Source organism: Zea mays, chromosome 7 (assembly GCF_902167145.1).
Source record: "Zea mays cultivar B73 chromosome 7, Zm-B73-REFERENCE-NAM-5.0, whole genome shotgun sequence".
NCBI lineage: Eukaryota > Viridiplantae > Streptophyta > Magnoliopsida > Poales > Poaceae > Zea > Zea mays.
In genome coordinates this window covers 179,072,659-179,143,541 of record NC_050102.1, presented here as the reverse complement: position 1 = coordinate 179,143,541, position 70,883 = coordinate 179,072,659, and the positions used below count along the sequence as shown (strand labels likewise).

The 70,883-nt window shown below is 43.9% G+C and overlaps 4 protein-coding genes across 6 annotated transcripts; 2 read left to right on the top strand and 2 right to left on the bottom strand.

The window, feature by feature from the left end:
* Positions 1 to 18,798: 18,798 nt before the first annotated feature.
* Positions 18,799 to 24,254, top strand: LOC100217127 (Tetratricopeptide repeat (TPR)-like superfamily protein). Its single transcript, NM_001350710.1, has 7 exons — positions 18,799 to 20,236; positions 21,135 to 21,460; positions 21,547 to 21,731; positions 21,829 to 21,999; positions 22,461 to 22,661; positions 23,313 to 23,561; positions 23,651 to 24,254. Exons 1-7 carry the CDS (start codon positions 19,029 to 19,031, stop codon positions 24,095 to 24,097), a joined length of 2,787 nt encoding a protein of 928 aa, NP_001337639.1. The 5' UTR covers positions 18,799 to 19,028; the 3' UTR covers positions 24,098 to 24,254.
* Positions 24,216 to 27,533, bottom strand: LOC100192694 (P-loop containing nucleoside triphosphate hydrolase superfamily protein). Of its 3 annotated transcripts, XM_008652630.3 has the most exons (8): positions 27,288 to 27,533; positions 26,711 to 26,838; positions 26,508 to 26,639; positions 26,173 to 26,411; positions 25,804 to 26,062; positions 25,199 to 25,378; positions 24,786 to 24,941; positions 24,216 to 24,688 (listed from the first exon to the last, which is right to left on the bottom strand). In XM_008652630.3, the coding sequence occupies exons 3-8, from the start codon at positions 26,508 to 26,510 to the stop codon at positions 24,512 to 24,514; spliced, it is 1,014 nt and encodes a 337-aa protein (XP_008650852.1). In that variant the 5' UTR covers positions 26,511 to 26,639; positions 26,711 to 26,838; positions 27,288 to 27,533; the 3' UTR covers positions 24,216 to 24,511. The 3 variants fall into 3 exon arrangements, with proteins under 3 accessions (XP_008650852.1, NP_001337642.1, NP_001131369.1); NM_001350713.1 differs by lacking the exon at positions 26,711 to 26,838 and having other exon boundaries at positions 24,360 to 24,688; positions 27,288 to 27,402; NM_001137897.1 differs by lacking the exons at positions 26,711 to 26,838; positions 27,288 to 27,533 and adding an exon at positions 26,919 to 27,110 and having other exon boundaries at positions 24,381 to 24,688.
* Positions 27,534 to 28,633: 1,100 nt separating this feature from the next.
* On the bottom strand, positions 28,634 to 31,542 carry LOC100285884 (uncharacterized). Its single transcript, NM_001158774.1, has 4 exons — positions 31,362 to 31,542; positions 30,229 to 30,421; positions 29,572 to 29,611; positions 28,634 to 29,025 (listed from the first exon to the last, which is right to left on the bottom strand). Exons 2-4 carry the CDS (start codon positions 30,409 to 30,411, stop codon positions 28,964 to 28,966), a joined length of 285 nt encoding a protein of 94 aa, NP_001152246.1. The 5' UTR covers positions 30,412 to 30,421; positions 31,362 to 31,542; the 3' UTR covers positions 28,634 to 28,963.
* Positions 31,543 to 31,660: 118 nt separating this feature from the next.
* On the top strand, positions 31,661 to 37,095 carry LOC100282783 (uncharacterized). Its single transcript, NM_001155689.2, has 9 exons — positions 31,661 to 31,887; positions 32,359 to 32,480; positions 32,647 to 32,728; positions 33,108 to 33,243; positions 33,386 to 33,513; positions 33,585 to 33,675; positions 34,020 to 34,090; positions 35,867 to 36,016; positions 36,793 to 37,095. Exons 1-9 carry the CDS (start codon positions 31,807 to 31,809, stop codon positions 36,826 to 36,828), a joined length of 897 nt encoding a protein of 298 aa, NP_001149161.2. The 5' UTR covers positions 31,661 to 31,806; the 3' UTR covers positions 36,829 to 37,095.
* Positions 37,096 to 70,883: the final 33,788 nt, after the last annotated feature.

Genomic DNA, 70,883 nt, shown 5'->3' with positions numbered 1-70,883 from the left:
TCTCTGGTTCCAAGAATCTTTGCCTCTCTGTATGGTAATAACTCCTTTTGTCCTCTTTTCTTATTTACTTTGACTCAGAGGCAGTGCTTTGATTCTCACGGTCGGTCCTTTTGACTGAGCGGCTGGAGTGGTTTCTTCTGTAGCTTATTCCAGGCTTCAAGGGTAAGCTTCCTGGTATCTTCTTGGGTAAGGTGCTTTTCTCTTGAGATGGGTTAAGGGGAGAATGGAAGCATAAGATGAGGATTAGCTCTAATTTGTGATCTATGTTTTTAGAGAAAACATTTCCTAAAAAGAAAGAAAACACACAAGCTCAGCAATGATAAGCACAAACAAATCAAATGTTTTGAATAAGGGAAGAATAGAGTTTTTCCAAAGCACGGATTACTCAGATTCGGGGGCTAAGCATAACTACTATTGCTCGGCTCCTGAATTGAGAACTATGCTAACCAGGACTTATGAGCACTAACGTTAAAGCATCACATATGCACTCAAAGGGGGAGAAAACATCAAGCGAAATTCATTTTGAAATGCCCTAGGGGGCCACACAATTAGAGTTTTGCAAAACACGAGTCTACACGATTACCTCTCATACATGCAGGGCTCTAGCCAAAGTGAAGAAAAACTTCACTACCCAATGCATGCAGAGGACTAGGCATAACTAACTTCAGACCAGGCAGCTTCTCTTCTGGCAAGGCTGGCTCACAACTTCAATCTGAGACATCTCCTAGATGGGTCAAGAGGGAGCTGATGTTGATGACTTCTTCTGGCGGCAACTGAGATGGCAAGACGGGGTCGAACTCTTCTTCAAGCTGGACTGGCTCTTGTAGCTCCTCAGAGGGCGGCGGTGCTGGCGGGGTGCTTGCAGCTTCTTCCTTGACTTCAAGGGACGGTACTAGAATCTTCTTCATGGCGAGGGGCTCAAACAACTCTGGCGGGGGATCTTGGGAGGATTCGGGGTACTCTTGCTTATCCATAGCCTGAGGGAAGACTGGAATTCCTTCCAAGACTATGGCTCCTTCTGGTAGTTCCCAAGCCTTCTTTTCTCCTCTGGTAGAGACCGGGTGACCTTCAAGAATCTGGGGGTCTTCAGCTCTCCTGGGTTGAACTGGGTTGGATGGAGCGGGCTCTTGGATCCGCAGGGCTCTACGTTGGTTATGGGTTACCAAGTAGGCCTCCATCAGTTTCTAGACATGCTCATCCTTGGCTTGCTTCAGGGCTTCAACAGCAATGACTTCACGACTTTATAAGGCAGCTACACGGGCTTGAGCTGTGGTGAGATCCACATGGAGCTTACGGTTGAGCTTCTCTTCATCTTCTGCTCGGGCAATCATCTGACGGTGGTGCCGAGCCAAGAAATCATACTGTGCATCCAGGGTGAGCAGGTATGCAGTGAGGTACACGACTGTGGGGTCGTCCTCAAGCAGCTGCTGCTCTTCCAATGCACGCATCCTGGCCATCCAAGCGGGACGGTCTCTCTGAAAGGGCAGAAAGAATCTGAGCGGGGTGTCGGCCACTTCTTCTTCATAGATCTGACACAGGGCCCTCAATGCCTTGCGAGCGACGACTTGGCAGGTGTCTTTGAATCTGTGCCCAGCAGCAGTGACACTCCATTCCACATGGTGCAGACTGGATCCAATGTATACAGTCACGACACACTTCTCTGTGCCATGCTCGACGAACTCACGACCATCATACTCTGGCTGGCTCTTGATTCCAAGGCGGACTGTGCATGCTCTCAGCAACTTGGGGAAACCATCTTCATTCTGGCAGAAGCTGGTTTGGCACTGAACCTCCATCTGACTTCTGAGAGAAGGAAAGGGGGAAAACATTTTTGAAATGAAGGGATGAGAGCAAGAATTTTTTTAAGAAAATAGTTTGGACTCAAAAACTTTTGATCAGGCTAAGGGTTACGTCCTGCGGCCAACCTAACAGCTCCGATACCACCTGAAGCGTCCCCAATCCTCTGGGACTCAAATGTGATACAATTACTAGTCCCAGGAGGCTAGTAAACACATTTATACATCAGATGATTCCAGATCTGCTTAAACGAGACAAACCTATAAAGGTGGCGATCAACTTTAAGAGTTGGTCCACAACTCGAGACATATCATCAGAGTGGGGCTGAAGCAGCCCGGTATACGCAGTGAAGCAATTCAGCGGTCCAACAGCCACAGGCAAGGTTGGGAACAGTCGTAACTCTTACCCGATCTCCTTTTCTGAAAAACAACAAATAAGCAAGGGTGAGTACAAACGTACTCAGCAGCCCACCTTCACCCGCGGAATGGGGAAATCAGATATAATGCATGGAATATGTAGAGCTCAGGATATTTTGCAGAAACAACAATATTTTATGCAGAGTTGTTTTGAAAAACATTTTGTATTTTTGCAAAGCGCATCCTCTCCAAAAGGAGCAGGAAGTTTTTCAGTATTATAACAAAAACCCCTGGACTAAACCATCCAGGTATCTTAGCAGTTTCCCACTGGTTTTCCTTTTCAAAAACAGCTACTGGACTTCCCGTCCACCATAGCTCACGGCTCAACCGCCGAACCTTTTTAAAAACCACTTTTCTCAAAACCATCTCTTTTTTTGGAAAACAAAACATTAATTGCCATACCATACCAGACTCGTCCATTCCTGTGGACACAGACTATTCGAATAGGTTTTCAAACTCTGCGCAGAGGTGTACACTTTACCCACTAGTCCGGCTCTGCGATCTCATGATCAATGAGATCCGAATCCGAATCTCTTTCTTTCCCCGCACGTCCTAACCTTAACGGTTATCCGGAAGGAGTCAGGCCACCACCATGTCCAAACCGGACAAAACTTTCCCCCTCCTTATCCTCCCGGTGCTCCCCAGCCTTCATAACCCTGGGGTCGGACCGCACGAGTTCAGATTGAGTGACTGCCCACACAGTCTCGAGTGGTTGTACTATTAAAGAGTACAGGTAGTGAAGATGACAAACCGGTCCTTATACGAGGGGACAATCCTTCTGCTCACGCCTAAACCAGCTGAGCCATCACCTTAGGCCCTCCCCTAAACCAGGGAGTCCCTGATTATCCCTACTCAAAGGTGATAAGGGTGAAAACCCTTCATCATACACATTTTGAAAAAAACATTTTCTTTTGAAAACTCACACCTTTCCTCAAATCATTTGTAACAAATATATCAGGGATTGATTGCGGCAAGCGGCTGGGTGGCCATAATAACTTGTCTTAAAATCATATCATGCATAAAATAACAGGCTGAGGGTTGTGGTTGTAAAACATAGGTAATTTATGCATCAAAGGGATCCAGTGAGCTTGCTGTGCTTATTCGGCGAAGGGGGAAGGGGAGCTCGCGGAACTGGCTTCTGGCTCCACCGCCTGGTGTAGACTTGTAGATCTGGCCTCCACGAGACGGCACGAACGCTCCGATAACTATGCAACATGAACAAGCAAACATACAAACAAGCAAGTATGCCAACAAATATTTAGTATAGTGGTCAGAATAGCGATATATGGATGGGTAGAGTCTTGAGTAGAATCTGTGTCATGTGGTGTTGTGATATTACTAGTGGTGGAGCGGAGGTGCTTACCAGGAGGGTGGACTGGAGGCGAAGCGACACTATGCGTGTAGCTGGCAGAGTAGAGTAACTGAGTGGGTGGGGTGTTTGCCTTGGCTGAGGGTGTTGAGTGTGTGTGGAGAGGGAGAGGGTAGCTGGGTGTATTTATAGCTGGGTGTATGTGGTGTAGCACAGTGAAGTTCACTGTTGGTGAGAATAGTGACGAATGAATCGTCTGACTTAGTATGAACAGGAGAGTTATAGGTAGAATATGGGACAAGAGTATTTTGGGAGTCTTCTGAAATATGAACCATGTTTAAGGGATGACATGGCTGGATAGGGAATAGTTTGATAAAAATTTAGAAACGAGAATTATTGGAATCTGAGTTTGGGAGCCTGGTTCGAAGGAATCTCAAAGTTAAGCGTGCTCAACTCGGAGAAACCTGGGATGGGTGACCAGATGGGAAGTTCCCTACTGGAAGGAAAATCACAGTCACCGGAGTTCGTATGATTGGAACATGGGTCTGGCTGGTCTTAGGTGGACTGGACATCATGATGGATGAGTAGTTGAAATTTGGGATGACTAGATGACCGATGAATAGTAACGATGATTAGTAACGATGAATAGTGGCGATGGAAAAGAAATTATAGATATCATCGATGAATAGTAACGATGATGAATAGTAATGATAAATAGTAACAATGATGAATAGTGTATGTGAATAGTAATGGTGAATAGTAATGGTGAATAGTGATAGTGAATAGTTCGTATGAACGAACGATGAACGATGAATAGGAACTATGAACGAACGGACGAACGATCGAATGATCGGACGAACGAACGATCGGAATTTCGGCAGCATAACGGCAGGAAAAGATTATTTGGACGAACGAACGTATGAACGATCGAATGATCGTACGAACGAACGATCGGAATTTCGGCAGCATAACGGCAGGACAAAGATTATCTGGAAGAACGATGAATAGGGACTATGAACGAACGATGAACGATGAATAGGGACTATGAACGAACGATGAACGATCGAACGATCGAACGAACGAACGATCGGAATTTTGGCAGCATAACGACAGGACAAAGATTATCTGGAAGAACGATGAATAGGGACTATGAACGAACGATGAACGATGAATAGGAACTATGAACGAACGATGAACGATCGAATGATCGAATGAACGAACGATCGGAATTTCGGCAGCATAACGGTAGGAAAAAGATTATTTGGACGAACGAACGGACGAACGATTGAACGATCGGACGAACGGACGAACGAACCATGAACGATCGGACGAACGAACGAACAAACTAAGAACAGGGGACGAACGATCGAAGAACGATCGAACGATCCTTGTGCTAGTGTGTGCTTGTGTGGAACATGGAGTGGGTGTGTGGGGGGGGAGAGAGTTGCCATGAAATGGCTTGGGGTGGGATGAGAGGAGGCCCTTGCCCCTCTATTTATAGCCATGGTGGGGGGATTAGGGGGAGGGATGAGAGGATTAGGGGGAGGATGAGAGGATTAGTGGGAGATTAGCATGTATTTGTCTTGTATAAGTGAGATTAGCTTGTAGAGCTCACCGTATGACACTGCAGGCATACGTATACGTATGAGCATGAGGAAAGTTATGAAGAAAATATTTATAGGGACTTGAAAAATGATTCTGAAGGTATTTCTCAAGAGGAAAATACTTGGAGATATATCGGTGGAATATTTGGACAGTATTTCTGGACAGGAATTGAAGGGGGTTACTCGGGAAATATCTGGGCTGTATTTCTGGAAAGAATTTAAGGGGGATCATTGGGGAAATATTTGTAGAATATTTTGAGGAGGATTTTGGAGAGAATATAGACCACTATAATTTATTTGTTGATATCAACTCGCAAACAAACATTTTGAAATGAAATTTGAAATTCATTTTGAATTTAGAGCGAGTTTGAGAAAATTTCAAGATTTGAATTTTTGGGATGCTACACATGAGGACTAACAGCGCTTCACATGTCGTGAGTTAAAAGTTCTTTCAAAAGCATGTTTGAAAATTGCGAAGTCATGGACGCGCGGACTGTCCGGGCCTTGGGGGCGGACCGTCCGCGATCCTCCAGAGGGGGTCCGAAGTCTGACCATTTGTGTGGATACTTTGTTCTATTGCACTGCGGACCGTCCGGGCCTTAGGGCCGGACCGTCCGCAGTCATGACCAGAGAAGGGTGGCTTCGGGCCAGTCCCTGAATTATAGGCGGACGGTCCGGCTGTGATGGGCGGACGGTCCGCAAGTGTCAAACTCGTTTTTGGACAGGGACTGTGTGTTTTTGTAGATCTGTACTACGGACTGTCCGGGGGACCAGTCCGGACAGTACTGTCTCAGGTCTCGGACCGTCCGGGATTTATAGCCGGACGGTCCGCGTGTGTTAACTTCTCTTGATCCGAGGCTCAGGTGTTTCAAGCTGCCAGGTCGCGGACGGTCCGGCCTTGAAGGGCGGACTGTCCGGACCCACCTTTTGTGTCAGCTCTGACATGTTTCAAACGGTCATTATAACCGTTATATGTACGGCGGACCGTCCGACCCTAGGGCGCGGACGGTCCGCGTGTGCGCAGAACTGTTGCCTTTTGCACATAACGGTTGGATTTTGATGGAGGGGTATAAATAGAAGGGTAGCTCGTGTGAGAGAACTCTCTTGGCCATTCCTTGCACACATTGAGCTCATTTGTGATCCTCCAACTCACTCTCTCACACTCTTTGCTTGAGATTGCATTCTAGTGAGAGATTGAGGGTTCCTAGTGCATTTGCATCATTTGGTAATTCTTGAGGCACTAGGTGGTACACCGAGCAAGCGTCATTGGCTTGTTACTCTTGGAGGTTGCCGCCTCCTAGACGGCTCGGGTGATTGTCTCCGTCGAGCTCTCCAAGAAGATTGTGGAGAAGCCGCGGTGTTGATTGTGAGGGGTTCGCGCCTACCTCGCCGGAGCGGCAAAGGTGACATTAGTGGAATCGAGGTATTGAGTGATTTCTTGTCCACTTGGCTCAAAGATCAAGTCGTGTCTTGATAGAGGAGCAAGTGAGAGCTTGAAGTCCACCTCAATGTGGATTAGGGGTGATCGGCAAATCACCGATACCACGGGATAAATTTCGGTGTCTATACCTTCTCGCATTACTTATTGCCTTGCAATTGATTAGTGATTTGCTTATTGTTCTTCAAGTATTCAATCTCCGTAGTTGTTTTTCATACATTGTTTACTTATTGTCACTAAATAAATTTATTCCTCTTGTTGTATTGACTAAATTTATTTAGTATTTTTGATTTTAGTCAAAACCGTCTATTCACCCCCCCTCTAGTCGGTGTCCTAGATCCTACAAGTGGTATCAGAGCCGAGGACTCCATTGTTTGTGGATCTAATCATCCCGGAGTGGGACAAAATGGCTAGTAACAACAATGTGCACATTGGGAAGCCACCGCACTTTGATGGAAACAATTATGATTATTGGAAAATAAGAATGTCAATGCATCTTAGAGCAATGGGTGGAAAAATTTGGCCAATTGTCAGGGATGGATTTGTTGTGTTGAAGGAAGATGAACCATCCGTTAGTGATAATGAGAATATCCTCACAAATGATCAAGCCATGAATGTCTTTTATGATGCTCTTGATATAAATGAGTTCAATCGTATCAAGAATCTCACAACCGCTCATGAGATTTGGATAAAACTAATGGAAATTCATGAAGGAACTACAATTGTGAAGAGTGCCAAACTATATGTGTGCAAAGGGAAGTTTGAGCAATTTATTATGAAAGAAGATGAGAGTGTATCCGATATGTTCAATCGGTTGAATGAGATAGTAAATGAACTCAAAGGACTTGGTCTTAATGTACCGGATGTGGATTTCACACACAAGTTCCTTAGATCACTTCCGGAGAAATATGAGACTATTGTGACAATGCTAGTAAGGAGTGATCTATCTACAACTTCTCCAACCGAAGTATTGGGAGAAATTCTCACTCAAGATATATTTAAAAAGTCACAAGCCGATGCTTTAAGTTTGGCAAAGAAGGTGAAAAATGAATCTATTGCTCTCAAAGCCAAGGCCTCAAAGGCAATTGAAAAAGAAGATAGCAATGATGAAGAAAATGAAAGTGAGAGTGATGGTGACATGGCTTTATTTGTAAGGAAATTCAATAAATTCATGAAGATGAAGAGAGGTCAACCTAGAAGAGGTCAAACATCTAGAAGAAATGCTTTTAATGATAGAAAGTGTTTTGAGTGTGGGGAACCCGGTCACATTGCCATGAATTGCCCAAGCAAGAAGAAGAAGGGCAAAGATGAAAGTGACAAGAAGAAAAAGAAATACTATAACAAGAAGAAAGATGGCAAAGCCTACTTAGTTGAATGGGACTCGGATGATAGCTCGGATGATGATGATGATGACACCTCATCCAAGCTTAATGCCGGAATTGCCATCAAGGAAGCTCCCTCACTCTTCTCATCCCCCCATTGTCTCATGGCAAAGGGAGATGCTAAGGTAAACTACAAGGTGGGAGGGAATCATTGGGTGTTGGATAGTGGATGTACTCAACACATGACCGGAGATATGAAAATGTTTACCCAAATGAGTGAGGAAGATTGCTCAAATTATGATAGTATCACATTTGGAGATAATCGCAAAGGAAAGGTTAAAGGTTTGGGTAAAATTGCTATCTCAAATGATCATTCTATATCAAATGTGCTATTGGTTAAGTCTTTGAATTTTAATTTACTTTCCGTAGCTCAATTATGTGATTTAGGATTTTGTTGCAATTTCACGGTTGAAGATGTTATTATCTCTAGTGTTGATGGTAGCAATCTTAAGTTTAAAGGTTTTAGACATGAAAATCTTTATCTTGTTGATTTCTCATCTAATGAGGCAAAGCTCACAACTTGCCTATTTTCAAAAGCTTCACTAGGTTGGTTATGGCATAGAAGACTTGGTCATGTTGGGATGAAGCAACTCAATCGGTTAACCAAGCATGACTTAGTTCGAGGCTTAAAAGATGTGAAGTTTGAAAAGAACAAATTGTGTAGCTCTTGTCAAGCCGGTAAGCAAGTGGCAAACACTCATCCAAATAAAAGTCAAATGTCCACTCATCAACCTTTGGAATTACTTCACATGGATTTATTTGGGCCCACATCTTTTGTAAGTATTGGTGGTAATTCTTATTGTCTAGTGATTGTGGATGATTATTCAAGATTTACTTGGGTTTATTTTCTACGAGACAAATCCAATGTGTTTGAAACATTCAAGTCATTTGCTATATTGGCTCAAAATCAATTTGATTTCGACATAAAAAAGGTTAGAAGTGATAATGGGTCGGAATTCAAAAATGCAAGAATTGATCAATATTGTGATGACAAGGGTATCAAACATGAATTCTCTTCCAAATATACCCCAGAACAAAACGGTATTGTTGAAAGAAAGAATAGAACTCTCATTGATATGGCTAGGTTTATGTTAGCGGAATATAATATATCGGATTCTTATTGGGCCGAGGCAATAAATACCGCTTGTCATTCATCAAATAGACTATATTGTCACAAGCTTTTGAAGAAAACTCCATATGAATTGCTCATTGGTAGAAAGCCAAATATCTCATATTTTAGAGTATTCGGTTGCAAATGTTATATTTTAAGAAAGGGAAGTCGGCTTTCAAAATTTGAGAAGAAATGTGATGAGGGTTTTCTTCTTGGATATTCATCAAATAGTAAAGCTTATAGAGTCTTCAACATAACTCATGGTATTATCGAAGAAGCATATGATGTTGAATTCGATGAAACAAATGGGTCTCAAGATGAGAGTGATAATCTCAATGATGTTGGGGGAACTCAATTGATAAATGCAATAAAAACAATGGCCATTGGTGAAATAAAACCAAAGGAAGATGATGATGAAAATAGTGTGGTTGTCATTCCTTCATCCTCAACTCAAGATGAGGAAGATCACCAAAGCCAACAACATGATGAAACTGTGGATACTCATGATCAAGGTACTTCAAGACATTCGGTTCCTCCTAATACTTCAACTAGCAATTATCAAACAGTATCAAGAATTCATCACTCCATTGTGAAGGATCACCCGGTTGATCAAATTGTGGGTGATATTAGTAAGGGTGTTCAAACTCGCTCTCGCATAGCTTCGTTTTGTGAACATTTCTCTTTTGTATCTTGTATGGAACCTAACCGTGTAGATGAAGCACTACTTGATGTTGATTGGGTGAATGCAATGCATGAAGAATTAAATAACTTCGCTCGAAATGAAGTTTGGGAGCTTGTTGAGAGACCAAAGAACCACAATGTTATTGGTACAAAATGGGTGTTTCGCAACAAGCACAATGAAGATGGTGTGGAAGTAAGAAACAAGGCAAGATTAGTTGCACAAGGTTATACTCAAATTGAGGGATTGGATTTTGGGGAGACATTTGCTCCCGTGGCAAGATTAGAAGCAATCTGGATTCTTCTTGCCTATGCTTGTGCACATAATATCAAGCTCTACCAAATGGATGTAAAGAGTGCTTTTCTAAATGGTAAGATTAGTGAACTAGTGTATGTTGAACAACCTCCCGGTTTTGAGGACCCCAAAAGACCTAACCATGTGTTCAAGCTTTCTAAAGCTCTCTATGGGCTTAAGCAAGCTCCACGGGCTTGGTATGAAAGGCTTAGGGATTTCTTGCTTTCCAAAGACTTCAAAATTGGGAAGGTTGACACTACTCTATTCACTAAAAGAATTGACAAAGACTTATTTGTTTGTCAAATCTACGTTGATGATATTATTTTTGGATCTACTAATGAATTATTTTGTGAGGAGTTCGGAAAAATGATGTCAAAAGAATTTGAAATGTCTATGATAGGAGAATTGAGCTTCTTTCTTGGCCTTCAAATCAAACAATTGAAAGATGGAATTTTTATAAGTCAATCAAAATATTTGAAGGACATGCTCAAGAAGTTTGGTTTAGAAAATGCTAAGCCTATCAAGACTCCAATGGCAACAAATGGTCATCTAGACTTAGATGAAGGAGGTACTATGGTTGATCAAAAACTTTATCGTTCAATAATTGGTAGTTTGCTTTATATTACCGCATCTAGGCCCGATGTTATGTTTAGTGTATGCATGTGTGCTCGATTTCAAGCTTCACCTAGAGAGATTCACTTGAAGGCCGCTAAAAGAATTCTAAGATATTTGAAGTATACACCCAATATTGGTCTATGGTATCCCAAAGGTGCTTACTTTGAATTAATTGGATATTCGGATTCGGACTATGCGGGGTGCAAAGTTGATAGAAAAAGCACCTCCGGTTGTTGTCAATTTCCTGGTAGATCTCTTGTTTCATGGTCTTCTAAGAAACAAAATTCGGTTGCTCTATCTACCGCCGAGGCGGAATATATATCGGCCGGAAATTGTTGTGCTCAACTATTATGGATGAAACAAACCTTATTGGATTATGGAATTATTTTCAAGAATGTGCCTCTCATGTGTGATAATGAGAGTGCGGTAAAATTGGCTACCAATCCGGTCCAACACTCAAGAACTAAGCATATTGATATACGGCATCACTTCTTAAGGGATCATGTTGGCAAGGGAGATATTTCTATTTATTCCATTGGCACGGATGATCAATTAGCAGACATTTTTACAAAGCCTTTGGATGAAACAAGATTTTGTTCTCTAAGAAGTGAAATGAATGTGATCGATCTCTCAAATGTGGCTTGAAGTTGATCACACATGTGTCGTATTGCATCTCGGATCTAAATATGCTCTTTATGCTATTTATTTGGTATTATTGGTGCATTTTTCATTCCAAATTGCTCTAGATAGTTTAATTCAAAAATTTTGCATTACTCAATTACATAATATGTATATGCATGCATACTAACTCTTGGATTGGTCGAAATGTCCATATATAAGCACCAATTCGGATTCGAAATTCAAAATCAGAAAGTGGACAGCAATTGGAAAACTGAGTATTAGGCCGCGGACCGTCCGCCCATGGACCGCGGACCGTCCGCAGCATCAGGAACTGGACAGTCCGATCAGCCTCGCAGACCGTCTGAACTCATCAGGGCGCGGACCGTCCGCGACAGGGCAGTAAAATCGGGCAGAGGCCGCAGACTTGTCATTTGTGCTCTTTCGCCCTTTCTCTCTTGCTCTCCACTCGCCAAATACTCTCCTGTGTCGAGTGTGCGCGGACGGAGAAGTGAAGTTGAGCACGGACAGTCCGACAGCTTGTGGCAACATTCCATCAACATGTCTTCATCACGGTATTTTCAAATCTTGTGGATTTCATCAAATCTCTTCAATTTTGAGATTATTTGGGTTTCCTCTCTGATCTGAAATTGAGCAGTAGTTTTCAAAATCTGATTGGTGGGATTGTTAGTTCTCCTCAATGTGAATGCTATGCAAAATTTTGAACTCGTTTGGATGAGTATTCTCTGCAAAATCATCAAATTCAACATGTGTGGCGGCTAGGGTTCTTTGGAGTCGCCCCTGGTCGGTCGCGGACCGTCCGCCTGGTGGACGCGGACCGTCCGGGCCTCTGGCGCGGACAGTCCGGCCCCCTAGCGGACCGTCCGGACCCTGGCAGAGCATTACAGTTCCATTCCTTTTTATAGTGGTGATTGATATCAATTATTTATCTATGGATGTCTGTCACATTGTTGCAGTGGTTTTGGTGGTCTCCGCAAGAAACTTGCAGGTCGCTTTAAATCAAAGCGCCCTCGTGGAAATGATGATGACTATACACCAACCACTGATTCAGAGGCCCAATCCTCAGCTGGGGGCACTGAATCCATGGATGCTGAAGATTTTCCTCATGTTCATCCCGATTATCCCATTGATACCCAAGGATGGACATATCCAAAGCGGAGGTTTTCTATAGCTGAGTACTGCTCTAGACAGACTGTGAACCAGTACACTCTGCCATCTGATACAAATATCCAGTTTTTCCACACTCAGCTGCAGTTTGATGTCTTTTGGGGCACCTTGGTGGATACAAATTTTCATAAGCATCAGGTGATTGATTGGTCCTTCTTGCTAAGTCAATCAGTCATGGAGGGTCTGATCCCTAAGTTTGAAACATGTGGACTGTATCAGTTTATGGGGCAACACACAGATTTCAATGAAATGGCTGTTAAGCAATTCCTGGCTACCTCGGAGATTGATATTGAAGAAGAATCTATCACCTGGATGACTGGCTTCAAGCGTTATTCTGCTTCTTTTGCTGACTTTGCCACTGCCAACAGTCTGGATTATGGCACCATTTCTGCTGGGCTGGATCTTTATACTGAAGATAATTTTGAGGATTTTGTGCAATTTTATGAGCCAGCCAGGCTCGGAATACCCAGGAGGTTTGGAGAGACAGCAGGACTCAGACATCATCCTGCTGTAATCAACAAGATTGCCAGAGTCACCATTCTTCCCAAGAGTGGTGATAAGAGTAAAATACGAGATAAGTTCTGGAACATCATCCAGCACATCATGAATGGTGAAGTCATGAATATTGTTCTTTTCATGATGAGACAGCTTAATGATTTGAAAATGGACAAGAATCAAAATTTAGCATATGCTCCTTACATTATGGCTCTCATCAAATCCAAGACAAGATTTGAGGGCCCATGCGAGATTGTTCACACACCATTCAGGCCTTTTAAGAATGAGATAGGGTTTCTCACCAGGCCACTCACTCCCTTCCCAGATGATGAGGAAGACCCTGGCTATGAGGGTGGAGCAGCTCCTAATGTTGAGGGTGAGCAGATGCCTCCTCTTCCACCTCCTCCTCAGCCTCAGCAATATTGGGAGCCTGGTCCAGGGTACTTTGATCCTTATTTTCACAATATGCAGCAGGGGCTTGAGACTCATATTGATACTCGCTTTGAGGGTCTGATGACACATGTGGATCACCGCCTCGATGACATGCAGTCTCGCTTTGACAGTAACTGGGATGCGCTCAACTCTGAGTTTTCTGAGTTTCGTGATCAAAATCACACTAATGTCACTGATCCTATCATGACCAGGCTGAATAATATGCAACAGAGTTTTCAAGATAACATGGGTGCTCTCTCCAGTCAGTTTGACAATCTTTCTACAAATGACAGCATGCATGATATAAGTCAGAGGCAGCAGCAACTCCAGCAGGATTTTGGCCAGTTCTCCTCCTTGTTTGACACTTTCAGCACTCACTACTACAACATGCATCCTCCGCCTAGTGATCAGTGAGGCCTCTCCTTTATGGCAATTGATGCCAAAGGGGGAGAGAAGTGATGAGAAGAGAAGTTGTCTGGCGTCTCATTTAGGGGGAGTTGGTGGTTCTATGTGGACATTAAGAGTTGGTGGTTCTATGTGGACATTAAGACCATGCATATGCATTTTACCTTTTCATGCCGCTTGCATTAGTTTATGTCTTACGCATTTGGAACTGGTTTGAACTGTTAACTCTATGTCGTATGTCTGTGGACTATTATCTGTAATATTCTGTGGGATGAACTATGTTTTAGTTCAAATTACTCTGTGTGTGGTTAATCGAGGAGTGATTATAATTGCTGCGCTCACTCTACGGATCATCTCTTGTATGCCTCGATAACCATGATTGTAGGAAAGTCTCCATCAAACTCCAATATATTATGTGTGTTATATCTTCAGCTTCAAATAATCCTGCACACACTTAGGGGAGCCTTTCTTACATACTGAGTTTTTATTGGGATTTATCTATCTCTCGGACAGAACTTCAAATCAAGATAAGTCCTATGAAACTCATCTCCAAGATCTATCTTATACCTTAGGTATGAGGGAGATTTGGAAAAACTAAACTTCTCTTTAATATATTATGTAGTGTTGTCATCAATTACCAAAAAGGGGGAGATTGTGAATCATCTAGGCCCCTTTGGTAATGTTTTGGTAATTAATGACAACTGCTTGTGGACTAACGATTCTTGGAGAAATAAGAATGCAGGGTTGGACCACATAGAATAGGAAATGTTGAAGTATCATACGCATTGGCTGTGGATCAGATGAAGGGAAAGGTATAATATAGGTTTCATTTTTGCCGGTCTTGAGGAGTTTAGAGAAGATACCTGACCGGATTAGTAGGCTAGATAGCCGTACTATTAAGAGGGGTCAATGACTTAGATCTGTGTAAAACTTAGTGCCTCATAGAGCATCAAGTAGTTGCATTTGCATGAGGACTAACAGCGCTTCACATGTCGTGAGTTAAAAGTTCTTTCAAAAGCATGTTTGAAAATTGCGAAGTCATGGACGCGCGGACTGTCCGGGCCTTGGGGGCGGACCGTCCGCGATCCTCCAGAGGGGGTCCGAAGTCTGACCATTTGTGTGGATACTTTGTTCTATTGCACTGCGGACCGTCCGGGCCTTAGGGCCGGACCGTCCGCAGTCATGACCAGAGAAGGGTGGCTTCGGGCCAGTCCCTGAATTATAGGCGGACGGTCCGGCTGTGATGGGCGGACGGTCCGCAAGTGTCAAACTCGTTTTTGGACAGGGACTGTGTGTTTTTGTAGATCTGTACTACGGACTGTCCGGGGGACCAGTCCGGACAGTACTGTCTCAGGTCTCGGACCGTCCGGGATTTATAGCCGGACGGTCCGCGTGTGTTAACTTCTCTTGATCCGAGGCTCAGGTGTTTCAAGCTGCCAGGTCGCGGACGGTCCGACCTTGAAGGGCGGACTGTCCGGACCCACCTTTTGTGTCAGCTCTGACATGTTTCAAACGGTCATTATAACCGTTATATGTACGGCGGACCGTCCGGCCCTAGGGCGCGGACGGTCCGCGTGTGCGCAGAACTGTTGCCTTTTGCACATAACGGTTGGATTTTGATGGAGGGATATAAATAGAAGGGTAGCTCGTGTGAGAGAACTCTCTTGGCCATTCCTTGCACACATTGAGCTCATTTGTGATCCTCCAACTCACTCTCTCACACTCTTTGCTTGAGATTGCATTCTAGTGAGAGATTGAGGGTTCCTAGTGCATTTGCATCATTTGGTAATTCTTGAGGCACTAGGTGGTACACCGAGCAAGCGTCATTGGCTTGTTACTCTTGGAGGTTGCCGCCTCCTAGACGGCTCGGGTGATTGTCTCCGTCAAGCTCTCCAAGAAGATTGTGGAGAAGCCGCGGTGTTGATTGTGAGGGGTTCGCGCCTACCTCGCCGGAGCGGCAAAGGTGACATTAGTGGAATCGAGGTATTGAGTGATTTCTTGTCCACTTGGCTCAAAGATCAAGTCGTGTCTTGATAGAGGAGCAAGTGAGAGCTTGAATTCCACCTCAACGTGGATTAGGGGTGATCGGCAAATCACCGATACCACGGGATAAATTTCGGTGTCTATACCTTCTCGCATTACTTATTGCCTTGCAATTGATTAGTGATTTGCTTATTGTTCTTCAAGTATTCAATCTCCATAGTTGTTTTTCATACATTGTTTACTTATTGTCACTAAATAAATTTATTCCTCTTGTTGTATTGACTAAATTTATTTAGTATTTTTGATTTTAGTCAAAACCGTCTATTCACCCCCCTCTAGCCGGTGTCCTAGATCCTACAGCAGGGACCTGATCAGTCACTCTGCCTCGCGGATTTGCTTCGTAGGGACCTGGTTGGTCGCTCTACCCCGTGGACTTACTCGTCAGGGACCTGATCGGTCGCTCCGCCTTGCAGACTTGCTCGACGGGGACCTGATCGGTTGCTCCGCCTCGTGGACTGGCTCGGCAGGACCTAGTTGGTCGTCCTGCCATGCAGACTTTGGTGGACAAGAAGGTTTTATATGCCTTATTTTAGGTATCATGTTCATGCACCCGACAATTATGGATGCTACGAGTGAAGCAAAGTAAGAGGTTAATGAATAATCACCAAGAATTTTGCAAAAAAGGCCAAAAAATGGTAAATGCCTAACAAATGTGTGACTGATCCATATGCATACAAACAATAATGAAGTGATGGATATATAGTCTTCAAAATGCTGTTGCAAACGACACGCTGTTCAATAATACATCTGCAAGCCATGCATGAAATTTCTCCAAACACAGAAAAGTGTAAATATAAGAGGGACAAAGAGAGAGCAGACCTGTCAGATCAACGTTCTATTTAAGGGACCGATGATGATTGAACTGGTCAGCATCATCACCCCAAACAGAAGCATTCATTTGCACGAGATGCAAAGAAACTACTAATATTGATCGAGCTGGCACCGTGATACCCAAGCCAAGAGCCAAATCTACACTCAAGGCTAGTTTAGAAGTCTCAAAACTGGAGGAGGTTGGAGAGGCTAGAATCACCTTCTTATTCAAAATTGAATAACCTTCAAGGAAATAACCTAATACCGGTGTATTTATTGAGTATCTAAAAACAATAGTCTTAACCATGCACTGATGACTAATGGGTACTATTACCACTTTTTTATTTATAGCTGGATACAACGACGGATCGACGTTATGGCGAGTGAGGCACATGCCCCCACTCAAATTTCTGATTACAGTGGACTTTCTATCTTAATTACTGTAGTTATGAAAGGTTATTTGCTAATAAGCCTCTATTTAGGCCTCAACTCAATAGTTGGGCCCCCACTCGGATTTTGGGCTAGGTCCGTCCCTGACTGGATAGTTTAACTTTATACTAGCAAACAATGAATGAAAAAGATCGGAGGAAATACATTTTAACTTTTGTGCCATTGCAAAAGGTATATCCAATGATTTATAGCTTAGAGGTAGGGATCACGTTTTTAAGCCATTGAGTAGTGCAATAGGCAAGAGGCTAGCAGATACTCAAGAGATAGTCACACATATTCCACGATACGTCTCCCTCACAACAAGATGTTCATGACTAATTAACGCAGTTTCTATCTCCTCCATGTTCATTTAGCTTAGAGGTTGTGCTAGCTTTTACTGTTGGAGATGGCCCGTTTGTTACCCTCTAAATTATATAATAGACCTGTTTGGATCCACAACATTAAAACAATGTGACTAAAATTTAGTAAGTTTAGAAGCTAAACTTTCAAACACAAAGAGCTAAAAATGACTAAAATATTTTAGTTCCTTTAACTTTCAAGGAGGTGCTAAAACTAACTAAAGTCTCTACTTTTACTGCTCTACCCCTCTCCACTTCCGGACTTCCCCCTCACGCAACCCACTCCGAGGCCAGGAGTGGAACCAAAATAAAATATGACTGATGGCATATTTGTAAGGACAAACACCAAAAATAACAAAGCGGGGACATCTAAATTAGATTAAGCAGGGGACTTTATGGTGACAATCTAGACTCTAATACTAAGAACAAATAAATGAGCAGGAGCATGTGCCCTCACTCGGGCCTACTTGGGTCCGCCCCTGTCCCAGGCCCTCGACGACTGTGCAGCAAGGGGTGGTGTTGGGTTGTTGGCTACGCCATGGCATTAGTGAACAACATTTAATGTTATTAATGATTGTTTAGTCACTTGTTCCAAACAAGTGGTGACTAAAATTTTCACTTTGTTTTAGTTTTGTAAATCCAAACAAGTACATAATCTAGCTTAAATAAGTTGAGAGATAAATAAGCAACACATGTGTTTCCCTTCTAGATTATATAAGTTGAATTATGGTGGAATGGTAGGATAGTAAAATATCACTTTGAGATCACAAATAAGCTAAAATAAGCTATCTAATACTAACTTATTTTAGTCTATTTGTCGTCCTAAAGTGATATTCTACCCTTCCACCACAGTCCAATTTAAATAATCTAGGATGAAAACAAACACACCCTTATTAGGTGGATTATGTAATCTAGATATCTAGATTATAATAATCTATAAGCAGGTCAATATGTTCTTATATATTTAATAAGTTAAATTATATAATCCTGAAAGTAAATAAACATGGCCTAAGATAAATCATGTATGTTTTTCTACGTGATTGCATTGCAACATTGGTTGCCTTATTGAAGATCTATCCTAGACCTTGTATATTCATATAAGTTGACTTGTTATTGTGTTGGTCTTTGTTTGATGGCTAATGGATGAGCGAGATCGATTGTTTGATGTGGGAAATCAGATGTCTATTTTGCACTTGATAATTTGAAATAGAAAGAGTACGCCGGCCGGAAGTATCGATCGAAAAGAGCCCAAAACCACCCGGCCACCTGCGCTTGGTCTCGGGCCTCGTTAATTCCCCAAATCACCTCCATCTTCCAAGCCCGCGCCGCTTGGGCCTGGTCCGCAGAGTCCACCTCCATGCTCTCCACTGTCGCCTGCGAGACGCCCACCTAGCAGCGACGCCACTGGGGCCGCCCGCTCCATCGCGTCGACGTCGAGGACGCCGCGCCGCCAATCACCGCCCCGCTCCCTCCTCTCCACCGCTTACAATCCCCAGAAGGCGGTCGCCGGTCTCCCCCTCGCGCCCTACCCGCCTCCATCGCCTGCTAGCGCGCCAGGCCGGACTCTTAAACCCTAGCGAGGCTCGGCCAATCCCCGCGTCAGGATGCCGTCAGCGTCGGGTCCGGTGGCCGTGGCGTCGGCGCCGGCGCCGGTGAAGTCCGCACCGTCCCTGGCCGTCGGGATCTCGCCGGACTTGTACCCAACGGAGGACGACCTGCCGTACGAGGAGGAGATCCTGCGGGAGCCCTTCAAGCTCAAGGGGTGGTGGCGCTACCTCGTGGCCCGCGCGACCGCGCCGTTTGCCAAGCGCGCCGTCATCTACGAGCGCGCGCTCAAGGCGCTCCCGGGAAGCTACAAGCTCTGGCACGCCTACCTCCGCGACCGCCTCGACCACGCGCGCCCGCACCCCATCGACCACCCGGCCTACTCCTCCCTCAACAACACATTCGAGCGGGCGCTGGCCACCATGCACAAGATGCCGCGCGTCTGGGTCCTCTACCTCACCTCGCTGCTCGACCAGCGCCTGCTCACGCGCGCGCGCCGCGCCTTCGACCGCGCGCTCCGGGCGCTCCCCGTCACGCAGCATGACCGCATCTGGCCGCTGTACCTTCGCCTCGCTTCGCTTCCGGCCTGCCCCGTCGAGACGTCGCTCCGAGTCTTCCGCCGATACCTCCAATTTGACCCCTCCCACGCTGAGGACTTCATCAATTTCCTCATATCAGCCAACCACTGGCAGGAGGCCGCCAACCGTCTAGCTTCTGTGCTCAACGACGACGGGTTCCGCTCAGTTAAGGGGAAAACGAGGCACCAGCTCTGGCTTGAGCTCTGTGAGATCCTCACCAAGCACGCTGATGAGGTTGCTGGCCTCAAGGTGGACGCCATCTTGCGTGGTGGGATACGCAAGTTCACTGATGAGGTCGGCAAGCTGTGGACCTCACTGGCTGATTACTATGTCAGGAGAGGCCTTTTTGAAAAAGCTAGGGATGTGTTTGAGGAGGGTGTTTCTTCAGTGGTTACCGTCAAGGAGTTCAGTGTGGTGTTTGAGGCATATACACAGTTTGAGCAGAGTATGCTTGCGGCAAAGCTTGAGGCTGCTGAGGAAGAAGGGGCTGAGGATGAGAACGAGGGAGGGGGCAGGAAGAGTGGGATGGATAAGTTATCGAAGAAATTCCTCAATGAATTCTGGTTGAACGATGAGGATGATACTGATTTGAGGATGGCAAGGTTTGAGCGGCTGTTGGATCGCAGACCAGAGCTTCTTAGCAGTGTGCTGCTGCGACAGAATCCACACAATGTGGAGGAATGGCACAGGTGTGATCTGCTATAACACCTGAACTTTATTGGTTGTGCTGTCTAGGCAGATTTATCACCTGGATGTGTGCAGATTGAGCTAGCAATTGTGTATCACAGTCAACTGTTAATGTTTCTGAGGGATTGTTCAGTTTCTGGCACCCTTTGAATGCATGCCCCCACCCCCCACCCGACCCACCCAATAATTTTCATTAAGATGTTTGTCAGAATTTTAGACAAGCTAGGATATCAATCTTCTGGATTGTAGGTTACTACTTGATACATCAATCTTAATTGGAAAATTCGTGATGAACCAATCAACCCATTCCACAGAATTACAAGCACGCAAAACTTGCAACATTGTGCTCCCTCTTTTCAAAACTAAGTATGCTGTAAAATCAACTCCCTCAGTTCCCAACTTATAGTTCACTTTAGCTTTGCCCGAAGTCAATTTGGTTCAGTTCAATTCTCCATGAAATGTCTTGATAGTGCATTTATCCCCTCAGTTCCCAAATTATAGTTCAATTTAGCTTGAACCAAATTCAATTTGGTTCAGTTCAATTCTCCATGAAATATGTCTTGATAGTGCATCTATTTGGAATTGTAGTACTTACTTTGTCAAATTTAGAGAATTTTGATTTAATACAAAACTAAAGTGGACAATAATTTCGAACAAAGAGTGCTATTGTATGAGTTAATTGGGTATTTTAAGGCATGGACATGTGGTTGTAAGTGTCACAGTTTCTCTATAGCTGGGAAAATTACTGATTCTTTAGTGATTGCAAGTGGCTCAGATCTCCTTTAAATAATTATGTCGTGAGATGTAAACATGTAGTGTGCTACTAATTCACATTACCATTTCCTTTTGTTCTGGTTTGATGGATTGGCTAACAATGCAACAATATGTCAATATGTGCAGGAGGGTGAAACTCTTTGAAAAGGATCCTGCAAGGCAAGTAGCGACATATGTTGAGGCCGTGAAAACTGTAGACCCAATGAAGGCAGTTGGGAAACCACATACTCTGTGGGTGGCATTTGCAAAGATGTATGAGAAACACAGTCGTCTAGATAGTGCTGAAGATATCTTCAAACGGGCTACTCAAGTTAATTATAAGGCAGTTGACCATTTAGCTAGTATCTGGTGTGAGTGGGCAGAGATGGAGTTGCGCCACAACAATTTTGACAAGGCTATTGAACTGATGAGGCAAGCAACATCAGAACCCTCTGTTGAGGTTAAGAGGCGGGGTATAATTTATGCTGTTAGATCTGTGTTATTTCTAAATTTTCCTGTATTTTACAGAACATTCATGCTAACAATATGATTGATGCAGCTGCTGCTGAGGGGGATGAGCCTGTCCAAATGAAAGTGCACAAATCTTTGAAACTGTGGAGCTTTTATGTTGATCTGGAGGAGAGCCTCGGAACCTTAGACTCTACCCGTGCGGTTTATGAGAGAATATTGGATTTACGAATTGCCACTCCACAGATAATTCTCAATTATGCATATCTCCTCGAGGTAATATCTTTCTCCAAATTCAGCATGTTTTACGTTTCAAATAGGATCTTTTAATGTATCTTTTAATATTCTGTCTGCTACTGTTCTCTCACAACAGGAGCACAAGTATTTCGAAGATGCATTTAAAGTGTATGAAAGGGGCGTGAAAATATTCAAGTATCCCCACGTTAAGGCCATCTGGGTGACCTACCTTACAAAGTTTGTACATAGATACAAGCGAAGCAAGTTAGAGCGAGCAAGAGAGCTTTTCCATGAAGCTGTCCAACAGGTATGTAAAATTTCACCCATGCTTTGTTTTACGCGCAATGTGCTCCTCACAATCATATTCACCACTTTTTAGCATCATCATATGGGCATGCATTGAAAAATTCATAGAAAAAGTCATGTATCAAGATGTTTTAGCTTTTCTAGATACATTGATTTTACTATGCATCTAGTCATGTATCTAAATACATAGCAAAAGTCATGTATCAAAAAAAGACAAAACATCTTATAATTTGGAATGGAGTGCAATTTAAGCACCATGGCAAGTTTTTCAATTCCAAATTACACTTGATTCTGTGCTTCTTCTGGAACCATGTGTCCCTCAGCTCCTGTTGTAGTATGTCATATTATTCCTCACTCTTGATTTACTTGTTTGAGTCACTGTTACCTGCATGCAACTTTGGATTCTTGAGGAAGTTACTTTCAACTTCTTGCTTCTGTACTTACACTATTTATTGTGATCAGGCTCCTGCAGAGGAAAAGAAGCCCCTATATTTACAATGGGCAAAACTGGAGGAAGACTATGGTCTTGCAAAACGTGCTATGAATGTATATGATGAGGCTGTAAGAGCTGTTCCTAACTCTGAAAAAATGGCCATGTACGAAATCTATATAGCACGCGCTGCCGAACTCTTTGGTGTTCCAAGGACAAGACAAATATATGAGGTAAGCATATTATCCTTTTCCTTGGGCTTGTGATTGATGCCTTATAGTTTTTGTCTACAATTGATGTACTATATCATTTTTTAGATCAGTTTTTGTTTCAACACATCATTATAGGAAAGAAATTGATATGCATCTGACATCTGAGTTCTTTAACGCTGTTTTTTTACTATTATTTGGTAACTGGATGGATTAATATATATGTTTCTTGATTCTTCTATAGTGACACTAGCAAGCCCGTCTTCTGCTTTTGATTGCTGTCTTGTATTTGTTTTACTTGTTAGGGCATGTTTGTTTGGGATTATAATCTGCCCAGATTATATGATCTGAGTAGATTATAATCCCAAACAAACAACCCCTTAGACTGGCTGTGTTATACTCTTATCCTAGGATCTAGTTTTACTAGCTACTACAACATTTTACCAAATGAAAAATGTGAGCTGGCTAAGGGCCTGCCCCCCCCCCCTCTATTTTACTAATTATTAACGACATGAATGAATACATGTCTTGCGTTCCCACTGGCCATCTTGATTTTATTGTGCATTCCATACTCTAGATTGAACCTGGTTGTCTCTTCAATATTTGCAGATGTTTTGCTGATGACTTATAGTTCGATACTGACTTTTCCTGCTATCTTTGTTGTCACATTTGCAGCAAGCAATTGAATCTGGCCTCCCAGACAGAGATGTGCTGACAATGTGCATGAAATTCGCTGAGCTAGAGAGAAGTCTTGGGGAAATCGATCGTTCGCGTGCCATCTATGTGCATGCATCCAACTATGCTGATCCAAACAATCCTGACTTTTGGAAGAAGTGGAATGATTTTGAGATTCAGCACGGTAACGAAGATACATTCAGGGAGATGCTTCGTATCAAACGCACAGTGGCTGCTAGCCGCAGTCAGGTATGCCAGACTTATCAACTTAATTTGCAGTTTGACATGAACATGAATTATTGTGTCACAAATTAACACCAACTTATAACGTTATGCAGACACATTTCATACTGCCAGAGTACTTGATGCAGAGGGATCAGAAGTTAAACCTGGACGAAGCAGTTGACACTCTGAAGCGTGCTGGCGTCCCTGAGGACGAGATGGCAGCTTTGGAAAGGCAACTGGCTACCGGACCATCTACTGCCCCACCAGCAGCACCAAGCACTGCCCCAGCCTCTGCTAACAGGATGATGAACTTTGTCAGTGCTGGAGTAGAGGCCCAGGTCGAGAGCAGCAGGCAACAGGCTGCTAACAATGAGGACATTGAGCTGCCCGATGAGAGTGACGATGAGGAACCCGATGTCCAAATTGCGGAGAAGAGCGTTCCTGCTGCGGTATTTGGTGAGCTCGGCAAGAGAGCTGCCGAGAACAATGAGGAAAGCTCAGGTGCCCAAGGGAATGAGCAGCTGGGCGCCCTCGAGAGGATAAAGAGACGACGCCAATAGTCTGCCTCTGCTAAGATGAGAGCCCATGTGTGCACCATGACATCCGTACGATCTTTAGCGATGTTGTACTTGTAAACATTTTTTCGAGTGGAATTTTACTCCTGTGCAAAGCATTTACGTAAGTTGTTCGGGGGTATACCCGCTGCTAATATGATGCCGAAACGTTATTATCTTTGGTCCAGAATTGTCTGATCTGATAGTCAGAAGCCAGCTATTCTTGGCCGCAATCTTATTGGCAGTCGTAATAACAATACAAAAAAAAGGAGAAAACTAGGAATATTTTCTACGATTCCATCTGCACTTGTGATCGTCATCTGTTGTCTTCATGCCTTGCTCTTTACAAACTCATCTGTACAAAAGAATTCTAAAGCATGTTTGCAACTACAACTCCAAATGCGAATAACCTGCCGTCCATCACTTGGCATAATCTGAACCATCAAGGAAGTGAGCAAACTCTGTCCCGTTCAGTTTGCTGCTAACTTCCTCCCAGTTCTTGACAAGGTCCGGAAGAGGCCTCGTGTGAATTTTCACCTGCCGGCTCATCAGCCTCCTCACCGGGACCCTGAGGAACTCTTGCACCCGGGATAATGCCTGCGTGCCCGAAACAAGAGATGCCATTGATATTAGTTAACCCAAGCACGTAATAATGGATTTTTTTTTCAGTAGGACATCTAATTGTGTTCAGTACATTGCTGTTGCTGATTATATCCTCATAATAGAGGATCATGTGCCGCGTACTCTTGAAGTGGTCCAAGCAATCTCTGATGGCCTTCTCGATGTTTCTGATGTTTGTAATTAGAGTCGACGTATCCAGATGTGGTTTGAATTTTGCTAATATCTCAGCCTGCACAAAATGAACTGCACTAATCAGAAAAGAAGTTGAGGTGTAGTATCAGCTTAGATGTAGTTTCTCTTTTCCCCACCAGTGTCTAATCAAAACCACAAATCTGCCATAAAATAAGTGATGTAGTATGTACTAAGCCACAACTCATGCATGTCAAATGAGATGTGGACAGCACTATGCTCAAAAGGATATATGGGACCAACAGAACAAAGCTATGGCAGTAAACGTGTTTGAAACTGTTTGTGCATCGAAGGTACCTCTTCTTTTGAGTGAACATGAGACTTGTGAGTTCCATTCAACTGCTTTGCATCTTTGTCATAGTCGTTGGCCAGCACAGATACAAGCCTGCGCAATGTGTTCCTCCTGAACAGAAATATCACGGAGACACCCTTCTTGTTCAAATAACTAACTATATCTTCAGGGTTTTCCAAAATTCCCTGGAAAAAAACACAATGCTGGAAGTTATGGCCAGGCACATATTTAACATATGGTAGGCATAAACATAACTCCAATCATTCTGATAAAAATGAGCATAACAAGGTCATCATTGTTAAGTGTTAACGAGCTTGGATGGTGAATTTTGCTTAGTACAGAGTTTTAAGAACTGCAACCGTAGGCATGTTAGTAGTTGGCACATAGGTCATAGCTTTGAGAAAAACATCCATATATGCAGTATGACAGAGTTGGATTATAGCTACAATTCTTTAAAAAAACCAAACTTTTGGTAAGGAAAATAAATCATATATAGGTTTGCCCAGGTTCCACCCACTAGAACTGTAGTTTATAGGCTAGTAACCACTGGCACAGACTCCTCATGTTATGCTGTTTCTTTTTTCCATTTAGAAAGCAATAGTTAAAGTACCTGATTAAGCATCCACTTCAGTCCAAATGCAGCTGTGCACTCATTCTTAGCGGCGCTGGTGAGCCAGTCCAAATTATACAGCGTATCAAGCGTTTGTAAGATAGACGATATATTTTCTCTTCTATCCATTCTGTTAAAGATTTCGCCATTGGAACTAATGTTAGGGTGACTATTCATCAAGGTCTCAAACCATCCACTTCCCGATCTTTGCATAGACACGATTACAAAGAACCGAACAGGAGTACACGAGCACTCCCCCCTGCAGCAGAAAGACAAAAAATATCAACATCAGCCACAAAATATACTGTACTACATAATTGAGGAATGCAAAGATTTTATATCTCCTCACAGTCAAGTGGTGGATCTTACCTGCTATAACTTGTAGGTTTTGGAAAGTGCACATAACTGAGCTCCTCATACGGCACATAAGGCTTTCTGCAAATATCGTCCCTTTGTTCTTCTCGACTATTCCCCTCTCTGTTGTTCTCTAGCGTTATCTGATTGAAGGAGAGATAGCATACATAGAAACCAAATGTCGCGATGAAGAAAACGAAGACTGGCCGTGGCAGAATTGGTGCTCCCTTGGAACTCTTAAGTGAATAAGGGTGCTGCAGGCGCAAACACAATTTCTAATGATCAGGCATTGCTGCTACCAGCAAGTATTGGGCACAGGTGAAATGTAGTCCAGGAGCACTGTGCTATACCATTTTCTGCTTGCAGCAGATGACTAGTGTCTAGGCTGATTTCTTGTTCTCCCACTTGAGCGCAGCGAGGAAGCATGTTTAGTCCTAATTGGCATCAGAAGCTCACCATGGGCCAGCGCGTCACAGTGCATCCTGGTAAACCAGATACAGATTTTACCGCCAGTCAGGCGTCACTGCGTCAGCTGCTGATAAAAGAAGCTCACCATGGGCCAGCGTAGTTGCCAATGCAGCGCTAATTGCAAATCTGGTTCAAGTAATGATGCTGAACAGAGTATACCAGCAACAAATAGTCCCAAAAGGTTGCGAGAGAAGAAAAAAAGCAAACGAGACCCTGAAATAGGATTCAGTAGAGACAGTAATGAGGGAGGCGAGGAGCAGATGAGAACCAGCTCCACTAAATGCGGGAATAACCTCTCATCAAAGCTCGCGACGCGGAGAAACCTAAGCAGCCGACAGAAATCCCTGGTGGGATTGCAATTTGCAACTCCGAAATGGCGAAGAACCCCCCGCGAGAAGAAGGGAGAGAAGATCCGAAGGCGGCTGGTTTTATACTCGAGGTGAGTGAGATTCAGCTCTAGAAGCAAGCCGGTCCCCAGAAACCCCAGCAACCAGAGGAGCAAGAGCAAAGCCAAGGTTCGGGTGCGAAGAATCACGAAGGTCCCCGCAGATGAGAGGAGCCTCAAGCAAGAAGAGACAGCTCTAACTCCCAAGTCCCAACAGCGAGATCACGTGAGCAACCTAACACGCGTCGCGGCGGAGGCGGGGAAGAATGGTCGTTACCTGCTTCGTCAGCTGGAGGCCGGAGCGCGGACTTCGACTTTGCCCGGCCTCGACCTCTCCTCGGATGTCGGATCCCGCTCTCACTCACAAGTCACAAACAAGAACAGGAGAATCGGGAAAAAAAGACGGTGCCGTAGGAATGCCTCTCGATCTCCTTCTTCAAGATGGTTTGAAACGTGGGCAAGGCCGCTTTCTTCTTTTCTTTTAAACTCAAAAAGCGCAAAGCGAACGAAAGCGAGGAGGGGCCATGGCATGGCATGGAATGGAGAGATGAACGAGTGCGTTTGCTGAACCTGGTCTTCGTGGACCATTTGCAAAAAAAATAAAAAAATAAAAAACCAGAAGAGGCTACCAATTTCTTCCGTTTGACTTTGGCGTCGACCAGGACGCGTACTCGGATCAAATTGCCTATGCTTAATTCTTGTTGTTCTGGAGTTATATAGACGGGTAATTTCTGTGGTTACTCCGCTCGTACTTGACTTATTTATTTATCTTCCGCTTCTTTGTTCGTTAAAAGGGCGCCTTAGTTAATTCCGATTTGACCGTTTTGTTTCTTTGTTCGAAACCATCCAGACCCCTTTAAGAACACAAAATAAAATTTACAAAAGCCATGTAAAAAATTTGTAGGAACCCAGTTTATTTTTTTTAGAAAAAAATATTCAAAACGGTGAAAAAAACATCCCGTGTCCTAAAGAGAAGCTTAACAATTTGGTCCTCTTTTGTTGAATGGGCGTGGGCGCGTGGCGTATGCAGGGGTGTGCATGTAGTTGAATTGTTATGCTCGTTTGGATGTCGAGGCCATGAAATTGAATTAGAGTGATAAATCATGGAAAAATATTGTGGATCACAATGTTTATTTGACTGTTCATGGGGAACACACACGGACAGCAACGCTGACTTCAGTTTGAGTAGGACGTTCCGTACGCGTCGTCTGCGTTCAAAACTTAATATGCAAGCAAAAAACAAACCCTCAGCGTTGAGTTGTTCAAAAAGTTGCTACTACCAAATCAAAAGCTGAAGCTCCTGAGAAGTCGCCTCTGTCACTTTCGCAAGAACTTTTGCAATCAAACGGCAAATTAAAAAACTTGTAGAACGGAAAGGGTGGACCAAAGTAGGCAACAATTCTGCCAAATTATGAAACTGACTTACAAAGGCAAAAAAAAAAAAAAAGAACCATTAATGTAAGAGCAGACGAAATCTGTCCAAACATTCACTAAAATTTTGCCCTGAGAAAGAGAAACCACAAGCCCAAAACTGTCGTCGTAATCTTGTGGCGCCAACCAAACGCGTTGCCCATTATGTGACCGACAGCGCAGTTGAATCGAGCAATGGGGCCAACCAGGAATGCCAGCAGCAACAGCGAGTGCATTAGGTGATGAAGGCACAGATGGATTCGCATACAACAGCTGGTACAAAAAAGGACAATTAGGTGCGCTCTGATCCCAACACCAAGACAGACACCAGTAGGTACAAGAAGCACGGCATCAGTTGGAGCGTCAAATCAAAGCTTAATATCATCCACAACGGTTGTTTGGGATCTCACATAAAAGATTTTCTTTTTCCTCCCAAAGGGACAAGCAAGCCACATCCCAGATTCTAGAAGAACCAGCATAGAGCGACGGTCCACTCCAAGAACGCGCAGTGGTCCCTTTGTAGAAATGATGGACTAATCTTTATCATGATGATGACATGAAATCCTCCGGCCTAGCGATGAAAACTTCCTCAAACTCACCGTCATCTGGTGAAGGAACAGAAATTACAGTCAGGAACTATCAGACCGAAAATGAAATAGCTATAGAAAGGGTAACCCACGGCGGAACAAGGAAAGCAAGAAGCTGCATTGAGTAGGTTGAGTTTTTAGAAAAGGACTAGCATCATGCATTCACTTTATTTAGAATAGGGACAACCTGCTGTTATGCTATGATAAACCACTTTGCAATCATAGATTCTTCTTAGCTTATTATTAACATAGAAATGAGGGAAAATGTGTAAATTTCTGCTAGAGAAAGAATGGCATCAGCAATAATATGGTTTGGTAGGTCAAACCCGCAGTCCAGAAGACAGATCAAGCTGCTGACTAGTGAATGATGACCTAAGACATAATATAAGGTATTTTCTACAAATGTAAACAGTTGCTGGGCAATAATCATAACCATCGAGTGGTATACTAAGAGTAAGCAAAAAAGAAAAGAAACATTAATAATGCAAAAGGCACTACCTGAAAGATAAGGAAAATAAAAAGTAGGCAAAAACCCATTAACAATTCAGCAAGTGAGCACGATACCTTTTCTTAGTGCCAATGCAACAATGGAATCGTTATCCACCTGAACAAGTATAAAAAAAGAAAATATCACGCAACTGGTAAAATGCAATAAACAAGCTGTGGGTTTAATCTTCAAAGAAAACCGATATGCTAAGGCTACACAAACTAAACTTAATGTGACTGAAAAAATAAATATCTGCATTAGCAAGCAGACTTCACTTATAGATGTTCTATGAGAATAATGAGACTGCACATTAGGCTAAGACCCCGTTTGTTTCCCTTCATTTTGAGGAATTAGAATCTAACTAATGGAATAGACTACTTTTTAGAATGTGATATTCCACAACTTTCTAAAGTTGATACATAAGCCTGTCTTAAATTCATGGAGTGAAAGATGAAAATTGATTTTATAGATTTGCATGCTACTTTTCCAATGTACAACTTATAGCACACTCTTCTACTTACTTCTCTATAGCATAAGTGTAGTGTATAACTATCTCATATGATTTAGGATAATATACAAATATATTACATATACAAATATATTAACTTAATTAGTTCGTGTCTAAATTATGATTATTAGAATCGAATTCAATTCCAACGAAACAAACGGGGCCTAAACAGAATCATCTTAGGAATAATATGTAAAGAAGCAGAAGCAGCTAGATGTAGGGGTACCTTTTGATCTGCCAAAGTCTTTGAGTCTTCAAGCACATCACTGCTAGGCCACAAGACCAACTGCTGACTACTAGGAGGTTGATCTATCAGCGAGTGCAACTTCTGTTTGATGCTCAAAGCTGTCTCTGTTGGTTCACATTGAATGAAGTAGGTACTCTTGTTGCGCTTCACTCGGATATACATGTTTGCAAGCCTGCACCGCACGGGATGCCTAAAAGTCATCAGTACACAGATAAGACGGAACCAGCAACAATAGGAAATATCTCTGCTTCCCTGAAACAATATTCGCTACTCCAGGAGCTGGAAAGTAGTAGCACTATAGTGATAAGCGTACTATATCTTAGGTGCTGTTTGATTCACCTATTTATTTGTAACGTGAACGGTAATAGATAACATTAAAAAACCATGTTTGTTTAAGTCCGTAATAACACTAGAAACTAATACCGTCTTATTCAAACTTGTTACAGCCGGTAATCGAACGTGAATCATTACAATTACCATTTATGTTACATTTCGTGAACCAAACCACACCTTAGTAACTAATACCCTAAAAATTGCTGAGGGCAATGAAAGCCAATGGTTGCATTGGACATGGATTATGTAAAAGGGCTAGGTAGGTGTTTGGTTTAAGAAATGAGCTAGTCCATCATCTTCTCACTCCTCACTATTTTTGTTTGGTTTGTGGAATGGAATGAGTTGATCCATCACCACCTCATTCCTCATAGTTAATTAGTTAGTACTAATATGAAGAATAGGGTCATCCCACCAAATTTGAGGAATAAACCCATGATGCACCACCTCAATTTGGATGTAGTGATTCCTTAAACCAAACACCCCCTAAATGAGCGGATCAATCATGCATACAAACACCCAGTACGCTAGAAAAAGGTACAAATAAATAACCATAGTGAAAACACAATAGAACAAACATAACAGGCACCGTGAACTGCCCTAAAATCATCAAATTATACTCGATCCCCAATGGTTCTTGAAGCAAAGTGACTACACAATACTCCGTAACGGGGAAGACCTATGCGCAAGAACTGCCCGCGGAGACCCCAGCTACTCTCGTACACCAACGAACGGAACACACAACAGTTGGTCAGATCTGCGAGCCGGGAAATGAGACGCACCCAGCGGATCGTCGATCTGTATTCCCCTGTGGTGGGACGCCGGTCGGAGGAGCCGACGGCGGACGCGCGCGTTGACGAGCTAGACGCCGAGGAGCCGGGAGACGGAGACGAGCCGCGGCGGATGGCTGGAAGCGAGGCCGAGGGTGGGGGAGAAGGGAAAGGATGCTGCGCTATTCAGCGCATTGGGCTATTGGGCCTGTCATTGTGCTTAGGAATTCCTTGTGCTTACCTTCGCTACAAATAATCAAAGTGGGCCGGCCCAGTACTCAGTCTCGGCTTCTTCGTTTTCCTTCGCCCGACGCGGCCGCCGCCGTTCCCGCTCGGTCCCGGGGTTCCGTAGGGGCAGGCGTCCTATCTTGCCCTAGTGGTTACCTTCCAGGGGCACCGCGTGCTGGTGGAGGTCTCCAACGGTAGTGTCCGTGGAAGACAGTTACTCGGCGCCGTCATGGCGGCGGCCGGTGGCGGAAGGGAAGCCACCACATCCGGCTGTGGTCTCAAGCGCCGCTACGCACCACACGACCAGGAGGTTCGCATTCTTCCTTTTCTTCTTGTGACACTGCTGCTTCTAGTATTTGCTCGCCTGCTATCAACGCATCACGCATGAATGTTTGTTGTACTAGAAATGTTAGTCTGACTGATGCTACACACTGCGCATGACGTTGCGTTCGACTTGCTAGTGGGGAGAGGAGTCCATCATAACATTTAGAAGTAAAAATTGAATATCAAGGGATTTTCTCCCCCTCAATCCTCTCCAATTCCCTTGTCACCAAACCAGCCCTTAGAAGTACAAATGACCTTCTCCGCAATATCAAAAACCCACAAGTAACTGGTCCACTAACTGGAAATCCGTCGCAAATTGAATTGAGGGGTTGCAAGTAACAACATAATGCGGCAATTGTCAACCAATAGAGCTGAGTTGACGACACATTGGGGTAGCGAAGAAATTTTGTACTACTGAATCACGGACTGTTTTCCATCCATGATATAATACACACAGGAGGAGACGATGAATCAAGATCAGCCTTCTAAGGAAGATCGGTGTGGGCGAATTTGGAGTGGGATCGACTTGCTCAAGGACGTCACTGAAAACAAGCATGTCCTACCTACTGGACTTGAAGGGTACTTCTACCTTGAACATATACATACTCATGCCTTCTCTGTTCAGTCTTCATCTCATATTTGCTATGTTAACACCCTCGTTTATATTACTTTTTGTGATTAATATGATCCTAGTATCATTTGTGACCTTTCATTTTTTTGAAGCATGTGGTCTTTCAATTGACAGCATTGACAGACTTCTTGGGGGCGGGCTGCGCCAAGGTCAGCTCACAGAGGTTACTGGACCATCATCTTCTGGTAAAACACAGGTGAGAAGATGAGTTATCTTTTTATACACACTTAAAATGCTCATGGTTACGGCAACGACTGCTATGCAAGCAGTGCTTCTGTGCAAGCGTGCAAGCAAACCATCTGATCCATTAGATCGTGATCCAACCGTAAGTCACATTTAACACTTAAACCCTTCCACCACCAGCTCAATAATCTTTATAAAAAAACCCCTAACAAACCAGTGGTTGTATCTGTGGTTGGATCGTAATCTAATGGATCAGATGGTTTGCTTGCACGTTTGCACAGAAGCACTGTTTGCATAGCAGTCGTTGCCCATGGTTACTGCTTGGAATGATTTTGTTGGAACTATTATGGGCTAAATCATAGTCATGCTCTTACATATATACCATTTTTCAGGTTTGTCTACATTCTGCTTCACATGCTCCAGTGAAGCATACGGGTGTGGTTATGTACTTGGATACTAGTAATTCTTTCTCTCCTAGTCGTATTGCCACCATAATTGATGGAACTAACGACCTATCTGATCAAAAAGGTAGACAATCAACCATATGTCTAGCCTACTCTTGCCTTTTGTCATTCTTTGAGTTCTCATAATTTATTTCAATTCTCCAGCAGTTTCTTGGCAAAAGTTTTACCATATGTTTTATATATAGCTTAAGATCTACAGTAATCAGGTTTTGACTTGCTGTCTAAGGAGAGGCTCAAGACTGTGATGCAAAGCATCATCTGCGAGTCTGTGTTTGATATATTTGGTATGTTTGAAGTACTACATCAACTTGAAGTTTCTCTACTGAATGAAAAGGTATGAGTGAAGTATTGCATATGGTTTCAGATTTCTTGTCAAATACTTCTCTCACCTGGCACGTGTAACAGGTAATAGGTGATGGCAGGAGAATTTGCTTACTTATAATTGACTCAATATCATCCTTACTTGCTCCCATTATTGGAGGCAAGTATCCACAAGGTACCGCCTTCATAGCCTTATCTACAATCCTCCCCTTTTGGCATGACATAAGTTGTACATTAGCACTGCATGCATACAGTAAATCAGACTTTATGTAGTGATATTGAGAGGTTGAGATAAATTAGATATGATTCTGTGAGTTTGGAACTGAATCGGATCGGTGCTTATGCAAGATAGCTTATGAATTTAGTATAAACTTAATAATAATATCTACGGTGCAACTGCTAATTTATAATTTTAGCTGGTCATAAATTGAATTCCCTGTTATTGCTTCCTAAGAGGAAGGCATCCTTAATTCACAGCTTTTGGCTCTTTTCTCTGAACCTGTATTAATAAACTGACAGGGCGATCGATGATGATATCACTGGCGATGATCCTAAAGAAGTTAGCCTATGAGCATAATCTAGCTGTTCTGGTAATTTTTTTGAACCCCAGTTTTTGGTAAGCATTCATGGAATGCTAATTGCATGCTCTGAAATGAGCATGTTTGGAGCAATTGAGACTAGTTCACTTGGTGTAGCACCACTTAGATTCAAATTCAACTCTTTGGGTTGAAAGTTGAAACTGCTTGTTAATATGAATATACCTTTTTTAAAAAAAATCTATCATTTTGATTTGTCATGGGTATACAATATATGTATTCAGTTTATTTGTCAAATTTGTCATGCAACTATGCAATCTTGACTCAGTAATACTCTTGTTTGCATGCATGGAGAAAATAGGAACTGATATCGTGGTGATTATCTTGAAAATGATGCTGAATAATATAACACCTGAAATTGCACGCTGAATATTGTTTGACCTTATTCAATAGGCTGAATTTATATGGTGTTTGGTCTTGAATTTGCATGATGTTTGATCTGAAGAAAAGTACATGCAAATAAATTGCGCTTTCAGGTGCTTGGTCTTGAATTTGTATACTACCTTCCACTCCTTAAACAGTTCAACATGGCCAAGCATGCAGAAAGCTGCTTACTTTTCCATTAAAGAATAAAACATCAAAGTTCAGAGAAAATCACACGAACAAATGAGATTACATACGGGCTGTTTAAACATAAAAGTGACAACCACAAAACAGCTGTCTGTAGTTAATTTCTGTAATCTGCACCTGCATAACACCACAAGGCTCCTTTCTCTAAAATGGTTCTAGTTACCAGCCACACATTCGTCCCATTAAAAACAGTCATTATGATGTTTCCAAATTTGTGAAGCAACTAGAATAAACAAATAATTGAGCCCCTTAATTACTTGTCAACTTGTTTAAGATCTTGGCTCCACCATGAGCAGAAAGGTGTAGAGTTCAGCTCCTGTTGCAGACCCCAGCCAGTGGAGAACGACAATCCATGCTTGCCTAGAGAAGACACATAAAATCAGCAAGTGCTGCATAGTCTCATCCCTTTGATCGCATAATGCACAGCAGTTGGGGTGCGGTAGTTTACATTTGGCAAACCTATCTGTTGTCCAACTGTGATTGTGAATGGCCAAGAATTTGCGGTGCAAAGAAACCCAAGGTTTCTAAGTACACTCCCATGGAGCAAACCTATATTGTGGCCACAAAGAAAGCGATATAGGCTGCTTTGGAGGAGCAGCAACAAGATTTTGCCAAATTCCATATTTGATGGTTTTGTCATGGGTGTCCATTGCTAATGTACTTCGTGGGAATCAGGCCACAAAAAAATATGTTGCAGTTTCTTGTTTCCCTACTCCATTTTCCCTGATCTGAAGTCTGAACTAGCTACCAGTTAGCTCCAAGTATTTGAGTGAGGAAGGTTCCAAGGATGGACCAATACATAGATTTTGTTCTTCAGTCTTCACGATTTTCTTGTAATAAAATGTACCAATGACCTGAAAACCATGGTGTAAAAGAAAACCAATGACCTAAAAAATGGTGAACATCATATGCCAAGAACGATTACCTTCCATATATATCAATTTAGGATATACCATCACTGGATGATTGGTGACTCAATGAATACCGAATACCACCTCTGGTTTAGCATTTGAAATGGAAGTTTATGTTACCGCTTGGCTTCCTGTATTCATTCATAAACTATTTCGCTTAAACAATTGGTTTTACGAATCGATTTGAATCAGACAGCAAACGTATTTTGGTGAACACTGCCAATTCTGTAAACAAAAGTTTTTTTTTCTTAAGTTCATTCATTGAGTTACTCTTTTGCATTGAATCCAGGTGACCAATCATATGGTTTCAGCTGGCAATGGTGCTGTCAAGCCTGCTCTTGGTGAGAGCTGGAAATCTGTTCCACATGTCCGCCTGATGATATCTCGTGAACATAGTAGTAATATCTGCACGGGAACTGTGCTGAAGCACACACTACTGGTATTTCCTCTGGCGATTCAATTATACTTCTATCTTTCATTGCAGCAGCAGTAATGCTTGTTGTCGAAGTAGAACTTGCATGGGTAATAACTAATAAATCAACAGTACCGTTTTGTTGATAAACAGATAAATTGTCAGGGTGCTAAAACACACACCATGAGTATTTTCCTGGCTATTTGGTTAGGCTGATTTGGTGACCCAGGATCATGGGAGGATTGGAGGTGATTGAGGGGGAAATTAGTTTATTTCTCGCTCAATCCTCTCCAATCCTCCTGTGATCCTCTTGTCACCAAATCAACCCTTCATTGCCGCATCAGACATGCTTCTTGTCCCTGCAGAACTTCCGCGGAGAAACCACTAGTACCTTTTTGTTAATAAGCAGATAAAATGTCCTTATGTGATTTTTGGAATCATCATTTTCTATACCTGAATGATTGCCTCTATTGTTTTGTATTTGTTCTTTTTTGAGCAACCTTGGCTCCTTAGGGCTTGTTTGGATACATAGAGATTAGAGTGAATTGAGGGACATATAATCTCTTGCTAGTTAAAACTGATTATCAATGGATTATATGGCCATCAAACCTCTCAAATCCCCATGCATCCTGGGTCTTTTACTGACAAAGATGGTATTGAACTCTTGTGTGGGGTTTGCTGTCACGTGACAGACAGGAGGTGGTTTTGGGGGTAGTTGGGGCAACAGAATGTCGCTGCCTTCATTCTTTTTTCCGTGGCCTTTGACATCGTTTGTTTTTTATAACCTTGTTGCTAAATTGCAGGCTTCTGGCCGTACTGCAAAATTCGTGCTGCCCTGATAACCTTTCAGACGAGGTGATGATAAGTTGCCGTTAAGAACTGATAGACGATTGATGGTTCATACTCTAAGAACCCACGGCGAATGTCTTCTCTGTTCTTCTTGGTTGTACATATACGGTGTATGTAGTGTATACTAAGTTGTTGGAGTAGCCCTTGCATTTTATTTTCCTTTTGCAACAAATGGTCAAATGTATCTTATCACATGATAAAGTACATCTTATGTTGTTTTGTGCATGCTTGGTTGGTTACTAGAGATTGCAACGGAGAAATCCCCGTCGGTGAATAGCTCTCCATCCCTATCCCCGTAAAGAAAAAATTTCCTCGTGAGGATCTCCACGAATGCTCGCGGGGGCATTTCTTCCCCATCACCATTCCCCGTGGAGATAAATCTTCGACAGTGATTTCTGTCCCTACTTAAATTATAATAAGAACATGTTAATTGTTATTAATATAAAACATTATCATGTATACATATTGTCATATATATACATCAAAATAAACACATTTGTAGCATTAAGTGATCTCTCGATAATGTAATTATTTATTTTTATCATTAACTAGTACACGAAAATAACATCACATGAAAGTGGGCTGAGATACTTCACGAGTTCTGCCTTTTTTGTCCTTCACTTGCCAAATAATTATGTCCATCCTCTCAATTATTTTTATTTTTTGCAGGTTTATATGATCGCAAAACTTATCCAATGATCAAACCATAATGCATATGCGTACTTTCTGTCCTAAAATATTTGATCTCCACGCTACCCAAAACGTCTCTTTTAACACACATTTCACGCTTTCCAATACATTTTTTCTCAATACATTTATATCTCTAGTCTTTGAGGAATATTTTAGGGTCTGATTGGGAACATAGTTTCTCAAAATCACAGTTTATAATACCATAGTTTAATGTATGTCATAACATAATTATAATATATTTAATATTAGTCCAATCCAACATCTGTTTGGAGACACAATATTTTACTTGTAGTATAGAAAAAGAGAAGATTGTAGCTACATGCAAGCAAAACAAAACTTTGGTGTACCCAAAAATATCGTGGTATTAGCAAAACCATGGTTTAAAATACATAGTTATTCTATGTACTCTTGAATGTTTTTTGATCTAAAATATCATAACATGCTCAAATATCATGGTATTGTCTTGGAATTAAGAAAATATCGTATTCCCAAACATGACCTTAGTCTTTTGATTTACATTTATTCTAAAACGTCTTCCAGTATGAGCATGCTTTGTATTATCGTATAGGTTTGGAATAAATACACCTGAATGAACAATTCGTATACATGTGTTTCATCTAATCTATCGAAGGCATGGTGCATGGACACTGCGGTATCATCAAGTCCACAAGTAGTGTCCATGCACCATGCCCATCCGAACCGGCACGGTTCTAGTGAAGCCCGACCCGTTAGGCATGGTTAAAAACCAGGTTGGGTCTGACAGGGCCATAGGCTTGTTTCCCTGAACAGGCACCGACACACTACGAGATTAAACAGGATGGGTTGACCCGTAAGCACGAAAAAACGAGCCAAAAAGCACGTTTTAGTAAAAAAATGGGCCAAGCGGGCCAAGCACTAAATGGTTCGTGCTGGGCCAGCACGTCATGCTTGATTCTCTGTCTGGGCTCGATCCGCTCATTCACGTCGACCGGCTTAGCCTGTTTTAAGCAGGTCGGGCCGGGCTCGTAGCGGGTCAAAAAAAACGTGCTTTCAGGCTTCGCCCTTGTTGTACATCTATATTCACAAGGCCAAAACAGAACATAAAAGCTTGAATGAGCGAAGGAATGTAGGAGTCTTTGTTTGATTCCTGGCACAAAAGGCAGTGCGAACGGATGAATATCAAAAGCACTGCGGCACCATCCAAACCCACAAGGCCAAAAACACATAATGAAGGCTATAAAGCTAGAATGAATGAACAAATGTAGCGGTCTTACACCTCTTCCACTATAGAATGTCCAAGTCTAGCTCCATTTACATAGAAGAGTAGATTACTTCCTTAGGAGAGAATCATGTTAACACCATAGAAGAGGAGGAGATAGGCTGATAGGGATTAGATTGGAACTGAGAACTGGAGAGGAGAAGGCAGCGAAATGACGTCTCAGCCTTGTGTATTCTTATGTTCTGATTTTTTATAACGAGTTTGAAAGGGAATTAGGCTTACACCTATTTCCTAATTAATTTTGGTGGTTGAATTACCCAACACAAATAATTGGAATAACTAGTTTGCTCTAGTCTATAAGTTATACAGGTACCAAAGGTTCACACTAAGCCAATAAAAAGACCAAGAAATGGGTTCAACAAAGAGAGCAAGGGATAACCGAAGGCTGCCCTGGTATGGCGCACCGGACTGTCCGGTGCACCAGGGGGCTCCAAGCTGAACTGCTCACCTTCAGGAATTCTCAGAGGCGCTTCGCTATAATTCACCGGACTGTCCGGTGCACCACCGGACAGTGTCCGGTGCCCCAGGGGAGAGCGACTCTGAATTCACCAGCTTCGGGAATCCGCTCCGCTATAATTCACCGAACATGTCCGGTGCACACCGGACTGTTCGGTGAGCCAGCGGAGCAACGACTACTTCGCGCACAACGGTCGACTGCAACGCATTAAATGCGCGCCTGCGCGCGCAGAGGACAGAGCACGCGCGGGTGGCACACCGGACAGTCTACAGGACTTGTCCGGTGCGCCACCGGACAGCCAGGCGGGCCCACAAGACAGAGCTCCAACGGTCGGAACCCAACGGCCAGGTGACGTGGCGCCATGCGACAGCAGCCTCCACCAAACGGCTAGTTTGGTGGTTGGGGTTATAAATACCCCCAACCACCCCACATTCAAGTCATCCAAGTTTTCCACCTTCCAACTACTTACAAGAGCTCTAGCATTCAATTCTAGACACACCCAAGTGATCAAATCCTCTCCAAATTCCACACAAAGCTTTAGTGATTAGTGAGAGAGATTTGCTTGTGTTCTTTCGAGCCCTTGTGCTTGGATTGCTTCTTTCTTTCGTTCTTACTTGCGAACAACTCAATTGTAACCGAGACAAGAGACACCAATTGTGTGGTGGTCCTTGCGGGGAAGTTTGTTCCCGTTTGATTGAGAAGAAGAAGCTCACTCGGTCCGAGGGACCGTTTGAGAGAGGGAAAGGGTTGAAAGAGACCCGGTCTTAGTGACCACCTCAACGGGGAGTAGGTTTGCGAGAACCGAACCTCGGTAAAACAAATCCTTGTGTCACACTCTTTATTCGCTTGCGATTTGTTTTGCGCCCTCTCTCGGAGTCGTTTATATTTCTAACGCTAACCCGGCTTGTAGTTGTGATTAAGTTTGCAAATTTCAAATTCGCCCTATTCACCCCCCTCTAGGCGACTTTCAATTGGTATCAGAGCTCGGTGCTTCATTAGAGCCTAACCGCTCGAAGTGATGTCGGGAGATCACGCCAAGAAGGATATGGTGACCGACGAGAAGGCCGCTACAAGCCACGGGAAGGCTCCATCGGGAGAATCCTACAACAAAGGGAAGGGGAAGGAAAAGGAATCCCCTTCACACAAGCCGCGTCGGAGCGGTGACAAGAAGAAGAAGATGAGGAAGGTGGTCTACTACGAGACCGACACCTCATCGCCATCCACCTCCGGCTCCGACGCGCCGTCCGTCACTTCTAAGCGCCATGAGCGCAAGAAGTTTAGTAAGATCCCTTACGCTATCCTTGCATTCCTAAACATACGCCTTTACTTTCCGTCCCATTAGGCAAACCACCAACCTTTGATGGTGAAGATTATGCTAGGTGGAGTGATTTGATGCGATTTCATCTAACCTCACTCCACAAAAGTATATGGGATGTTGTTGAGTTTGGTGCACAAGTACCATCCATAGGGGATGAAGATTATGATGAGGACGAAGTGGCCCAAATCCAACACTTCAACTCCCAAGCCTCAACTATACTCCTCGCCTCTCTAAGTCGAGAGGAGTATAATAAGGTGCAAGGGTTGAAAAATGCCAAGGAGATTTGGGACACGCTAAAGACCGCGCACGAAGGAGACGAGGTGACCAAAATCACCAAGCGAGAAACGATCGAGGGGGAGCTTGGTCGCTTCCGACTTCGCCAAGGGGAGGAGCCACAAGACATGTACAACCGGCTCAAAACCTTGGTGAACCAAGTGCGCAACCTCAGGAGCAAGAAATGGGATGACCACGAAATGATTATGGTTATTCTTAGATCACTTGTTTTCCTTAACCCTACACAAGTGCAATTAATTTGTGGTAATCCTAGATACACACTAATGTCTCCCGAGGAAGTGATAGGACACTTTGTAAGCTTTGAGTTGATGATCAAAGGCTCAAAGAAAATCAACGAGCTTGATGGCCCCTCCACGTCTGAAGCACAACCGGTCGCATTAAAAGCGACGAAGGAGAAGGAGGAGGAGTCTACATCAAGTAGACAACCAATCGACGCCTCAAAGCTCGACAATGAGGAGATGGCGCTTGTCATCAAGAGCTTCCACCAAATCCTCAAGCAAAGGAGGGGGAAGGACTACAAATCCCGCTCCAAGAAAGTTTGCTACAAGTGTGGTAAGCCCGGTCACTTTATAGCAAAATGTCCTATTTCTAGTGACAGTGACAGGGGCGACGACAAGAAGGGGAGAAGAAAGGAGAAGAAGTACTACAAGAAGAAGGGCGGCGATGCCCATGTTTGCCGGGAGTGGGACTCCAACGAGAGCTCCACCGACTCCTCCTCTGACGAGGACGCCGCAAACATCGCCGTCACCAAGGGTCTTCTCTTCCCCAACGTCGGCCACAAGTGCCTCATGGCAAAGGACGACAAAAGGAAGAAGGTAAAATCAAGATCCTCCACTAAATATGAAACCTCTAGTGATGATGAGAATGCTAGTAATGAGGAGGATAACTTGCGCATTCTGTTTGCCAACCTAAACATGCAACAAAAGGAGAAATTAAATGAATTGATTAGTGCCATTCATGAGAAGGATGATCTCTTGGACACCCAAGAGGACTTCCTTATTAAAGAAAACAAGAAGCATGTTAAGGTAAAAAATGCTTATGCTCTAGAAGTAGAAAAATGTGAGAAATTATCTAGTGAGCTAAGCACTTGCCATGAGACTATTGACAACCTTAGAAATGAGAATGCTAGTTTAATTGCTAAGGTTGATTCAAATACTTGCAATGTTTCACTTCTCAATCTTAGAGATGATAATGTTGATTTACTTGCTAAGATTGAAGAATTAAATGTTTCTCTTGCTAGCCTTAGGATTGAAAATGAGAAATTGATTGCTAAGGCTAAAGAACTAGATGTTAGCAATGTTACAATTTCCGATCTTAGAGATAAAAATGATATATTGTGTGCTAAGATTGTTGAACTTAATTCTTGCAAACCCTCTACATCTACCACTGAGCATGTCACTATTTGCACTAGATGTAGAGATGTTGATGTTAATGCTATACATGATCACCTTTCCATGATTAAACAACAAAATGATCATATAGCTAAATTAGATGCTAAAATTGCCGAGCATGAACTAGAAAATGAAAAATTTAAGTTTGCTCGTAGTATGCTTTATAATGGGAGACGCCCTGGCATTAAGGATGGCATTGGCTTCCAACAGGGAGGCAATGTCAAACTTAATGCTCCTCCTAAGAAATTGTCCAACTTTGTTAAGGGCAAGGCTCCCATGCCTCAGGATAACGAGGGTTACATTTTGTACCCTGCCAGTTATCCTGAGGACAAGATTAGGAGAATTTACTCTAGGAAGTCTCACTCTGGCCCAAATCATGCTTTTATGTATAAGGGTGAGACATCTAGTTCTAGGCAATCAACCCATGCAAGATTGCCTAAGAAGAAAACTCCTAAGGCATCAAATGATTCTAGCATTTCATTTAAAACTTTTGATGCCTCTTATGTCTTAACTAACAAATCCGGCAAGGTAGTTGCCAAGTTTGTTGGGGGCAAACACAAGGGTTCAAAAACTTGTGTTTGGGTACCCAAAGTTCTTGTTTCTAATGTCAAAGGACCCAAAACAGTTTGGGTACCTAAAACCAAGAACTAAACTTGTTTTGTAGGTTTATGCATCTGGGGGCTCTAGTTGGGTAATCGACGGCGGGTGCACGAACCATATGACAGGGGAGAAGAAGATGTTCTCCTCCTACGAGAAAAACCAAAAGCCCCAAAGAGCGATCACATTCGGGGATGGAAATCAAGGTTTGGTCAAAGGACTGGGTAAAATTGCTATTTCACCTGACCATTCCATTTCCAATGTTTTTCTTGTAGACTCTTTAGATTATAATTTGCTTTCCGTATCTCAATTATGCAAAATGGGCTACAACTGTCTTTTCACAGATGTAGGTGTTACTGTCTTTAGAAGGAGTGATGATTCAATAGCATTTAAGGGAGTGTTAGAGGGTTAGCTATACTTAGTAGATTTTGATAGAGCTGAACTCGACACTTGCTTAATTGCTAAGACTAACATAGGCTGGCTCTGGCATCGCCGACTAGCACATGTTGGAATGAAGAATCTTCATAAGCTTCTAAAGGGAGAACACATTTTGGGACTAACAAATGTTCATTTTGAGAAAGACAGGATTTGTAGCGCATGCCAAGCAGGGAAGCAAGTTGGTGCTCATCATCCGCACAAGAACATCATGACGACTGACAGGCCACTCGAGCTCCTACACATGGACCTATTCGGCCCGATAGCTTACATAAGCATCGGCGGGAGTAAGTACTGTCTAGTTATTGTGGATGATTACTCTCGCTTCACTTGGGTGTTCTTTTTGTAGGAAAAATCTCATACCCAAGAGACCTTAAAGGGATTCTTGAGACGAGCTCAAAATGAGTTCGGCTTAAGGATCAAGAAAATTAGAAGCGACAACGGGACGGAGTTCAAGAACTCACAAATCGAAGGCTTCCTTGAGGAGGAGGGCATCAAGCATGAGTTCTCTTCTCCCTACACGCCACAACAAAATGGTGTAGTGGAGAGGAAGAATAGAACTCTATTGGACATGGCAAGGACCATGCTTGATGAGTACAAAACTTCGGATCGGTTTTGGGCCGAGGCGGTCAACACCGCCTGCTACGCCATCAACCGGTTGTATCTACACCGAATCCTCAAGAAGACATCGTATGAACTCCTAACCGGTAAAAAGCCCAACATTTCATATTTTAGAGTCTTTGGTAGCAAATATTTTATTCTTGTTAAAAGAGGTAGAAAATCTAAATTTGCTCCTAAGACTGTAGAAGGCTTTTTACTAGGATATGATTCAAACACAAGGGCATATAGAGTCTTTAACAAGTCCTCTGGACAAGTTGAAGTTTCTTGTGACATTGTGTTTGATGAGACTAACGGCTCTCAAGTAGAGCAAGTTGATCTTGATGAGATAGGTGATGAAGAGGCTCTGTGCATCGCGTTAAGGAACATGTCCATTGGGGATGTGTGTCCTAAGGAATCCGAAGAGCCTTCAAATGCACAAGATCAACCATCCTCCTCCACGCAAGCATCTCCACCAACTCAAAATGAGGATGAGGCTCAAGTTGATGAAGGAGAAGATCAAGAAAATGAGCCACCTCAAGATGACGACAATGATCAAGGAGGAGATTCAAATGATCAAGACAAGGAGATGAAGAACCAAGGCCGCCACACCCAAGAGTCCACCAAGCAATCCAACGAGATCACCCCGTCGACACCATCCTCGGCGACATTCATAAGGGGGTAACTACTAGATCTCGTGTTGCACATTTTTGTGAGCATTACTCTTTTGTTTCCTCTATTGAGCCACACAGGGTAGAGGAAGCACTACAAGATTCGGATTGGGTGATGGCGATGCAAGAGGAGCTCAACAACTTCACTAGGAATGAGGTATGGCATTTAGTTCCACGTCCTAATCAAAATGTTGTAGGAACCAAATGGGTCTTCCGCAACAAGCAAGACGAGCATGGTGTGGTGACAAGGAACAAAGCTCGACTTGTGGCCAAGGGATACTCCCAAGTCAAAGGTTTGGATTTCGGTGAAACCTATTGATAGTCGCCTAGAGGGGGGTGAATAGGGCGAAACTGAAATTTACAAATATAAACACAACTACAAGCCGGGTTAGCGTTAGAAATAAAAATGAGTCCGCGAGAGAGGGTGCAAAACAAATCTTGAGCAAATAAGGAGTGTGACACAAGGATTTGTTTTACCGAGGTTCGGTTCTTGCAAACCTACTCCCCATTGAGGTGGTCACAAAGACCGGGTCTCTTTCAACCCTTTCCCTCTCTCAAACGGTCCCTCGGACCGAGTGAGTTTCTCTTCTCAAATCACTTGGGAATCAAACTTCCCGCAAGGCCCACCACACAATTGGTGTCTCTTGCCTCAATTACAAGTGAGTGTTTGATCACAAGAAAGAATGCCAAAGAAAAGAAGCGATCCAAGCGCAAGAGCTCAAATGAACACTACAAATCACTCTCTCTAGTCACTGAGGCTTTGTGTGGAGTTGGGAGAGGATTTGATCTCTTTTGGTGTGCTTTGCAATGAATGCTTGCTCTTGTATAGTGGTTGGAAGCTGAAAAACTTGGATGCAATGAATGGTGGGGTGGTTGGGGTATTTATAGCCCCAACCACCAAACATGACCGTTGGTGGAGGCTGTCTGTCGTATGGTGCACCGGACAGTCCGGTGCACACCAGACATGTCCGGTGCGCCAGCCACGTCACCAAAGCCGTTGGATTCCGACCGTTGGAGTTCTGACTTCTGGGCCCGCCTGGGTGTCCGGTGGCGCACCAGACATGTACTGTAGAGTGTCCGGTGCGCCAGTATGGGCGTGCCTGACGCCTGCGCGCTCTGGCGCGCATTAATTACTGTTGCAGGCGACCGTTGGCGCGAAGTAGCCGTTGCTCCGTAGTTGCACCGGACAGTCCGGTGTACACCGGACATGTCCGGTGAATTATAGCGGAGCAACCGCTGCAAATTCCCGAGGCTGCCAAGTTCCGAAGCCGCGTCCTCTTGGAGCACCGGACACTGTCCGGTGTACACCGGACAGTCCGGTGAATTATAGCGCGCCGGCTCCAGGAAAATCCCGAGGTTGAGGAGTTCTGCGCGAAGTCCCCTGGTGCACCGGACACTGTCTGGTGCGCCACCGGACAGTCTGGTGCACCAGACCAGGGAGCCTTTCGGGATGCCTCTAGCCCTCTATTTTGAACCCAACTTTGGTCTTTTTTTAATTGACTTGTTGTGAACCTTTGACACCTGTATAACTTATACACTGGAGTAAACTAGTTAGTCCAATAATTTGTGTTGGGCAATTCAACCACCAAAATTATTTAGGAACTAGGCGTAAGCCTAATTCCCTTTCAATCTCCCCCTTTTTGGTGATTGATGCCAACACAAACCAAAGCAAATATAGAAGTGCATATTTAAACTAGTTTGCATAATGTAAGTGCAAAGGTTGCTTGGAATTGAGCCAATATAAATACTTACAAGATATGCATGGATTGTTTCTTCGTTTTTAACATTTTGGACCACGCTTGCACCACATGTTTTGTTTTTGCAAACTATTTTGTAAATCCTATTCAAGGTTCTTTTGGAAATAGTCAAAGGTAAATGAATAAGATTTTGCAAAGCATTTTCAAGATTTGAAATTTTCTCCCCCTGTTTCAAATGCTTTTCCTTTGACTAAACAAAACTCCCCCTAAATGAGATCCTCCTCTTAGTGTTCAAGAGGGTTTTGATATATCATTTTTGAAATACTGCTTTCTCCCCATTTTGAACACAATAAGATACCAATTGAAAATACTCTTTGAAAAACTAAGTTTTTGAAATTGGTTGGTGGTGGTGCGGTCCTTTTGCTTTGGGCTCATACTTTCTCCCCCTTTGGCATGAATCGCCAAAAACGGAATCATTAGAGCCCTCGAAGTACTTTCTTCCCCTTTGGTCATAAATAAATGAGTTAAGATTATACCAAAGACGAACTCCTTTTGCTTTCTCTCCCAAAGATGGAGAGTGACTCGGAGCGACGACGAAGGATGAGTTACGGAGTGGAAGCCTTTGTCTTTGCCGAAGACTCCAATTTCCTTTCAATACACCTATGACTTGGTTTGAAATAGACTTGAAAAACACATGAGTCATAGCATATGAAAGAGACAAGATCAAAGGTATATAAAAGAGCTATGCGTGCAAGTTAGCAAAAGAAATTTCGCGAATCAAGAATATTGAGCTCATGCCTAAGTTTGTTAAAAGTTTGTTCATCAAGAGGCTTGGTAAAGATATCGGCTAATTGATCTTTAGTGTTAATGTAAGAAATCTCGATATCTCCCTTTTGTTGGTGATCCCTAAGAAAATGATACCGAATGGCTATGTGTTTAGTGCGGCTATGCTCGACGGGATTATCCGCCATCTTGATTGCACTCTCATTATCACATAGCAAAGGGACTTTGGTTAATTTGTAACCGTAGTCCCGCAGGGTTTGCCTCATCCAAAGCAATTGCGCGCAACAATGGCCTGCGGCAATGTACTCGGCTTCGGCGGTGGAAAGAGCGACCGAATTTTGCTTCTTTGAAGCCCAAGACACCATGGATCTTCCCAAGAACTGGCAAGTCCCCGATGTGCTCTTTCTATTGATTTTGCACCCCGCCCAATCGGCATCCGAATAACCAATTAAATCAAATGTGGATCCCCTAGGATACCAAAGCCCAAACTTAGGAGTGTAAGCCAAATATCTCAAGATTCGTTTTACGGCCGTAAGGTGAGCTTCCTTAGGGTCGGTTTGGAATCTTGCACACATGCATACGGAAAGCATAATATCCGGTCGAGATGCACATAAATAGAGTAAAGAACCTATCATTGACCGGTATACCTTTTGATCCACGGACTTACCTCCCGTGTCGAGGTCGAGATGCCCATTAGTTCCCATGGGTGTCTTGATGGGCTTGGCATCCTTCATCCCAAACTTGTTTAGAATGTCTTGAGTGTACTTCGTTTGGCTAATGAAGGTGCCCTCTTGGAGTTGCTTCACTTGAAATCCTAGAAAATACTTCAACTCCCCCATCATGGACATCTCAAATTTTTGTGTCATGATCCTACTAAATTCTTTACATGTAGACTCGTTAGTAGACCCAAATATAATATCATCAACATAAATTTGGCACACAAACAAGTCATTTTCAAGAGTTTTAGTGAATAGAGTAGGATCGGCCTTTCCGACTTTGAAGCCATTAGCGATAAGGAAATCTCTAAGGCATTCATACCATGCTCTTGGGGTTTGCTTGAGCCCATAAAGCGCCTTAGAGAGCTTATAGACATGGTTAGGGTACTCACTGTCTTCAAAGCCGGGAGGTTGCTCAACATAGACCTCTTCCTTGATTGGTCCATTGAGGAAGGCACTTTTCACGTCCATTTGATAAAGCTTAAAGCCATGGTAAGTAGCATAGGCCAATAATATGCGAATTGACTCAAGCCTAGCTACGGGTGCATAGGTTTCACCAAAATCCAAACCTTCGACTTGGGAGTATCCCTTGGCCACAAGTCGAGCTTTGTTCCTTGTCACCACACCATGCTCATCTTGCTTGTTGCGGAAGACCCATTTGGTTCCTACAACATTTTGATTAGGACGTGGAACTAAATGCCATACCTCATTCCGAGTGAAGTTGTTGAGCTCCTCTTGCATCGCCACCACCCAATCCGAATCTTGAAGTGCTTCCTCTATCCTGTGTGGCTCAATAGAGGAAACAAAAGAGTAATGCTCACAAAAATGTGCAACACGAGATCTAGTAGTTACCCCCTTATGAATGTCTCCGAGGATGGTGTCGACGGGGTGATCTCGTTGGATTGCTTGGTGGACTCTTGGGTGTGGCGGCCTTTGCTCTTCATCCTCCTTGTCTTGATCATTTGCATCTCCCCCTTGATCATTGTCGTCATCTTGAGGTGGCTCATTTGCTTGATCTTCTATTCCATCAATTTGAGCTTCATCCTCATTTTGAGTTGGTGGAGATGCTTGCGTGGAGGAGGTCGATTGATCTTGTGCATTTGAAGGCTCTTCGGATTCCTTAGGACACACATCCCCAATGGACATGTTCCTTAGTGCGATGCATGGAGCCTCTTCGTTACCTATCTCATCAAGATCAACTTGCTCTACTTGAGAGCTGTTAGTCTCATCAAACACAACGTCACAAGAAACTTCAACTTGTCCAATGGACTTGTTAAAGACTCTATATGCCCTTGTGTTTGAATCATATCCTAGTAAAAAGCCTTCTACAGTCTTAGGAGCAAATTTAGATTTTCTACCTCTTTTAACAAGAATAAAACATTTGCTACCAAAAACTCTAAAATATGAAATATTGGGCTTTTTACCGGTTAGGAGTTCATAAGATGTCTTCTTGAGGATTCGGTGTAGATATAACCGGTTGATGGCGTAGCAGGCGGTGTTGACCGCCTCGGCCCAAAACCGATCCGAAGTCTTGTATTCATCAAGCATGGTCCTTGCCATGTCCAATAGAGTTCGATTCTTTCTCTCCACTACACCATTTTGTTGTGGCGTGTAGGGAGACGAGAACTCATGCTTGATGCCCTCCTCCTCAAGGAAACCTTCGATCTGAGAGTTCTTGAACTCCGTCCCGTTGTCGCTTCTAATTTTCTTGATCCTTAAGCCAAACTCGTTTTGAGCTCGTCTTAAGAATCCCTTTAAGGTTTCTTGGGTTTGAGATTTTTCCTGCAAAAAGAACACCCAAGTGAAGCGAGAATAATCATCCACTATTACAAGACAATACTTACTCCCGCCGATGCTTATGTAAGCGATCGGGCCGAAAAGATCCATGTGGAGTAGCTCAAGCGGCCTGTCGGTCGTTATGATGTTCTTGTGTGGATGATGGGCACCAACTTGTTTTCCTGCTTGGCATGCACTACAAACCCTGTCTTTCTCAAAATGAACATTTGTTAGTCCTAAAATGTGTTCTCCCTTTAGAAGCTTGTGAAGATTCTTCATCCCAACATGTGCTAGTCGGCGATGCCAGAGCCAACCCATGTTAGTCTTAGCAATTAAGCAAGTGTCGAGTTCAGCTCTATCAAAATCTACCAAGTATAGCTGACCCTCTAACACTCCCTTAAATGCTATTGAATCATCACTTCTTCTAAAGACAGTGACACCTACATCAGTGAAAAGACAGTTGTAGCCCATTTTGCATAATTGAGATACAGAAAGCAAATTGTAATCTAATGAATCTACAAGAAAAACATTGGAAATAGAATGGTCAGGAGATATAGCTATTTTACCAAGACCTTTGACCAAACCTTGATTTTCATCCCCGAATGTGATAGCTCGTTGGGGATCTTGGTTTTTCTCGTAGGAAGAGAACATCCTTTTCTCCCCTGTCATATGGTTTGTGCATCCGTTGTCGAGTATCCAACTTGAGCCCCCGGATGCATAAACCTACAAAACAATTTTAGTTCTTGACTTTAGGTACCCAAACGGTTTTGGGTCCTTTGGCATTAGAAACAAGAACTTTGGGTACCCAAACACAAGTCTTTGATCCCTTGTGTTTGCCCCCAACAAACTTGGCAACTACCTTGCCGGATTTGTTAGTCAAAACATAAGAAGCATCAAAAGTTTTAAATGAAAGACTATGTTCATTTGATGCACTAGGAGTTTTCTTCTTAGGCAACTTAGCACGGGTTGGTTGCCTAGAGCTAGATGTCTCACCCTTATACATAAAAGCATGGTTAGAACCTGTAAGTGCAATCAACCCCAAGTGAGGGTTTTGGTGATTTAATGACAAAACAAATAAGGGTACTAACAGTTTTTGTTCTCAGTGTTTGATTAGAAGGAAACAGGAACTTAAGGAAGCACCAAGGACTTCATGCAACGGACGTATAAAATTTATGTAAAATCTTGTGTTGCATGATGTAATTCTTCCTTGTTCTTTTCCGCACAGGTACAGGTGTTTGCTATAGCTCAAGTCCCCAAATTCAAAAGCTATTTTTGAAAACCAAAAATCACTTTAACATTATTTGGTTGACCATGGTTAGGGTTGAGAAACCTAGAGTGTTCTTGCTGAAAAGCAGCTGAACTTCTTCAACTGCAGCTGAGCTTTCCAGCTGAACTTAACTTCAGCTGTGATGAGCTTCTTCAGCTGCAGCTGAGCTTTTCAGCTGAGCTAGACTTCAGCTGAGTTGAACTTTTCCAACTCCAGCTGAACTTCAACTTCAGCTGTGGACCTCTTTGACCATACCCAGCTGAACTTGCCCCTGGGCAGCTGAGCTGGGGTTTTCTCTCCAAAACTCTCTGGTCTAGACCAGCTGAACTGGTCCTGGGGGGCAGCTCAACTGGTCTCTGACCCTCTGACTTCTGATCTGCAGTCTGCCAGTCAGACTGGCAGTCAGGTCGCCAGGGGTGTCAGGGGGCGGTTCAACCGCCCTAGGGGGGCGGTTCAACCGGTCCTGGCCTGTCTGACCCGCCTGCAGGTCAGTCTGCCAGTCAGTCTGGGAGTCAGACTGGCAGACAGTCTGCTGACCTGTCAGGGGGCGGTTCAACCGGTTTTCAACGGGTTTTTTGGTCAAACGGCTAGTTTTTGAGCCGTGACTATAAATAGACCCCCCCTCTCTCTTCTTCAACACGGCTGAACACTCACTCATTTATTGCTCACCTAACTTGAGATAAAGCACTCATCTCTCCATCTCTCTCACACTTAAATCTTCCTCAAGATTCAACCTTGTTGGAGGAGCTCTTGGGTGTGAGGTTTGTGCTTGTGCTCACGATTTGGTTTTTCCTCTCCCATCTCTCTTTCAAAGACTTGAGCTTGTGCAAACCCCTCTTGTGCGTTCTTGGTGTTCTTGAAACCCTAGGTTTCAAGATCTTTGAGGTTGCTTGGGAGTCTCCAAATTTGTGGACGACCCTAAGAAGTTTGTATCACCCGCTCTTTGAGCTAAGATAAGAAGAGATTGCCTTGACCTTTGTGGTCGGCTTTTGGAGGATTAGGGTTGAAAAAGACCCGGCCCTTTGTGGGCTCCTCAACAGGGAGTAGGACACCTTTGTGGTGTGGCCGAACCTCGGATTAAATCTTGTGTCTTGTGTTCTTGCTTGTTTCAACTTGAGATATTTTTACTTGCAAGATTGACATAAAGATTTCTCCGTAGAGTTTATCTAGAAGTAAAATAACCTTTACATATTCATCTTTTCATCCTCACTTAGCTATATCTTACTTCTCTCAAGAACTTGCGAAATACTTTTCGAGTAGATTTTAGTCTAAAGTTTTTAAAACAGTTGGATTGGTTCAGAGTGGTTCAACTTGCGCACGTAGCTGTTGAACCGGCCTGCACCAGTCGAACTGTGTATCTAACAATCTTTCGAAGTTTGTTGTGAAAATTTTCAGATTAGCCTATTCACCCCCCTCTAGGCTACTTTCAATTGGTATCAGAGCCTCGTACCTCGTTTTACGCTTAACCGCGTGAGGAAACGATCATGTCTACTCAACAGGACCATGTGGATCCTATCCTAGAGGATATTCCCGTCACATCCTCCGGTGAGGAAGTGGACCCCAAGGTCCTCGACCTCGCCATGAAGATTGCCGAGAGGATGTTCCTCAAGATGAAAGAGGAAGATGCTAAGAAAAAGGCCGAAGAAGAAGAATCAAGAAGAAAGGCCGAAGAAGACAGAGGTAAAGGAAAATTTGATTACAATGATGACCTAGTGGATCTTTTGGTGTCAAAGGTGTTGAGCAAGGTAAGTCTCAACACCGAAGAATCATCTACCAAAAGCAAAGGTAACGAGTTTAGTAAAGTTCAATTCGATTACTCTAGAAATTTTATTCCCAACTTCTCTTCCGCCCCACTTGGAAAGTTACCAACTCTTAGTGAGTTGAACTATGACGAGTGGGCCGATAAGATGAAGTCGCATTTAATCGGTGTACATCCTAGTCTTTGGGAGATTGTTAATGTAGGTATGTATAAGCCCGTCCAAGGAGAAGAGATGACTCCGGAAATGATGCAAGAGGTTCATCGCAATGCTCAAGCAGTGAGCATAATTAAAGAAAGTCTTTGTCCGGAAGAATACCGGAAAGTTCAAGGAAGAGATGATGCCCGTGACATTTGGAACATTCTTAAAATGTCACATGAAGGAGATCCCAAAGCTAAGAGACATAGAGTTGAAGCTTTGGAGAGTGAGCTTGCTAGATATGATTGGATCAAGGGTGAGTCGCTTCAATCACTCTTTGATCGATTGATGGTGTTAGTAAACAAGATAAGAGTACTTGGAAGTGAAGATTGGAGTGACTCCAAGGTCACAAGACTATTCATGAGAGCATACAAAGAAAAGGATAAGAGTCTAGCAAGGATGATAAGGGATCGTGATGATTACGAGGATATGACGCCTCATCAATTATTTGCAAAGATTCAACAACACGAGTCCGAAGAAGCCCCCATGAAGACAAGAGACTCTCATGCCTTGATCACAAATGAACAAGACAACCCCAAGAAGAACAAAGACCACAAGGCAAAGAAAGTGGTCGAGACATCAAGTGATGAAGATAGCTCAAGTGATGAAGACACAACTATGTTCATCAAAACATTCAAGAGATTTGTAAGGAAAAATGACAAGTTTCAAAGGAAAGGAAAGAAGAGGGCATGCTATGAATGTGGCCAAACCGGTCATTTCATAGCGGATTGTCCTAACAAAAAGGAACAAGAAGCCAAGAAGGAATACAAGAAGGACAAGTTCAAAAAGGGAGGCAAGACCAAGGGACATTTCAAGAAGAAGAAATATGGTCAAGCCCATATTGGTGAAGAATGGAACTCCGATGAAGAGAGTTCTAGCTCTGAAGAAGAAGAAGTGGTGGCAAATGTTGCCATCCAATCCACTTCAAGCTCGCAACTCTTCACCAACCTACAAGACGACTCCTACACTCCAACTTGCCTCATGGCAAAAGGAGATAAGGTAACTTTATTTAGTAATGATTTTCAAAATGATGATGATGATGAACAAATTGCTATGAAAAATAAAATGATTAAGGAATTTGGCTTGAATGGATATAATGTTATCATAAAATTGATGGAGAAGCTAGATAAAAGAAAAGCAACTCTTGATGCTCAAGAAGACTTGCTTATCCTTGAAAAGGAAAGAAACCTAGAGCTTCAAGGATTGCTACTCAATAAAGATGAAATGCTAGATGCCTTGACTAAGGAAGTATCTTTAGTCAAGATAACTGTAGAGGATAAAGAAAAGGAAGTAATCAATATGAAAACCTCTATAGCTAGTCTTGCAAATGAAAAGGATGCACTTGAATCAAGCATATTAAGCTTGAATGTCCACAATCAAGAACTTCAAGTGCAACTTGAAAATTGCAAGAACATCAAAGCTTCATCTTTATTGATTGAATCTAAGTCTAGCTCCTCAAATAATACCTTTTGCAAACATTGTGCCAAATATCATGCTTCTTGTTGTCTAACTAACCATGCAAGGAAAAAGAGCCCACAGGTGAAGGTCAAAGAAATATTGAAAAGATGCTCTAGCAACGATGGGTTAAAGAAAATTGAACCCAAGTACAAGTCCCTAAAGCCCAACAATGGAAGAAGGGGGCTTGGGTTCAACTCATCCAAGGAAAACCCTAGCATAGTGCATAAGGGGTGGAGATTCCCCAAGTTCATAGAGGGAACCACCCTATATGATGCCTTGGGGAGGATTCACTCCTCAAATGACAAGTCACCTCAGGTAAAGGTTAACTTGAGTTCCACAAAGAGTAAGATGAAGGAAGAGGGATCCTCAAGTGGACAAAAATCTAATGCTCCCATTTCCCACTCATATCTTTGTGATTATATGTTGACTTGGGATTTAGGAAAATTGGTTGTGAAATATGTGGGTGCCTACACTAAACGAAAAGTCATGAAAAGAAGTGTGTGGGTACCCAAGGCTATAACTAACACTGTAGGACCCAATTCAATTTGGGTACCTAAAAGCATAGCCTAAACTTGTTTTGCAGGTCTACTCCTCTGGTGGGTCAAGTTGGGTGCTTGACAGTGGATGTACAAATCACATGACCGGGGAGAAAGACATGTTTCATACATTGCAACTAACTCAAGAAGCACAATAAATTGTGTTTGGAGATAGTGGCAAAAGTAAGGTGATTGGTATTGGTAAAATTCCTATCTCAGACCAACAATCACTTTCAAATGTTTTATTAGTAGATTCTTTAAGCTATAATTTGTTGTCCGTTTCACAACTTTGTGGAATGGGTTATAATTGCCTATTTTCGGATGTGGATGTGAAGATCCTTAGAAGGGAGGACTCCTCAGTTGCCTTTACCGGTCGCTTGAAGGGCAAGCTTTATCTTGTTGATTTCACAACAAGTAAAGTGACGCCTGAGACTTGTTTAGTGGCAAAGTCCGACAAGGGTTGGCTTTGGCATCGCCGGCTAGCCCATGTCGGTATGAGGAATTTGGCCAAACTTCAAAAGGATAATCACATCATTGGACTAACAAATGTTGTATTTGAGAAAGATAGGGTTTGTGGCGCATGCCAAGCAGGAAAGCAACATGGAGTCCCACATCAATCAAAGAATGTGGTCACAACAAAGAGGCCATTGGAGCTTCTTCACATGGACCTCTTCGGACCTGTGGCCTACATTAGCATTGGTGGTAGTAAGTATGGTTTAGTTATTGTTGATGATTTTTCTCGATTTACCTGGGTTTTCTTTTTAAGTGATAAAGGTGAAACTCAAGAAATTTTAAAGAAATTCATGAGGCGAGCTCAAAATGAATTTGAGCTCAAAATCAAGAAAGTGAGAAGTGATAATGGGACGGAATTCAAGAACACAGGTGTCGAAGAATTCTTAGGAGAAGAGGGAATCAAGCATGAGTTCTCGGTGCCTTACACTCCACAACAAAATGGTGTTGTGGAAAGAAAGAACCGAACTCTAATTGAAGCTGCAAGAACCATGTTGGATGAGTACAAGACACCTGACAACTTTTGGGCAGAGGCGGTCAACACCGCCTGTCATGCAATCAACCGTCTCTATCTTCATAAGATCTACAAAAAGACTGCTTATGAGCTTCTCACCGGTAACAAACCTAAAGTTGATTATTTTAGAGTATTTGGTTGTAAGTGTTTTATTCTTAACAAGAAAGTCAAGAGCTCAAAGTTTGCTCCTAGAGTGGACGAGGGCTTCTTGCTTGGGTATGCATCAAATGCGCATGGATATCGTGTTTTCAACAATACCACCGGTCTTGTTGAAATAGCGATAGACGTGACATTTGATGAGTCTAATGGCTCGCAAGGGCATGTTTCTAATGACACTGCAGGAAATGAAGAACCACCTTGTGAGGCCATAAAGAAACTTGCAATAGGTGAGGTGAGACCTCAAGAAAGGGATGATGAAGAAGGAACCTTATGGATGACCAATGAGATAGTTGATGTGGGTGCAAGGGTGGTGAGTGACAAAGTCTCCACCCAAGCAAACTCATCAACCTCAAGTCATCCAAGCCACGAAGAAAATCATCAAAGGATGCCAACAGTGGTAGAAGATGAACAAGAAAGTATTGATGGTGAAGTGCCTCTTGATCAAGTAATTGATGAGGAGGAGCAAATACAAAGACATCCATCAGTGCCTCATCCTAGAGTCCATCAATCAATACAAAGGGATCATCCAGTGGACAACATCCTGGGTAGCATCAGGAGAGGGGTAACAACTCGATCTCGTTTAGCTAATTTTTGTGAATTTTACTCGTTTGTTTCCTCTCTTGAGCCACTTAAGGTTGAAGAAGCATTGGGTGATCTGGATTGGATAATTGCCATGCAAGAGGAGTTGAACAACTTCACTAGGAATGAAGTCTGGTCCTTAGTCCAAAGACCCAAACAAAATGTGATTGGGACTAAATGGGTTTTTAGGAACAAGCAAGATGAACATGGTGTGGTTACAAGAAACAAGGCACGGTTGGTTGCCCAAGGCTATACTCAAGTGGAAGGACTCGATTTTGGTGAAACATATGCGCCGGTAGCAAGGTTAGAATCAATTAGAATATTAATTGCATATGCTACTAACCATGATTTCAAGCTATATCAAATGGATGTCAAGAGCGCATTTCTAAATGGACCACTACAAGAGAGAGTATATGTGGAGCAACCACCGGGTTTTGAAGATCCAAAGAAGCCAAATCATGTTTATCTTCTTCACAAGGCACTCTACGGGCTTAAACAAGCCCCTAGAGCTTGGTATGACTGTCTTAAAGAATTTTTAATTAAGAATGGGTTTACAATAGGAAAAGCTGACTCTACCTTATTTACTAGAAAAGTTGACAATGAATTATTTGTGTGCCAAGTATATGTTGATGACATTATATTTGGTAGTACTAATGAAAAATTTTGTGAAGAGTTTAGCAAAGTAATGACGAACAGGTTTGAGATGTCTATGATGGGCGAGCTTAAATACTTCCTGGGATTTCAAGTCAAACAGCTCAAGGAAGGTACTTTTCTATGCCAAACCAAATATACACAAGATATGCTCAAGAAATTTGGCATGGAAAAGGCAAAACACGCCAAGACTCCAATGTCATCAAATGGACATCTCGACCTAAATGAGGAAGGTAAACCCGTAGATCAAACATTATATAAATCAATGATAGGATCACTGCTTTACTTATGTGCATCTAGACCTGATATTATGTTGAGTGTTTGCATGTGTGCACGTTTTCAAGCAAATCCTAAAGATTGTCATCTTATAGCAGTTAAGAGAATTCTAAGATACTTAGTTCACACCCAAAACCTAGGATTATGGTATCCCAAAGGCTCCCTTTTCGATTTACTTGGCTATTCTGACTCAGATTATGCCGGTTGCAAAGTAGATCGAAAAAGTACTACTAGGACTTGCCAATTCCTTGGGCGATCCTTAGTATCATGGAGTTCCAAGAAACAAAATTGTGTTGCACTTTCCACTGCAGAAGCTGAGTACATAGCAGCTGGGGCATGTTGTGCACAGTTGTTATGGATGAAGCAAACCCTTCGAGATTTTGGTTGTGAGTTTAACAAAATTCCACTTTTGTGTGACAATGAGAGTGCCATAAAACTTGCAAACAACCCTGTGCAACACTCTAGAACTAAACATATTGACATCAGACATCATTTCTTGAGAGACCACGAAGCCAAAGGAGATATCGAATTGTTTCATGTGAGCACCGAAAATCAACTAGCCGATATCTTCACAAAACCCCTCGATGAGACTAGGTTTTGCTTTCTTAGGAGTGAATTAAATATCTTGGATTCTCGTAACTTAGCTTGAAAACGGTCACAAAAATTGTTTGATTTACTATTTTTGATTGATAGTTTTAAAGCTATGTGATGATCTTTCAAAAACTTGGTGAAAATGTTAAAAGTTGAATGCATTTTAGTGCTAAGATTTTTTTTGGCTCAACTGGCTTGACCAGCTGAACTTTCTAGTTCAGCTGGAGGAGGCCAGCTGAACTTAGCAGCTGAACTTCAGCTCAGCTGTTTTTAACCAGTTTTTACCAGGACCATCCTGGTTAAAACCGGTTGAACCGGCATAGTGGACCGGTTGAACCGGTCTCTGACTGGCCTGTCCGCGCAGGTCTGTCACCTGCAATTTTTTCAGTCGCGCAGCACCTTTTTGACCGGTCGCAGGTCTGTCACCTGCCTTTTTTGTCGCGCTGCACCTTTTTCTCTGTCGCGCAGCAATTCTTTTTGTGTCCGGTCGCTTCGCCACTGCCTTGCCAGCGCGCCAGTAAATTTTTTTTCTGACCGGTCATTCACTCTGCTGGGGCGCGCCATTTTTTTTTGTTTGTTTGCGTGTCAGGCGCGCTACTTTTCCCCTGTGCAGTCACTTCCCTGGCGCGCGCAGTGTTTTGTTTTTTATTTGCTGCCGCTCTGCAGACAGCAGCGTCTGTCAGCGCCCCTGTCCGGTCACTTCACGCGCGCGCAGAAATATTTTTTTTGGGCTGTGCATGCAGAGGCTTTTTCACTTTTTCCCTGTCTGGTCCTTCACGCGAGTGGAGAATCGTTTTCTGGGTGTGCATGCAGAATCGTTTTCTGGGTGTGCATGCAGAGTCAAGTCGTTTCTTGTCTGCGCGCACAATTTTTTTTGTGCTGTCCGGTCAACAGCAGGGGTGCGCATGCAGATTTTTTTTATTTGTTCTGTCCGGTCACTTCCAGCAGCTGCGCGCAAATTTGAATTTTTCTTTCTTCCCTCTGTTGTTTCTGGTTCTCTGACCACACTGGTCAGAACCAGCTGAACTGGCCCATGGGTGCGGTTGAACTGGTCCTGAGGACCAGCTCAACTGCCTATATATACTTGTGAAAGGGAAATAGGCTCAAACCTTTTCCTAAATAATTTTGGTGGTTGATTTGCTCAACACAAATAATTGAACTAACTAGTTTGCTCTAGATTATATGCTCTACAGGTGCCAAAGGTTCATCTACAACTATACTAATTCGACTGTCCGGAATACCGTAGATTATTCCGGACAGGAGAAGCTTTTTGGAAAAACAGGCCAAGCGCGGACCGTCCGGGCCCTTGCGGCGGACCGTCCGCGACACGAGGATGTCACTCGGCCAGAACCCATGCAAAAATCCAAGTCTGTGCTGCGGACCGTCCGATGGAAGAGCAAGCACCGTCTGAGACCACACGCGGACCGTCCGGGCCCTTGCGGCGGACCGTCCGCGACACCGAGTTGACTTCGACCAGGAACTACAAATCAGGGACAGTCCGACTAAACCGCGGACCGTCCAGCTACAACGTGCGGACCGTCCGGCTATAATTCGCGGACAGTCCGCATGTGAAGACCTGGTTCAGCCCGAAGGTGACAAGTTGAGCAAAAGGAATTATAGAGCTGGCGCGGACCGTCCGGGACCAAGGGCGGACCGTCCGCGTGGTGTCACCGAGGCAGATAGCCGTTGATCTAGCCGTTGATCTGACAGAAGTATCCGTTGAAGATGTCAGAATCGACCGTTGGAGGGTCGCGGACCGTCCGGGCCCTAGCCGCGGACCGTCCGCCAGTGCAATTTCTGGCAGATGCGCCCCAACGGCTATATGGATGGTTGAGGGCTATAAATTCCACCCCAACCGACCACTTCAAGGTGGGGGAGCCCAAGCAACATTCCAAGTCATCTAGTTGACATACTCAAGCCCTCCCAACCACATATATTCATTGATCCATCCTATACACAAGATTTAGTCCACTACAACCAACACAAGTGCCACAAAAGAGAGAGCAAGCAATTGAGAGCTACTCAATTGAGTTTAGCCCTAGCGCCTTGTGAGATTCATAGAGAGATAGTGTGTGCTACATCTTTGTGTTCATTTGCGCGTGGAGTTTTGACTCCCATTCGATCTTCCTCCAAAGTTTTGGAGGCTTGTAAAAGCTAGCAAGAGACACCAAAGATTGTGGTGGTCCTTGTGGGATCGAGAGTGATCCTTGAGAAGAAGAAGAGCTCGCCGATCCTTGTGTGATCGGGAGAGAGGGAAAGGGTTGAAAAAGACCCGTCCTTAAGTGGACTCCTCAACGGGGACTAGGCCTTCGAGGGCCGAACCTCGGTAAAACAAATCACCCGTGTTCATTGTGCTTTTGTTTGTGATTTGTTTGCTTTCCCTTACTCTAAGTTCTCTTGCACTATTCTTTGCTCATATCATTTGGTGTTGCTTCAAGTTAAACTCTCATTTAAGTGAAGCAACACTCCGCAAGAAAGAACTTGAGTTAGTGCTCTTTTCATCTAAGCTTTCTTGCTTTGTTATTCTATAACTTATTAGTTGTATTGATTTATCTCACCCGCATTATTTAGCAATACTCCTTTCAAGCAAGAACTTAGTTTCTATTCTCCGATATTTGTATATCTTGTTCTAACCATTAATCAAGGGATCTAGTTGGGGGATAAAGTTTTAATTTTCAGGTTCCGCCTATTCACCCCCCCCCCCTCTAGGCGACTTTCAACTTGACTCTCCCATTCTCTTCTCCCACTTCATTCACTCTCGCCTTGGTCGCTTCACAACCTTTAGAGCCTCTCCTTCACACACTTCAACCGGTTCACAGTTTCACCACCTTTTCAATCATGGTGTGTCGTCGCAACCCCTTTGTGGTTGAGTTTAGCAGCGACTCCGACGAGATTCAGGAGGAATCTCCCGTTCCCTCTCCTCCGCCTCGTCGCTCCCTCTCTAAGAGAGGACGTGGCTCTGGTCGGAAGGATGGCGAGGGCTCTTCTATGCCTTCGCAGCCGACTCGCGGGAGACGCCAAAAGGTTGGCGCCTCTCGTCCTCGTCGTAGCACGTCTTCCTCTGGGTATGCTCCCTACCAGGAGGAGGATGGGGCTTTCGACGACTTCGTCGACCTTCCGGCGCCTGATGCTCTCTACGTCACCGGACTGCACATGCATCCGGCGAACGTCAGTCGCGGTCCGCATGAACCTCCCGTTGACTTCACTCAGAAGGGAATAGACACCCTTCAGCGTCTGAGGTTTACCAACCCTACTCTCACTCCTCGTCATCCTGGTGTCCAGGACCCTCGGTTCTGGAATCTTTTCCAGGCTGACTTCTACAATTCTGTCATTCTTTCCAAGAAACACCCAGTCGTCTGACATAGATTTATTGACTGGGAGGGTTGTGAGAATATGGGAGATGCTGACATGTCGTCAGCTCTCGTAAACTTAGAGAGAAAGGGGTTACGTAACATTATGACCATGGAATACCCCTGGAACGATGAGGTGGTAGCTCAGTTCTATGCCACCCTCTGGATAAAGAAAGTAGATGAGGAAGCCGATGGGTATGATTACCCAGTCATGTATTTCTTCATCCAGGGTAACTGGCACAAAGTCAGTTATCGTCGTTTTGCCCATATTCTGGGCTTCTCTGATGCAGACATTCAGGGCAGCAACATGCGAGTGCATGGCATTCGGCTGCCCATGCGGGAAGATACGGAATTCATTCATATCTCTACTGAGCGGGAGTTCTGGACAACCGCTAACATGCATAGGTACTACAGGTACCTTAATTCTTTGTCCCGGATGACCGTTCTCCCGAAGGGCGGAAATCAAATGAACGTCCTTGGGGAGAGTCGCGTCTTCCTCCTCCTCCTTGCTCCAAACAGTCTCGCCCGCATCAATGTGTTTGACATGATCTGGGAAGAGATCGTCCGTGCTTCCTGGTCTCCTCACAGAGGGTGTCTTCATGCACCCTTTATCATGAAAATGATCGAAGTGGTCACCCAGACCCACTTCGAAAAACCCGTCAAACACTCCCGCTACGTACCCTACTGGGTTGATTCCTCCAACCCAGCTGCTCGTACGAAGCGGGCTCCCTCACGGTCTGGAGGCCCTGCCTCCTCCTCTGAGCCACCTCGCCAGCCTCCCCATCATCCATCCTCCTCTCCCCCCGCTGCTGCCTCGCGTCCCTCTCCTGGCCGTGGATCTCCCATGCCACGTGCTCGTGGTCGTGGTCGAGGTCGTGGCCGCGGGATGGGTGCTCGCTTGGTCCATGGGGTTGCGGCATTTTTCTCCATGTGCCGCAACATTTCTGCTGATGTCCATGAGGTGGCACGGCGTCAGCGGGAGACTGACGACAATCTTCGTCGTCAAGCTTCCTCCATGGGCATGCCTTTTGTCCCTCGTTCGCCTGATGTGCCTCTCCATCCTCCTCCCCCGGAGATCAATGAGTGGCACCAGCAGGCCTACGGGGTGCCTTTTATGTCTGCAGACGATGAAGATGAAGAAGTCTATGTTGATGATCGCGAGGAGTTTGCCCCGCCTCCCTACCATGGGGATCCGGGTCAATCATCCTCCCACCCTCCGCCTCCTTACCCGGGTCCGGGACCCATTCCTGGTGACCCTAGGCCATCTGGCTCTGGTTACCACCACCACCCTCCACCTCCTCCTGATCATCGTACATCTTCGGCATCTGTTTTTTCTGCGGCTGATGAGCCACCTCGGGACTCCACTTTTGAGGAGGACGCGATGAGGACTTTTTTCCCTGACTACACTTCATATCCTCCATCATATCCTCCGTCATATCCTCCTCCTGGAGGATACTGATTCTTGTATCTTTGTCTCTCTCTCCGTTTTTGGTACTTGTTGCCAAAAAGGGGGAGAAAATCCAACTTCTAGTTTGTGGTTCTTTCGTTTTTCTTTTGGATTATTTTTGTTGTTGGCCACTGTTGTGGTTTGTATTTTTTTTACCATTGTATGAAATAAAACTGTTGGATTGTTATTCAAAGTAATATGATGGTCTTCTGGCCATAATCTTTTGTCCTATCAGTTTGTAATGTCTACTCTACTATGAAGTAAAAATAATGTTTTTTTAGAGATTGTCATGTGCATCACAACTCCTGTTATGACACTTTTGCACCCCTCGGATGATTGTATTTAGCATGGTTTTTGTCACTATCTCTAAATGTGTTGCTCACATGACATATTATGTCAAGACATTGGATTCACAATCGTGCACACATTTAGGGGGAGCCATCTACATACAATCATTCAAAAGAAATTTTCTATTGCAAATATATATCTTTTGACCTTAATTGTTTTGGCATCAATCACCAAAAAGGGGGAGATTGTAAGTGCAATCAACCCCAAGTGAGGGTTTTGGTGATTTAATGACAAAACAAATAAGGGTACTAACAGTTTTTGTTCTCAGTGTTTGATTAGAAGGAAACAGGAACTTAAGGAAGCACCAAGGACTTCATGCAACGGACGTATAAAATTTATGTAAAATCTTGTGTTGCATGATGTAATTCTTCCTTGTTCTTTTCCGCACAGGTACAGGTGTTTGCTATAGCTCAAGTCCCCAAATTCAAAAGCTATTTTTGAAAACCAAAAATCACTTTAACATTATTTGGTTGACCATGGTTAGGGTTGAGAAACCTAGAGTGTTCTTGCTGAAAAGCAGCTGAACTTCTTCAACTGCAGCTGAGCTTTCCAGCTGAACTTAACTTCAGCTGTGATGAGCTTCTTTAGCTGCAGCTGAGCTTTTCAGCTGAGCTGGACTTCAGCTGAGTTGAACTTTTCCAACTCTAGCTGAACTTCAACTTCAGCTGTGGACCTCTTTGACCATACCCAGCTGAACTTGCCCCTGGGCAGCTGAGCTGGGGTTTTCTCTCCAAAACTCTCTGGTCTAGACCAGCTGAACTGGTCCTGGGGGGCAGCTCAACTGGTCTCTGACCCTCTGACTTCTGATCTGCAGTCTGCCAGTCAGACTGGCAGTCAGGTCGCCAGGGGTGTCAGGGGGCGGTTCAACCGCCCTAGGGGGGCGGTTCAACCGGTCCTGGCCTGTCTGACCCGCCTGCAGGTCAGTCTGCCAGTCAGTCTGGGAGTCAGACTGGCAGACAGTCTGCTGACCTGTCAGGGGGCGGTTCAACCGCCCTAGGGGGCGGTTCAACCGGTTTTCAACGGGTTTTTTGGTCAAACGGCTAGTTTTTGAGCCGTGACTATAAATAGACCCCCTCTCTCTCTTCTTCAACACGGCTGAACACTCACTCATTTATTGCTCACCTAACTTGAGACAAAGCACTCATCTCTCCATCTCTCTCACACTTAAATCTTCCTCAAGATTCAACCTTGTTGGAGGAGCTCTTGGGTGTGAGGTTTGTGCTTGTGCTCACGATTTGGTTTTTCCTCTCCCATCTCTCTTTCAAAGACTTGAGCTTGTGCAAACCCCTCTTGTGCGTTCTTGGTGTTCTTGAAACCCTAGGTTTCAAGATCTTTGAGGTTGCTTGGGAGTCTCCAAATTTGTGGACGACCCTAAGAAGTTTGTATCACCCGCTCTTTGAGCTAAGATAAGAAGAGATTGCCTTGACCTTTGTGGTCGGCTTTTGGAGGATTAGGGTTGAAAAAGACCCGGCCCTTTGTGGGCTCCTCAACGGGGAGTAGGACACCTTTGTGGTGTGGCCGAACCTCGGATTAAATCTTGTGTCTTGTGTTCTTGCTTGTTTCAACTTGAGATATTTTTACTTGCAAGATTGACATAAAGATTTCTCCGTAGAGTTTATCTAGAAGTAAAATAACCTTTACATATTCATCTTTTCATCCTCACTTAGCTATATCTTACTTCTCTCAAGAACTTGCGAAATACTTTTCGAGTAGATTTTAGTCTAAAGTTTTTAAAACAGTTGGATTTGTTCAGAGTGGTTCAACTTGCGCACGTAGCTGTTGAACCGGCCTGCACCAGTCGAACTGTGTATCTAACAATCTTTCGAAGTTTGTTGTGAAAATTTTCAGATTAGCCTATTCACCCCCCCCCTCTAGGCTACTTTCAGAACCAGAGTGAGACTTCCTAGAATGAATTCTCCTAATTTTGTCCTCGGGATAACCGGCAGGGTATAAAATGTAACCCTCGTTATCCTGAGGCATGGGAGTCTTGCCCTTAACAAAGTTAGACAATCTTTTAGGAGAGGCATTAAGTTTGACATTGTCTCCCCTTTGGAAGCCAATGCCATCCTTGATGCCAGGGCGTCTCCCACTATAGAGCATACTTCTAGCAAATTTAAATTTTTCATTTTCTAAGTTATGCTCGGCAATTTTAGCATCTAATTTTGCTATATGATCATTTTGTTGTTTAATTAAAGACATGTGATCATGAATAGCATTGATATCAACATCTCTACATCTAGTACAAATAGATACATGCTCAACGATAGATGTAGAGGGTTTGCAAGATTTTAATTCTACGACCTTAGCATGTAACATGTCATTCTTAGTTCTAAGGTCGGAAATAGTAGCTTTGCAAACATCAAAATCTTTAGCCTTAGCAAGCAATTTTTCATTTTCAATCCTAAGGCTAGCAAGAGAAATGTTCAATTCTTCAATCCTAGCAAGTAAATCATCATCATTATTTCTAGAATTGGTAATTGAAACATTACAAACATGAGAATCAACCTTAGCTAACAAATTAGCATTTTCATTTCTAAGGTTATCTATTGTCTCATGGCAAGTGCTTAGCTCACTAGATAATTTTTCACATTTCTCAGTTTCTAGAGCATAAGCATTTTTAACCTTAACATGTTTCTTATTTTCCTTAATTAGGAAGTCCTCTTGAGAATCCAAAAGGTCATCCTTTTCATGAATAGCACTAATTAATTCATTTAATTTTTCTTTTTGTTCCATGTTAAGGTTGGCAAAAAGGGTACGCAAATTATCTTCCTCATCACTAGCATTATCATCACTAGAGGACTCATATCTAGTGGAGGATTTAGATTTAACCTTCTTCTTTTTGCCGTCCTTTGCCATGAGGCACTTGTGGCCGACGTTGGGGAAGAGGAGTCCTTTGGTGACGGCGATGTTGGCGGCGTCCTCGTCGTCGGAGGAGTCGGTGAAGCTCTCGTCAGAGTCCCACTCGCGGCACACGTGGGCATCGCCGCCCCTCTTCTTGTGGTACCTCTTCTTTTCTCTCCTCTTGCCCTTCTTGTCGTTATCCCTGTCACTGTCACTTGATAATGGACATTTAGCAATAAAGTGACCGGGCTTACCACACTTGTAGCAAACCTTCTTGGAACGGGATTTGTAATCCTTCCCCTTCCGTTGCTTGAGGATTTGGCGAAAGCTTTCGATGATTAAAGCCATCTCCTCGTTGTCGAGCTTTGAAGCGTCGATTGGTTGTCTACTTGGTGTAGACTCCTCCTTCTTCTCCTCCGTCGCCTTGAAGGCCACCGGTTGTGCTTCGGACGTGGAGGGATCATCAAGCTCGTTGATCTTCTTTGAGCCCTTGATCATACATTCAAAGCTCACAAAATTCCCGATAACTTCCTCGGGGGTCATTAGTGTATATCTAGGATTACCACAAATTAATTGAACTTGAGTGGGGTTAAGGAAGATGAGTGATCTTAGAATAACCTTAACCACCTCGTGGTCATCCAATTTTTTGCTCCCGAGGTTGCGCACTTGATTCACCAAGGTTTTGAGCCAGTTGTACATATCTTGTGGCTCCTCCCCTTGGCGAAGACGAAAGCGACCGAGCTCCCCCTCGATCGTTTCCCGCTTGGTGATCTTGGTGAGTTCATCACCCTCGTGCGCGGTCTTGAGTAAGTCCCAAATCTCCTTCGCACTCTTCAACCCTTGCACTTTGTTATATTCCTCTCTACTTAGAGAGGCAAGGAGTATGGTTGTGGCTTGGGAGTTGAAGTGCTCGATTTGGGCCACTTCATCCTCATCATAGTCTTCATCCCCTACGGATGGTACCTGTGCACCAAACTCAACAACATCCCATATACTTTTGTGGAGTGAGGTTAGATGAAATCGCATTAAATCACTCCACCTAGCATAATCTTCACCATCAAATGTTGGTGGTTTGCCTAATGGGACGGAAAGTAAAGGTGTACGTTTAGAAATGCGAGGGTAGCGTAGGGGAATCTTACTATACTTCTTGCGCTCTTGGCGCTTAGAAGTGACGGATGCCGCGTCGGAGCCGGAGGTGGAGGTTGATGAAGAATCGGTCTCATAGTAGACCACTTTCCTCATCCTCTTTTTCTTGTCCCCACTCCGTTGCGGCTTGTGGGAGGAAGACTTCTCTTTCTTCTCTTTGTGTGAAGAAGATTTCTTCTCCTTCCCTCTGGAGGAGTCCTTCTTCTTCTCCTTCCCTTTGGAGGAGTCTTTCTTCTCCTTCCTCTTGGTGCGGGACTCTTCCGATGAAGTGCTCCCGTGGCTTGTAGTGGGCTTTTCGCCGGTCTCCATTTCCTTCTTGGCGTGATCTCCCGACATCACTTCGAGCGGTTAGGCTCTAATGAAGCACCGGGCTCTGATACCAATTGATAGTCGCCTAGGGGGGGGGGGGGTGAATAGGGCGAAACTGAAATTTACAAATATAAACACAACTACAAGCCGGGTTAGCGTTAGAAATAAAAATGAGTCCGCGAGAGAGGGTGCAAAACAAATCTTGAGCAAATAAGGAGTGTGACACAAGGATTTGTTTTACCGAGGTTCGGTTCTTGCAAACCTACTCCCCGTTGAGGTGGTCACAAAGACCGGGTCTCTTTCAACCCTTTCCCTCTCTCAAACGGTCCCTCGGACCGAGTGAGCTTCTCTTCTCAAATCACTTGGGAATCAAACTTCCCGCAAGGCCCACCACACAATTGGTGTCTCTTGCCTCAATTACAAGTGAGTGTTTGATCACAAGAAAGAATGCCAAAGAAAAGAAGCGATCCAAGCACAAGAGCTCAAATGAACACTACAAATCACTCTCTCTAGTCACTGAGGCTTTGTGTGGAGTTGGGAGAGGATTTGATCTCTTTTGGTGTGCTTTGCAATGAATTCTAGCTCTTGTATAGTGGTTGGAAGCTGAAAAACTTGGATGCAATGAATGGTGGGGTGGTTGGGGTATTTATAGCCCCAACCACCAAACATGACCGTTGGTGGAGGCTGTCTATCGTATGGTGCACCGGACAGTCCGGTGCACACCGGACATGTCCGGTGCGCTAGCCACGTCACCAAAGCCGTTGGATTCTGACCGTTGGAGTTCTGACTTCTGGGCCCGCCTGGGTGTCCGGTGGCGCACCGAACATGTACTGTAGAGTGTCCGGTGCGCCAGTATGGGCGTGCCTGACGCCTGCGCGCTCTGGCGCGCATTAATTGTTGTTGGAGGCGACCGTTGGCGCGAAGTAGCCGTTGCTCCGTAGTTGCACCAGACAGTCCGGTGTACACCGGACATGTCCGGTGAATTATAGCGGAGCAACCGCTGCAAATTCCCAAGGCTGCCAAGTTCCGAAGCCGCATCCTCTTGGAGCACCGGACAGTCCGGTGAATTATAGCGCGCCGGCTCCAGGAAAATCCCGAGGCTGCGGAGTTCTGCGCGAAGTCCCCTGGTGCACCGGACACTGTCCGGTGCGCCACCGATAGTCCGGTGCGCCAGACCATGGAGTCTTTTGGGATGCCTCTAGCCCTCTATTTTGAACCCAACTTTAGTCTTTTTTTAATTGGCTTGTTGTGAACCTTTGACACCTGTATAACTTATACACTGGAGTAAACTAGTTAGTCCAATTATTTGTGTTGGGCAATTCGACCACCAAAATTATTTAGGAACTAGGTGTAAGCCTAATTCCCTTTCACCTATGCACCCGTAGCTAGGCTTGAGTCAATTCGTATATTATTAGCCTATGCTACTTACCATGGCTTCAAGCTTTATCAAATGGACGTGAAGAGTGCCTTCCTTAATGGACCAATCAAGGAAGAGGTCTATGTTGAGCAACCTCCCGGCTTTGAGGATAGTGAGTACCCTAACCATGTTTATAAACTCTATAAGGCGCTTTATGGGCTCAAGCAAGCCCAAAGAGCATGGTATGAATGCCTTAGATATTTCCTTATCACTAATGGATTCAAAGTCGGAAAGGCCGATCCTACACTCTTTACCAAAACACTTGAAAATGATTTGTTTGTATGCCAAATTTATGTTGATGATATTATATTTGGGTCTACTAACGAATCTACATGTGAAGAGTTTAGTAGGATCATGACACAGAAATTCGAGATGTCAATGATGGGGGAGTTGAAGTACTTCTTGGGATTTCAAGTGAAGCAACTCCAAGAGGGCACCTTCCTAAGCCAAACGAAGTATACTCAAGATATTCTAAGCAAGTTTGGGATGAAGGATGCCAAACCCATCAAGACTCCCATGGGAACCAATGGGCATCTCAACCTCGACACGGAAGGTAAATCCGTAGATCAAAAGGTATACCGGTCGATGATAGGCTCTTTACTCTATTTATGTGCATCTCGACCGGATATTATGCTTTCCGTATGCATGTGTGCAAGATTCCAAGTCGACCCTAAGGAAGCTCACCTTACGGTCGTAAAATGAATCTTGAGATATTTAGTTTATACTCCTAAGTTTGGGCTTTGGTATCCCAGGGGATCTACATTTGATTTGATTGGTTATTCGGATGCCGATTGGGCGGGGTGTAAGATTAATAGAAAGAGCACATCGGGGACTTGCCAGTTCTTGGGAAGATCCTTGGTGTCTTGGGCTTCAAAGAAGCAAAATTCCGTAGCTCTTTCTACCGCCGAAGTCGAGTATATTGCCGCAGGCCATTGTTGCGCGCAACTATTTTGGATGAGGCAAACCCTTAGGGACTATGTGTGGGAGATAGATATCCCCCGGGTCCACTAAAAGAGTAAAGGACCTCACGAAAGGCCCAAGGGCCCAATAAATCGTAAGGTCATTCTTTCGTGGGCCTGGGGAGAAACAACCGGCAAAGCAGAACGACATGAGGCTGGATTGGTGCAAACCCGGACGGCCCACAGCGTCGAGCGAATGGCTGCAACAGAGATCCGACTTTCCCGCGCTGGAGTCTCCATGCAACGAAGCCATGCGAGGATAAGTCGGCAAGGGTTACGTAGGGATAATCTCAAGAGGTTCACTATCTTTTAGCTACTTGTTGTTATCTTACCCACGTGTACTGCCCCACGGTCGAGTATATAAGGCCTAGGGGGCACCCCTTCAGAACGATCGACCCTATCCTACTTAGCCACCCACGCAAACTCTCTGTGCCTTCAACCCAGAGAGCCCTCTTGTAACCACAGCCGAATTCTCATCAGGACGTAGGGTGTTACGCATCTCTAAGCGGCCCGAACCTGTAAATCTTGTTCACTGTCTTTCGTGCGATCGGCACGAACCATTTTGCTACAGTCGTTGACACCGTCCTACTCCTAGAAAACACCTTGAGGGGCAACCCCGGGTGTGCGGTCGGACCCAAAACACCGACAGCTGGCGCGCCAGGTAGGGGGTGTGTCGACGATCCAAGCTAGCTCAATGGCCGTCACCTTCCATAGCAAAATCGCCGTGCGTCCCGGATCTGTATTCTGCTTCGGGACAATCTCGTCCGTAGCAGATGAAGAAGGAATTCTACACCGCCTCGCATATCTGCCGGAACAGAAGTCTCCTCCAACAAACTCCGAAAATGCTGGAAAGACGCTACTTCCGGCTCTTCGGAAAAAGATCGTCTCCGGGGAAGCTGGAGCTAGAAGCTCGCTGACCCGGAAGAGTCCGCTGTCTACTTCCCCGACGAAAGAATGGACACGGGTCGTGAGAAAGAAGGAGACCAGGGAGAGGCAAATCGTTCTTCCCGTTCCTCCGATCTCAAAGGAGAACGGAAAGAAAGTCGCCGCGG

Coding starts and splice junctions, on each gene's coding strand:
- LOC100217127 (NM_001350710.1), top strand. CDS start 19,029: ATGCCGTCAGCGTCGGGTCCGGTGGCCGTGGCGTCGGCGCCGGCGCCG. Junction 21,461..21,546: donor TGTTGAGGTTAAGAGGCGGG/GTATAATTTATG, acceptor TGATTGATGCAG/CTGCTGCTGAGGGGGATGAG. Junction 22,662..23,312: donor GGACAAGACAAATATATGAG/GTAAGCATATTA, acceptor TCACATTTGCAG/CAAGCAATTGAATCTGGCCT.
- LOC100192694 (XM_008652630.3), bottom strand. Junction 26,063..26,172: donor AAACCTACAAGTTATAGCAG/GTAAGATCCACC, acceptor TTTCTGCTGCAG/GGGGGAGTGCTCGTGTACTC. Junction 24,689..24,785: donor ATATAATCAGCAACAGCAAT/GTACTGAACACA, acceptor TCGGGCACGCAG/GCATTATCCCGGGTGCAAGA.
- LOC100285884 (NM_001158774.1), bottom strand. CDS start 30,411: ATGTATATCCGAGTGAAGCGCAACAAGAGTACCTACTTCATTCAATGT. Junction 29,612..30,228: donor AGACTTTGGCAGATCAAAAG/GTACCCCTACAT, acceptor ATACTTGTTCAG/GTGGATAACGATTCCATTGT. Junction 29,026..29,571: donor TGCATTGGCACTAAGAAAAG/GTATCGTGCTCA, acceptor TTCCTTCACCAG/ATGACGGTGAGTTTGAGGAA.
- LOC100282783 (NM_001155689.2), top strand. CDS start 31,807: ATGGCGGCGGCCGGTGGCGGAAGGGAAGCCACCACATCCGGCTGTGGT. Junction 33,676..34,019: donor TGGAGGCAAGTATCCACAAG/GTACCGCCTTCA, acceptor ATAAACTGACAG/GGCGATCGATGATGATATCA. Junction 36,017..36,792: donor TGCTGAAGCACACACTACTG/GTATTTCCTCTG, acceptor GCTAAATTGCAG/GCTTCTGGCCGTACTGCAAA.